Below are 52658 nucleotides of genomic sequence, written 5' to 3'. Positions count from 1 at the left end.
TTTTTTTTTTAATTTTTCCATCGAGACAACGATCTGCAGTGAGATCCGTTATAACGAGACATGATAAAGTGCACACGTACCGAGCGAAAATTCAAAGTCGATTTTCTCGAAAACAAAGCTTCAAACAAAAAATTTTTATTCTATATTTTCGACTTCTTTTTTCGCGTAGAATTACCCCCTTTCCGCTTGTACCACCAGTTACCAACCACCCTGTATATAAAGTTTCTAAGTGTGTTCAAATACTTTTGTGAGCCACTGTATGTATATATATGAACATAAATTATTATGGTTTAAAAATTCTGTATGTATAGCTGAGCCATACGATAATGTTTTGATCGTGAAAAAGCATCGTCGATCGTAAATATATTTTATCATTTCTCATTTAATAAAATCCTAAACGCATGTCGAATAAAGAAAGGAATGAAAGAATCAGTTAATTTTGTCATTGATCTAATAAATCAGCCTTTACATACGAATCGTAAAGATTGGATTTCAAGGGAGGAGCAGAGCCGGGCAGTCGTGAAAGAAAGGAGATAAGGTAGACAATCTCTCGCCTTTCGATTTTGTAGCTGTGGTATTTGTTTGGACGAGGAATACGGGGAATAAGGTGAAATAGAAGAAAGCCGTGTGGGTGGCAGATGTGCAGGCTTACCAGCAGATTTAAGAGGAACGCAAACCTAAACGCGCACGCGCATACATATACACACATTTTGATGTTCGGGGCTACGTGCGGAGCTTTTACAAATGGGAAGATAAATATTAAATGAAAGTTGTGCACGCTGCAGTTGTTCGAAGTGGCTGAATGTCCAATAATGAATCCATAATCTACTTTAATAATGAAACTTACGAATTAGCCGCGTACGTTCTCCCAGAGATTTAAGAATATGTTTAGGTCGATTGCAGCTTATTCAGTAGGTACCTATTGCATTATATAATTGCAATATTGCTGTAAATTAGATTGAAACTAATTAGATGGAAAACGTGATAGAATTTATCGAATGTGATTTTTAATTTAAAAAAATAAATAAATATATATATATATGTATATATAATAATATATATAATTTATGCTAACTTATTCTATGCGCATTCCTGAAATATACGTACAATGGTGGTTCTGGGATATCTACGTGCGACATAGGATGCTATTTTCTCTGCATCTGACTGTAAAATGTAAACACATATACAAAGCGAGTTGGAAAACTAATGAAACTTTCAAATTTTTTCGCAGAGAACGGCTGAGTTGCGAACCACGGTTCCTTTAAAAACGAAGCAGTAAAAAAAAATTTGACCTAGAATTTTAAGGTCAAGATCAATTTTGCGACTACTTTTTGTTTGCAAATATCTAACGATCCAGAGGTGTAGAAATTATTTCCACTGTACATATTGACCAGATTCAAATATTGTTGACACAAATCAACCAAAGACTAAACACTTACGGACGGTACTGTAAATGCTATAAGTTCCTTCTTTTCTAAACGTAACATAATAACGGAAATATAATGTTTATTTCAGTGACGACGCAGCTTTAAATGTCATCTAGAGCAATCAGTTCGACACTATTCTGATTTCGAGCCACTTATAACAGGTATTTAGATTGCGTGCCAGTAAAAGTATAAATGATATTGTACAGATACACAACGATACGAAATATGACGATCGAATAAGCCGGATTTGCAGCTTGAAATTCGAGACTTTGATAAAACGTTGCCACTTATAATATGAGAGATCAACATTTGCGCAATAATATTATACTTAAAGGAAACCGAAGTAAAAACTAAAATTAGCATCTATCCTATTTCGCTATGTATTGTAAGTTAAAACTACAGTTGACGGGGCGCTGTGACTAACGCAGTTAAGGTTTGAAAAGGGTGAAAGTTCGGAAAAATATTGGCGATCCAGAAAGGCTATCACGGTAGCTAGTGACCCGAAATCACGTAGCTATCGGATATCGAAGGTTTGATTGTTTAACGTGAGAGAGTTTGGGGATAGCAAGCGACCCGGCGCGACGCCACGTTGCTCTGTCTTATATTGTTTCTAGATGAACTAGCCTGGGGATGAGAAAAGCGAGGGCGACTTCTGTCAAAAGAAATGTGAGGAACAGCACAGCACTTACCCAGGAATTTCGGAAGGGAACGGTGGTGGTCGATTAATTCAGTCGCGCAATAACATGCATGTCCAATAAAAAATTCTTTTAGTGTCAAAAACTTGCACTTCAAAATAATACTCGAAACTCAAAATAAACTTAATAAACAAATGTAACACTTGAAAACAAGCAATTTACAGTAATTAATTATTGATTATTACTAGAAATGATTATGCCATTGTAGAAGTGTTGTTTTACGCTGTTTTTCATGATACCGTGCTTTGGTACGCTCCATTTTAAAAGAGTGTTTTGTATACTGTATTACGTATAATAGAATATTAATTTAATAATTGCTTTTTAGAAGTGTTTTAGAGATTAGTATCATGTCAATGTCATGTCTAATGAGAAATGTGTTCAATTCGTTTGAACTTGCTCTTTTAAAATTTAATTAATTAAGAAATAGAATTGAAATTCCACTATTTTTACTTTTACATTTTACATTTTACTCTTTTTTATTAAGAACAGGAGTTTCAAGAACACATCTAACGTTATATTTACTGCAACTGCAGGCTTAGTAAATTAATTTGTTCCTTGAATACAATTACAAAGGTCTGTATATTTTCGTTGATAGGAAGTACGTATAGTGATCGAATTGTATCTAGCTCCGGCTAATTGTGCAAATGCCATTGGATTCGTTCAATTGTCAAAGTGAATGATTGCTTTTATAATGCTATTAACTGGGAAACTCGATCGATTTTTTATAGTGATTTGTGCCTCGGTTTCGGAAATAAATTTTATTGGAATTGCTCCCTGATAATATATCTTCTCCAATCAACTGGGTAATTATTCAACATTTTCTCTACAGGTTTTTATTGAATCCTCCGAGGTAAAATGTTTTTTAACGCAGGCTGATGTTTTATTACAGAAATTTTCAGTACGAATAAATATCCCGAAACTAGTATATTGAAGAATATTGCTCATGCTTTGCGGTTGAAATGAAACTGGTATTTAAAAATCTGTCAATATTCTAGGTTGTTTTCTTATTTTCATTCCACCTGTATCCAAATCGTTAATTCAACATGGAAACGAAACTACGTATGTGTATGAGTAAACATTTACAAAACCAATGACTTACGCAGTTGATTACAAACGTACTGTGGAGATCTATCGTTCTATCTTTGTCATTTTGTATAAAGCCATTCTCGGCAACCGATGTGAATCTAAATCCTATAAAGTTCATTGCTCGTATCGTTGTTTGAGTCAATCCTGCATGACTAATTGCATGTGGAACCCAATGCTCGTTGATAAAGACAAAGTTGAGTCTATTCCTGAAACCCGTTGCTCCAGCTGATCTGTCTTAGCGATCGTGGGACTTTAAGTCCGTTTCTGAAGCCTCTTACTTCAGCTTAATCAGTGCTTTCGGTTAACTGTCTGTTCCTGAAGTTTGATGTTCCAAATGTTCGAACAGTTCTAACACTAGAATCCAATACTTCAACCAGAGACTTCCGAAGAAGTCTTTGATCGTAGTCAGTGATTGATATAATCACTTTCGTCCAATAAATTAATCACTCTACCTTTTAGTATCGTTTAGTCGTGTTCGTTGCATGTCTGCTAATTTTCACCTAAGAATATAAAAATTTAGCAATAACGGGAAATCCTCTGTACGTTTTGTTGGTTTCTATGGAGTCGTTAGAAATACATTGCCCCTTTGAAAACTCCAGATTTGCGACGTACTAAAATGTATAATGAGAAATAATGCAAAACCAACTGAAAGATAATTGCGAAGTTTTACGCATTTGTAGAAAATTTAAACGTGCAATGATACACACAATGCACATATTACATAAGAATATACGAAATATCTAAAGTAAAGTACCGATTATTATAGTAAGTGGGTAGAGAAAACCACTGCTTAGGACTCGTTTTTTTAATTGTATTCAATAAAATATAAACTTGAATAAATGTCAGCAGACTGACCGAATGACGGAATCTGCATCTTTATCCGCGTAAATATAAAATTTTCCAAATTTCACTTTTATTCGTCAATGTTTCTAATCATATGATAAACCATATTAAAAACGTGCTCCAACAATCTGAGTTAGATAAAACATTTAACTGTATCGATTATAAATCGTGTCTTAAAACTTTCTATATCATTTTTTCTAAGTAACATTTTATAGTATTACTTTTTGTATTTCTAAATTCACTCTACCCCTTTTTAAGTTTAATTATTTTCCGGCAATATTTTAATGTATCGATTTGGGGTTTGATCAGAATGTTATGTGTGTGATCGTTTATATGACTGTTTACTTATTGCAGGCAATTTTCCTTAAAAATTTCCGTGCGCATTTGATTATTGCCTGTGGTTCTATAGAAATCGCCAGCGATTTTAGTTCTGGAATTTGTGGAGTAGAGGTTATAAATATGGAGATTCCATTACGAAATACGAATTCCGCTACTTTTTTCTTCCTTCGGTTAGAATCTTGAACGTGTTCGGAGTTAGAACATGTTACTTTCTTCGCTATTCCTATTTCTACGGTCAAATTGTTGTTTTGAACTTATGATAGCTTCTCTAATTATTCCTTTCTTTCTATGTATATGATTAGTAACGAATTGATAATGTACAGTAAGGTTTTTATATTGGTATCTAAGGTCTTTCATGAATTTTAACGTATAGCAAACATGCAATATTTGAACTCGTGCTTATATCTGGAATGCAAATTTAAGTTGATAAATTGATACAAACACTCGATTAATACATAATATAATTATACCTCTTAGGCTCTTACCTACTTTGTTGAAGGAGTAGTTTTAGCAAAAACCATGTTTTTCTCCGAATTATATCTTTTCAATTAATCAACATGTTAACACGGAAATTGCTGGATGTATTAAGAAAGCATGAACTTGTTTCAAAAAGAAATTTAAGCACTACAAGGAAGAAGATAACTTTATCAAAAATGCAAAACGTGAATTTTGTCTCACATTCACATTCGATGCAAATTTTAATGTCAAATAGTGGTTGCCTTGAAAAGGCAATTATGAAAAGGTACATATATCAATGATTTTATATATTTGTTTTTGATAGACAAATGGAAAATTTGGATATAATTGTTGAGCATAGGCTCCCAAAGGATCTACCCATCATCCTCATCGGTGCATCTGTTGGTGGTAAATTAGCACAAAGAAACATAATTGGATACGCTATTGTCTACCTTCTATTTGGGAAAATGGAAAAATTGTCCTATCACAAGATTCTTAATCAATCCAGAAATATCGAGAATTGTATTCACAAAATTTGCCTGACTATGAAGGAAACCAAGTCGTAATTAGAATCATCCTCCCTGAAATAACAGTTTTTATCTAACATTTAAATATAGATATATTTTGTTAAACAATCTAAGTTTCTACTTGAACGTTTAGAGGATATAATTGGATCATACGACGATAATGCTGAAATCCGTCTAACCGATCGCAGTTTTACAGCAAAATTATTATCATTTGCTTCTAATCAACTTTCGTCTTCCGCATTCCAGCCGATGATTATTTAAGCATGGCAAACATCCGGGATTAATACACTCTCTAATATCGTAAGTTTTAAAAATGTTTTAAAAATGTGTAATAACTGTAGCTGTGACAAAGTTAATTGCAACGAGCTATCTGCGATTCCGTGTAGCTATGTCCAGTATGAAGAAAACCTGCTTTACATTTATCACATTTTTGATCCTTCATTATGCTTGCACTGGTCGTAATATATAATTACGGAATAAAATTTCATAATTATTATATAAATTAAAAAGTATTTGTGAATTAAAATTTGGAAAAGTAAAAAATACTATATTCCTTATAAGTTTTTGCTAAAAAAGAAAAAAAGTTAGAAATATATTGCACAGATACATAAAGTCACAAATAGTGTACATGCATACGTGTAAAATAAAAATGTACAATAAAGATATATTTTTACATACATACGTCTACGGTGTACCATACCTAGAAGTAACTCGAACTTCGCGTAGGATGGGCAAAAATATGAGGTAATCTTCGACTTAGGGGACGCAAAATTATTGACTTTGTTTCTAGTTTCTTACGTGATTCCAGCTGAAAAAGAAGTTTTTAGATGATGAGTTCGCTAGTTCGAAAGTTACACGTACATAAAATACAATATTTTAGCATATTTGACAGATTGCTTTGACACCATATTGGCTTCTACCCATCATCTGTTTAGTTCGCATAGATGAGTATTGAATCAAAGTTGGTCGAAAATTAGTTCTACCGGCGTAACCGGCCGCCGCGAGGTGGCTGAAGAGTAAAGAGACCCAAACCTAATCCAATTCAAAATCCCGCCGCAAAATGGCCGCCACCTACGTGCTAACTACTGTCTATAGCCAGTGACTTCATTCGAATCATAGCTCGAAGCTAATATAACCTGTCAAATACGCTAAATAATAATCAACATAACTTTTCGAATACGCTAAACCTGCTCGATTCTATTACGAATGCATATATATGCATACCGTTTACATTAATGGATTCAACACCTTAAAACTTGCATTTTCAAAGTTTACACATCGAAAATTACAAGATTACAAATACAGAAGTCAATAATTTTACGTCTCCAAAAAGATGCTCAGAATATTAGTCTAGAGAAAATCCACAAAGTAAAAAGAATGTTACGAAAAGATATCATTTATACTCCGTGACACACAAAATTTGGTGACTGGGTAAAGCATCAAAATCGGTCCCAATTCGGACATAAAAGACACTCGCGCGACGTCAAGTCGTTTATCGTTTTATTACGCACTAGACCCTCCTTTACGCCGAATGCGCCGGCCAGCCACGTGCGCGAGTCTCGAAGAGCACAACCGACAGAAATAATCTCTGTCAACTCCCACTGCACGGTATGCATCCGTGAAAATCGTCAAGATGCTATGTCATAATTTTCCGCTATATCGATTTTGATATGGACGGATGGCGGACGCAGGTAGGGACTCTGCAGCGCTTCACTTTCTCCTGACATATTCACATTTACCGAACTGCCCTGTTTCGATCGAGAGCTCTACTCGCATTCGCACTACCAACGCGAATGACCACATAGGCATCCACAATCGTGGTGCGGCGTGCTTGGTGATTTGCTTTCGCGGTAACTGCCAGCGTTTCAGTAACTGACCATGGGCCTACGACACGACGCAACGGCTTCTTACAGTTGCAAACGAGGTACAGAAATAAATGTGAAATTCAATGCTATAGAAATTTCAAAGATGTAAAATTTTTCGATTTCCACGTTTTGGGAGTTACCTGATACTCCATATCATTTTCATGTCGCGTGCGACGTTATCGATTCAGTATAGTACTGGTTTGAATGAAAATTAAAGTCTTGCATGAAATTATAGATAAAAATGTATATTAATAGTTAATTTTATATAAATTTAATAATACTGTATATTAATAGTTAAATGATTAGTTTAATTAGTTTTAAATAAAACCGTAACCTTTTAATCCTTTCTATTTCCATCTTTGTATCCTTAAATCAACTTTAATTATGTATTATCAAATATAGGTAGTCCGACTCACAACCAGAAACTTGTAACGCAATTTATCGATAACTGAGATAAACAAATTATGCCCAATAAAAAAAAGGAAAAGAGCAACGAAAGGAATAAAAAGAACAATGAAAGAAGCAAAAGATCACCAAAATCATACTTTTGTGAATAAATACGTACATCAATCAAGTACTCGATCTTTACCAACACACTAAAACTAACGCTTAAAATATATGACGGGATATAAAATTCAAAACTTGACAATAAAACTTGCACCTTTAGTGAAAAAGAGGCAGCTCAGGAAGAAGGCTCATTACAGGAACTATGTCCTATGCCTCGGGAAACGTGTTAAATATTACATAAAATAAAATAAATCAATAATTTAATTGTTATAGATTAATGGTATTGTTCTATATTAATAGTTGAATTCTTTTCAACTAACGACATCATTATTATGAATTAATAGTACAAATGTCATAAATTAATAATTGATATAAATTAATAACGCAATCAAATTAAATAATTTTCTAATTTTTAATTGTAAATCTACGACTTTGACAATTCATTACAATAATCATAATATTTCTTGCTCTCTGCAACTAAATTTCTTGTTCTCTTCTCTAAAACTAAATTTACATTTCACGTATCTGCTTCACATGAAATGTGAAGAAGAAATCGGCGAAAATTCGAAACGAAAACATCAAAAGTAAGTACAATTACACTCAACGCTTTGCCTAGTCTTGAGGTCTAAGGTCAATTCAAAATCATCTCATCACAGATCATTGAATTTTTCCTTATCAGCTCCAACGTGGAACTTAAAAGAAGTGCATTGAACTTGAAACAACTCAAGGTTACCTGGATAACTCAGAAAATATGATACATGAGAAAATCTAATTGCTACCAACCCATGAGTTCAAATGCAATACAATTCATACAAAATATTTTTTATTACAATCATTAGATAACGAGTTATTTTGGGTGATGTGTAGTTCTTATCGTTTCACTCTGTACATTTATGAATAATACTCACAGTTATTTTTAATTAGTGTAATGTTCTAGTTGTCTTGGCGCATTTTTGGCAACTAATTTTGACACGAAATATTTCCAATTGTAATTTTTGGACTCAGTATTTGTTCGGAATTTTAGAGGCCCCGGCGGCTTTAAAACCGATAGTAAACAACGGAAAAATGCCATAGCTGCGGAACCATACCGTCTTACTAGCATGCCGGGAAAGGAAATTTGCGTGACAAGGAAAAAAGAAAGGAGTCATCTTCGACGATAACTATCCGACGAGTGCAAATATTTCGTGCCCGATTCCAATATACGTCGCTTAAATATTTCTCTGCAAATCACATCAGTTATCGCATGTGAAAAGTTCATAGCGGATAAAAATAGCGATTTTCGAATGTTATTCCAACGGCAGACTTTATGTTTCAACAGCGTTTACCTTCTAAGAGAAGCATTTGAAAATGAGGAAAAGAAAAGATATATTTGCGTCATTTCACGTCGCTCGAATTCTGGAAAGATATAACTGCGGAAACTGCTGTAAAAATATTGAGGATGTTTACCAAAATCTACCAGCTCTTGCTGCAATAAAAAAATGGTTTGCGCAATTCAAACGTGCGCACTTCCAACTGGACGAACAGCTACGCTTGGTCAACCTTCTTTAATAGACGATGATATTGTGCTCAATTAATTGTAAAATAATCTCCGAATTTCAATTGAAGAAGAAGTAGAGAAAATTTTGTTTGTATGAAGAGCTGCTGCACGATCTAGATAAACATCGCGAATATTTTTTCCGGTAATTCGCAACGTTACAACTTTCCAGCAAGACGCAAATGAATATTTTCTTCGGTCATTATCTTCAAAATCCTTCTTATCTATATCAAATTCTTTTTTACAATGCATAAGTTGTCAAAACACAAAAGTTTTTAGTTGAAATAACAATTGAATATCGCTACTTTTATCCGCTATGCAGTCTGCGTATGCAATAACAGATACGACATGCAGAAAAATAATTTAGTGCATCAGTTAGAGTCGAGCACAAACTTTTGCAATAACCCAATATTTATCAAGCAATATTTAGATAAAGAACCAAACTCTTTTCGCAATTGTTGCAATCTGAAACACGTCAAAATATGTTGTCAGCATCTCTGTATATCTTAGATAAGACACATACCATGTCCTTATATTCATGAAATTTCCAATGATACACAATAGTTGCTCAGAATTCAGTATTTAAGCAATCGCCAGTACAAAAGCGCTCGTCGCCTTGATCTACATCGTATTGGGTCCACTCTTTTACGTTCGGTGTTGAATTCATGTATGTATATTCCAAGTTTCTGTATTTTCTCTAGTACTTGATTTTTTGGTTACTTATAATCTTCTGAATTCTGAGACATAATATCCACATGTCCATTGTAAGTTTTTGGTATCTTAAGATGCCATCAGCCATTTGCGTCTGTGTCACCACTATTTTACATAGCTTTTCATTTTTCTATCAATTGTATAAATAAAAATAATGCGGTTAGTCAGACAAGGGAACATCTTAACTATTTCACTGACACTGAGATATTTCATTAAAATCAACATTCTGAACGACTTTCTTTTCAACCCGCCGCTCGACTTTAGTTTCCGAGTTGTAGAATAATTTATGTTTACCACTAAATGTATTATTTAATAATGTATTTTACGGATTACAGTAAACAAATTTTCAGTAGCGGTAGATACATTGCTTATATTTTTGACCAATCGAAGACGAGAATATAGCACAACATTGCATATCTCAGTCAATTCATCGAATATTACTTCACGCTAGCGTGGCAACAGAATGCCTCAATATCATCAAAACTGGCGAGATTTTATGATAATAAAAAAATAATTACCAAACAAAAAATTCTCTCTACGACAACCCACTAGACCAAAGTAATTTAACGAGGTAAGAACCAAATCCCCTTAGCATCCAAAAGGACAAATGATGGTAATATGCATTCAGAAATAATTCTCTGCCACCTCGTGTTATGTTGCAAAAAGATGGTTCGTAAGATATGAAAACTTAATATTACAGATTGATAAAGGATTTCGGAGAAATACAACATGGATGTTGAACGGATTATTTTCGGAGGAGTAAGATCAGACCCGATCATATCGGTGCTTTCGATGCTCTTAAGTCTGTCGCTATATGTCATATATTCGAATGTTCCTTACTCTTCAACGAATGTTCCTTCCAAATTACTATTGCCATCTTATGATTTCATAGTCGTGGGCGGTGGTTCTGCAGGTATGTCTTTTCATATTGTCCACGTGAATTTCGGTCTTAAATGTGATAAAAATGTGATAAAGATAAACGTACTCGTTTATTTACGTATGAGAAAGAGCGTATTATTTCTTGTACAATCAACTGACACGAGAATTTAACAACTTACATATTTTGATATTTTACCAACGCAAATTTCATATAACGTATAGGATCATGTATATATAGTATATTAATGACGCTATGCATCGTTTGTATGTATTAACGATTAGATTTTAACATTTTGTTTTCTTCATATAAACGTATTTTAGATTTGTTTTGTAAACTATTTTGAATTTATCGCCAATTTCATTTCATAATTTGGACAAATTGTCTCTTTCTTGGTGTTTTCAAACGAAACTACATAGTTTTTTAATTTACAGATATTTGTAATCTTCAATTAGATTCAATTATTTTGAGTATGCTCAATTTATAATGCTCTGTCAATTTACACGATTACAGGAGCCGTTATAGCGAATCGCTTGTCCGAAATAGAAGATTGGGACATTCTCCTCCTGGAAGCAGGTGGCGACGGAAGTGCTATATATGATATTCCTTCTTTAGCCGACAGTGTGCAGCTCTCCGAAATCGATTGGAAATACACGGTGGAACCTAGTGAAAATTTCTGTCGAGGTAAATAATACCCAATAATACCTAACTATAATAATTATAAGTTAAATAATTACAAAATAATTAATTAATTAAATAATTGCAAAAGAAACACTGCAATCATCCTTTTAGCGTCCAGGTCAAACGTTTTATTTTTAACGATGTAGAAAGTAAATTAAAGAAAGGAAAGATAAAATCATGTCACGCTTGGAAGGAATTATAAAATGCAATCTATGGCAACGCGAATAAATAAGTAAAGCATTCCAGAACATTGGTACATCACCATCTTTCAATTCTAAAATTACCTAAAGATGACAAAATGATTAAGAGAATGAATAAGAGATTCTCCTTTTTACAGTTATTAGAAACATACAAATATTTTGGCCAAAATAACATAATTTCCATTTTGATGGAATATGATTGTGTAGATTTATTTATTTTAGTAATATCGCGTGGATTGCACTGTTTCATACATATAGAACATCTAGGAACATTTAGGCGGTTCCTTCTAAAGATAAATCGAAAAATGTATTGTCGAATCTAAACAGATATAAATGAGAATCAATAACCAACCTAGATCAATGTACCGCTACAAATTATTCGTAATGCGTTCGGTGTACTTTACGGTAAATTATACCCACAGCGATGGAAGACGGTCGTTGCCTTTGGCCACGTGGTAAAGTGCTCGGAGGCACCAGCATGGTAAACACTATGCTATACGTTCGTGGTGCCAAAAAAGACTACGACATCTGGGAACAACAAGGCAATCCAGGATGGTCTTACGAGGATGTCCTGCCTTATTTTCTAAAATCCGAAGACAATCGAAATCGCTTCCACACAAACACACAGTATCACTCGACCGGTGGCTACCTTACCGTCGAAGAACCTCCATTTCATACTCCCCTGGCCGCTGCGTTCATTCAAGCAGGCCAAGAAATGGGTTACGAAAATAGAGACATTAACGGAGAACGACACACTGGGTTCATGAACCCTCAGGCTACCGTCAGACATGGAAGCCGATGCTCCACGGCAAAGGCCTTCCTGCGGCCAGCCAGGTCACGCAAGAATTTACAAGTCACTATGAATGCGCATGTTACCAAAATTTTAATAGAACCGTCGTCGAAAAAGGCTCATGGCGTAGAATTCGTTAAAGACGGAGAGACATTACGCGTTCGTGCCAACAAGGAGGTGATCGTTTCCGGAGGAACTATCAATAGTCCCCAGTTGTTGATGTTGTCGGGAATAGGACCTAAAGAACACTTAACGGAACACAATATACCAGTGATTCAGGATTTAAGAGTGGGCCATAATCTTCAAGACCATATAAGTGCGGGGGGCCTTACGTTCTTGGTGAATGAAGAAATTGCACTCGTACAGAGTAGGTTGTATAATATTAGCAACGTACTAGAATACGTCATATTCGGAGAGGGTCCTTGGACCAACTTAGGAAATATCGAAGGAATAGCTTTTATCAATACCAAATATGCGAATGCCTCCGACGATTTCCCAGACATACAACTGCATTATTATTCATCGGGACAGAACAACGACATAATTAGAGAGATACGTGGATTGACCAGAGAATTCTACGGCGCCGTATATGGAGAGCTTCAGGATAAGGACGTGTGGAGCGCGTATCCTACGCTTTTAAGACCGAAAAGCAGAGGTGTTATCAAGCTTCGAAGCAACAATCCTTTCGATTATCCATTGATTTATCCGAATTATTTCAAGGAGCCAGAAGACATGGCTACATTGGTCGAAGGAGTTAAGTTTGTACTCGAGATGAGTAAAACTGCTTCTTTCAAACGTTACGGGAGCGAAATGAATCCGAAACCATTCCCAGGCTGCAAGCATGTTCCTATGTATAGCGATCCTTATTGGGAATGCATGATCAGATTTTATCCCGCGACTATATTTCATCCCGTGGGTACTTGCAAGATGGGGCCTAAGTCGGATCCAAAAGCCGTGGTAGATCCTTGGCTTCAAGTTTACGGAGTTACTGGACTTCGAGTCATAGATAGTTCGATTATGCCAAATTTAATCAGTGGCAATACCAATGCGCCGACTATTATGATCGCAGAGAAGGGTTCCGATATGGTAAAACAGAAGTGGTTGAAGGAACGGGATGTAGGTAAACAGTTGTAAATTCATTTAAGATAGATGATAGTTCTGTATTATTGTTACATAATAGAAAATTATTGTTTTTAACTGAAAAAGATTTTTATTATGCATGTCGTATGGCGAACCACAAGTTAGAATATGGTTATATTGTGTAACCTTGTGTTAAATGATGCTCGATTGTAATCATATGAAGAAGTCTCGTTGGAATAGATTATTAATGTAACTCGCTAAATATCGCCACGTTTACAATAAAAAACAAATAAAGCAGCCAATCGGTTAGTTCATTCATACTGCGTCGATTATTCTAATAATTTTTAGCTTGAGATTCTAATTTTTTGGAACAAGAAGAAATTAGTTGCTGCTTCATGCCAATTGCGATTGAACCTCACTTATGGTAGCTTCGTTTGGTCGTTCGATTATATTTCATCCGCTCCGCTCTTACCATAGTGGATGTTTAGAAATGTAGCAACTTTGAATGAATACCCTTCATTTAGCCGTGATGGTATTTTTGTCGAGAAGCAATCAACGACCACTTAGGTGACCAATCTGACAATTTGAGGCTAATCTTACTGGTAAGCGTTCTTTGGATCTTGCAACCCGGTCTAACTGGTGTATTTTCTTAATAAGCTCTCTTCCGAATAACATTCAAAACCAACCTTTACCTATTTTGTTTCGATACAGTTCTAACCTCTGAACGTCCATTCACATGTTAATTGTCGTCTTTTATATCTGTAGATGTCCTCTGCTTTTGAATCCACGGGTAACATTAAGAGATTGCAGAATTCAACATTGGGCCCCTGTCTTACGTACAACATCCTTTACTATAACCAGGAAAAAAATTTGCTATCCAGGCACTAGGTGCCCTGAGTGTCTACATGATCATAGAAAGAAAACTCTGTCTTCGTAGTGTACAGACGCTCTGGGAGCGTTCGTGTATTCCCTTCTCTTAGAGGGACAGAAAAAGAAATATAAACTACTTATTCTGTAAAATCTAGCAAAGGACTGTGAATTTTGTGCTCATTCTGCAGTTTCTATAATTGTACATGAAACAACTTTCCTTCCTAATGAAGCTAATGTAATCGCCTGTTTTAATGAATAAGCACACGATTATACGGATAATGAACATATAAGTAATTGACTAACCTTGCTTTACTTACTAACTGTGCTTCCGTAGGAGCGTACGCGATAGTATTGCTTACCGTATCCCTGGCAGCGGACGGGTATAGTGAGTCACCGAAACCAAGCTCTCATCTCTTGTTTATAACAGATTCCAATGTAAACCCCTGCTATTTTATAAGCTATCCTGAACTTAATTACTCCGATTTATTATTATTTATAGTATATGCGAAATATACTTTTGTGTTCAACTTAAAAACAGATTCATTGAAAATTATTTCAGGTGGTTAATACCGGTCTCATATTACGTTAGCTCAGTCCTTATCTAATTCATATTCATTTTTATCTTTGCGTTATCAAAATTCGCTATCTCTCTCGTCAATGGTTTACTAATTGATTTAAGTTGAATTACGTCGAAACTCCATATTGAGGTGAAATAATAAAATAATTTGATCACTAATCGAATTCCCACGTTTACTATTTTTATTCCTGTATTCATGCATGACTAAAAGTGTTTTTGCTAAGTGAACTACTGAAAATTGTACTGCTGATACAATGAAATAATCCTATGTCCAAAAAGATATTTTTGCAAAATTATGTTAAGTTGTTCAAACCTGGGGAAAAATTTCTGATATGTTGATTACGTAATCATGTCATTTTTCATGTGTCAATAATTGCTAAGAGTTCACTACATAAGCGATCGCTAACCAGAAGAATTCGTCGTTTTGAATTACAGATCACCGGATCACTTTCTTACGCTTGGTGTTTCATCCACGTATGTATTGCATAAATTTCTGTATATTTGCTAATATTTTACCATTTCATTACCTCTGATCTGTCTTTTAAGAAATAGTATCTACATCTGTACTGTAAATTTATTGCCGTCTTATTCTTTTCTCAGCCATGCATGCCAGTTTCACCATAATTTCAATTAGCTTCTTATTCTCTTATCATCTGCATGCACTAAAAAGATGTGATTATTCAGAGAGAGGTAAACTCCGAAGAAATCGATGACATCGAAATACTTCGTCAAACTCACCATTTTGAACAACTTTCTCCCATATTTATAACCACCGCTCAACCTTGGCTTGCAAGGAACAAAGCAATTTATGTTTAATACCATATGTGCTGTTTAACAATTTTGTAATTTTTTGGTTAGAAAACGATTTTCTTGTGACGAGAACTATATTTATAACATTTTTACGCATTGAAAATCAAATAAAGTGCAACAGTCGATATAGCGATCTACTCATCAAAGATTATCTTATGATACCTTTTATTAGTCTAGCACAATCTACAAACCGCCGCTTTTTCTATTTTACTTGCACGACATCGAATATAGTTGCCTTTCACATCAGCGAGTTAAGTATAAGTTGCTACATTTAAGCCTACTTCAAGATGATGAGGTATCATCACATATAGATTTAAATGAAGTATTTTGCGAACATAGTGAAATAAAAGGCTGTGCAGCATCGCAGCGGTTGCAGGTATATGAAAAAGGTTCTTCAGAATGTTAACCTCATCAACACGTTTCACTGGCAATTAAAATCGTTGCGATACACTCATTAAAAAAATAAATATTAGTTTCGCTAGATCCTATTCGAGAAAAGTAACTTTAAGAATGAAAGAACCAAAGCCCCTTAAGGCCCGAAAGAAAAGATGATAGCAATATATATTTAGTAATAATTCTCTTCTACTTATATCGCTAATAAGATGTGTGTTAAGGTATCGAACATTAATGTTACAGATTGATAAATGAATTCGGAGGAATGTAAAATGGATGTCAATCGCATCATTCTCGAAGGGATGAAAACGCATTCGGTGCTATCGATACTCTTAGGCATGTCGCTGTATGCCGTCTATTCGATTGTTCCATACTCCTCATACAATATTTCTACCAAATCATTACTGCCGACTTACGATTTCATAATCGTAGGCGGTGGTTCGGCAGGTACGTCTTATCACGATGCCGATACAAAGTTCCGTTAAAAATCTGCTAAAAGTGTAACTAAAACAGCGGCAGCTGCGTATGTGCGCGCAAGGAAGAAAGCATTGTTACTTGTATGATAGCGTAACACCAAAAATGTTACGTACTTCCCATATATCGATTTTTTCCAAATTTCATTTTCCGACTCTATCTATTTATCGTAGGTATTAGTGATCATATACGCTATTTATATACATTAATGAAGAAATTTTAATATCTTATTCCATTCATATAAGTATGCTGTGAGATCATTATGCAAACATATTGTGAATTTACCGCGAAGTATTATTTCTAATTTCGACAATTTTACTCCCAATCTCGATGTGTTGATGTAAAACTACAAATTCCTGATTTGAAAATATTTGTAACGTTTAAGAAAAAATTTTCTTAGGCTTGTTTTATTAAAATACTCTGTGAATTTACACCATTACAGGAACCGTTATGGCGAATCGTTTGTCCGAGGTAGAAGATTGGGACGTACTCCTGCTGGAAGCAGGTGCCGATGGAAGTGCTACGTATGATGTTCCTACTCTTGCCGCCAATTTGCAACGATCTAAAATCGATTGGAATTACACGACGGAACCGAATGAAAATTACTGTCTCGGTAAATAATATTGAATAATACCTAACTATAATAATGATAGGTACATAATTACAATAATAATACCAGACACTCTAATCATTCAAGACCAACGCACTATTTTTTCCATTGAAAAAAAAGGAATTTGAGAAAAGACAGATAAAATATTATCATGCTTAGAAGAGAATGTAAAGTACTACCTATGGCAATGAGAATAAATGAAGCGAGTAAATATTAAGTAAAGCATTCTAAAATCTGTGCGCATCATAATCTTGCAATTAGCACTAAAAAGACGTGAAAATATCGGACTAAAATTATGTTTCTAATGCAATAAACAGATATTTCAGGCGCAATTAATACTGAACAAAGTTTACATTAATATATAATTATATAGATCTATTTATTTTAAGTAATGACACTTGATTTGTATATAGAACTTTATACTTTATTTATATATACCGATTTATACATAGAACAGTCAGATATATTTGCACAGTTCTAGTGTTAACATAAATCGAAAAATGAATCTATCGTCCATTCCAAAGAGAAGTTAATGTGAATCAGTGACCTTCTAAAATCAATATTTCATTACGAATTACTCGCGATGCTTTCAAAGTTCTTTACTGTAAATTATGTCAACAGCGATGGAAGGCGGTCAGTGCCGCTGGCCACGTGGCAAAGTACTCGGGGGCAGCAGTGGCATAAATTACATGCTTTACGTCCGTGGTGCCAAAAAGGACTACGACATCTGGGAACAGCAAGGCAATCCAGGATGGTCGTATCAGGATGTGCTGCCTTATTTCCTAAAATCTGAAGACAATCGAAATCACAGCTACGCCAAAACACCGTATCATTCAACCGGCGGGTACTTAACCGTCGAAGAACCACAATGGCACACTCCTCTGGCCGCTGCGTTCATTCAAGCCGGCAAAGAAATGGGTTACGAGAATCGAGATATTAACGGAGAACGGCATACTGGCTTTATGATTCCTCAAGGCACCATCAAAGATGGTAGCCGCTGCTCCACGGCGAAAGCCTTCTTGCGGCCAGCCAGGATACGCAAAAATTTACACGTCGCTATGAAAGCACATGTTACCAAAATTTTAATAGATCCGTCAACGAAAAGAGCTTACGGCGTAGAGTTCGTTAGAGACGGGGAAACGTTGCGCGTACATGCCAACAAAGAAGTGATCGTTTCCGGAGGAGCTGTCAATAGCCCCCAGCTGTTGATGTTGTCAGGAATAGGACCTAAAGAACACTTATCGGAACACGGTATACCAGTGATTCAGGACTTAGAAGTGGGCCACAATCTTCAAGACCATATAAGTGCGGGGGGCATTATATTCTTAGTGAATGAAGAAGTTTCAATCGTACAGAACAGACTGATTAATATTAGCTATGCCCTAGAGTACGCTATATCCGGAGACGGTCCTTTGACAACCTTAGGATTTAATGAAGTACTAGGTTTTATTAATACTAAATATGCGAATACCTCCGACGATTTTCCAGACATACAAATGCATATTTGGTCAACGGGGGACTATTCCGAGAGCACTAGAAAGATTTTTGGATTGACGAGAGAATTCTATGATGTCGTATATAGAGATGTTCACAATAAGGACGGGTGGAGTGTGTATCCTACCCTTTTAAGACCTAAAAGTAGAGGAATTATCAAGCTTCGGAGCAACAATCCTTTCGATCACCCATTGATTTATCCAAATTATTTCAAGGAGCCAGAAGACATGGCCACATTGATCGAAGGAGTTAAATTTGTACTCGAGATGAGTAAAACTGCTTCGCTTAGACGTTACGGGAGCAAACTGAATCCGAATCCATTTCCTGACTGCAAGCATATCCCATTGTATAGCGACCCGTACTGGGAGTGCATGATCAGATCTTTCCCCTTAACTATATCACACCCCGTGGGTACTTGTAAGATGGGGCCAAATTCGGACCCAAAAGCGGTGGTTGATCCTTGGCTTCGAGTTTATGGAATTACTGGACTTCGAGTCATAGACAGTTCGATTATGCCAAATTTGATCAGTGGCAATACCAATGCGCCGACTATCATGATTGCAGAGAAGGGTTCCGATATGGTCAAAGAGAAATGGTTGATGGAATTAGACGTATATCAATAGCTGCTTTTGTAAATTAATTTTATGCACCTACTTGTACTATTACGTGCACTTATTGTTGAAGTGGTTACCACTTCTAAGAAAACTCTATATCTGGTCTTTTTAATTTGTTCAAGCACTGAAGCCATTGACAGCGCGTAGACAAAAGAATGCGACGAAGTCAAGCCATAAACAGTAGACAGGCGACTTTGGCTTCGGGGTTTTTCAGTTATTGGGTAACACAGCTAGCGTGCGGATCCGGACCAGCTCAAATTGTATTCTTACTTATTACACTTCTATTTAAATATATTTTCTGCCTTACAATTTATTCACGTGTTTTCTCTGTTTACACATCGAATAACCTCAACACTTATTACATAAGCGAAATTATTTTAAGTAAAATTTGGTGGGAATGATACTTCGATATTTTAAAATGATTCCAGAGAAAATGTGACTTAGTAGATTGTTAAATTAGTTCTCACTTACCGATACGAGTTGTTCTAATCCCAATCGACGCATCGTAAACCGATCCGAGTCCTCGGGAAGTCGATGAGGATCTGGGCTGCGTCCCCTTGCTGCCGCTTCAAGGTTATCCATCTCCTCCCAGAGCATCTATTAGGAAGGCGTTGGTTTTGGAGAAACGTCATCCGATTTGAGCGAAGAAAGTAACGCCTACATTTGCGCCAACATACAAAAATGAGTGTGATGAGTCTTATGTGGGATTTTACTGCGAACTATTATCTTGCGATGTATTGTCTCGCAGAGTATTGTCTTGAGAAATATTGCATTGACAAGTATCGGTGGTGAAACTGTAGAACCATTGCGTTCACACGGATTTCGATGATTTTTTAATATCTTGTTATTTTATGATCCTGAACAACTTTAACAAAAATCTACAGACACCACTACATTGAGTTCTGCCTATAATTATACGCCCGTAAAATCATACGCGTTAGTATTTGTTGTTGACAGCTGGACAGAATTACCTGACCTGGAAACTTAACACTTATCTTCTGTTTATTTATACAATCGAGGGTTGGACGAACTTGGATAAAGATCCATTCAGAATGAGACAAGTCTGCTATAATTGAATTGAAAGTCAATAACATCAAAGAGCTGGGTTTGAGTTTGGGGTAGGCTTTACAATCTGGTCGTCGTGAAGCTGGCTGGCAGTATTTCGATGGAGCAATAAGAATTTTCCCATTTTTTTAAATAATATCAATTATTCATGCCCCTATTAATTTGATAATTAATTTGTACTTACCTGCACAAGCATTGCTTTTTTAGAAGCGTCCTGCAGTCGAAATTCGGAGATTATATTGCAATAAATTGAGCACAATGTCATCGTCTACCAGAAAAAGTCGGCCAGAGTGTGACTGGTCATGCAGTTTAAAATCACTACGTCTGAATTTTGCAAACTATTTTTTTATGGTGCGGAAAACTGCCGTACAGTCGTGGTAAACATCGTGAATATTTTTGCAACATTTTGCACCGTTACATCTTCCCAGAATTCCAGCAACATGAAATAACGCGCAGATAAACCTGTTGCTCGCTTATTATCAAAATCTTTTATTGCGTTGTAAAAGCTGGCAAAACAAGAATGTATCAAAACACAAATTTCCATTATTGAAATAACAATTGAATATCACCATCTTTATCTCAACGATATATGACACTTGTAAAAAAAATATTTATCTTTTAGAATCAGGCACGACTTTTTTGCTGATCCAATATCCACAATTTGGACAAACCCTCTAAATCTTCCCGCAACAGTCGAGATCTGAAATGTATCCATGATCTACATAAATTAATCGCATCTTTGTTTACCTTAGATAAGAGACGCACATATGTATGTAATTCTGACCTGATACAATAGTGACACAGAATATAGTATTTAAGCACCCACCAAGAAGCGTTCGTCACCACTGTTCACGTCGCATCGAAGCACGCTCTTAGGTATGGTAAACATAATCACCCATATATGAAATCGTTCTTTAAATTCAGTATTTTCGCTAATACTTGGCTGCTACATTATTTCTAATCTTTTATATTTTACCACATAATATCCACATCTATGCTATAAGTTTACTGATACCACATAGATTTCTCTTCTGTATTTGTAAAGTGTTAAAAATAGTTAGCTTCCTCATCAGTGAGCTAAGTTTAGGTTGAGCTGTATAAAAATGAGATTGTGTATAGCAAGATGAAGAGTAATCATAGCGTGAATTTCATTGAATTATTTTACGAATATCTACTTGGAAACAAAAGTCGAGTATCACCGGGCCGGTATATGAAAAAATTGTCCAAAACGTTAACTTCGGCAATATGTATTAAGGTCATCGAAATTAATGAGCTGTACTGTTCTTAGAATAAATAGCAAACAAGATATTTGTTTCTACAAACTCTGCTACAAACCATTGGAGTATAGTAGATTGAAGTATGTAAGAAGCAAATACCGATCGTGTCTGAAGAGATAAATAAGGATAATACGTGTTTATTAATAATTCTCTGTAACTTAATATCATAGATTGACAGCGGAAATATAAGTACAAAATGGATGTCAAACGCATCATTTTCGGAGGGATGAAGTCACAACCGATCACATCGATCATTTCGATGCTCGTAAGCATGTCGCTATACGTCATCTATTCGATTGTTCCTTACTCTTCGACGAATCTTCCTTCCAAATCGCTATTGCCAGCTTACGATTTCATAGTCGTGGGCGGTGGTTCTGCAGGTATGGTTTTTCATATTATCCACGTGAAGTTCCGTCCTAAACTGATAAAAATTTGTCAAAGATAACTGCATCTGTGTGTTTGCGTGCGGAGAAGGTCGCGTTATTGCTCCTAATATGATGGATAGATGCAAAAAATTTAACAATTCACATATCCCGATTTTTTGCCAAATTTCTTTTGACGACTTTGACAATCCACTGGATATATTAGCACTATTGTACGTTACTTTAACATCTAATTTCCTTCGTCTAAATATATTTTCCGCTTACTTTGTAAACGTACTTTTGCATTATCGCGAATTTCGATTCGTAATTTCGACAAATTATCTCCTTTACATGATGTTTTGAAATTAGGCTACGGACATTCGATTCAAAGATATCTGGGACGTTAAACTGGATTTAGATTTTATAGATATGTTTTCTTCAAAATGCTCTGTAACTTTACACGATGACAGGAGCCGTGGTGGCAAGTCGCTTGTCCGAAATGGAAGAATGGAACGTACTCCTGTTGGAAGCAGGTGGAGATGGAAGTGCTGTCTATGATATTCCTTCTCTTGCCGACAATCTGCAGCTCACCAAAATCGATTGGGAATACACGACGGAATCCAATGAAAATTACTGTCGAGGTAAAAAGTGTCGAATTATTCTGACTTATAAATAAAAACAGTAAATAGTTGATTACAGAAACAATACTGCATCCCCTAATCATCCACATCTAACGCTCTATTTTTTACGTTGAAAAGAATGGGAAGTAGATAAAATTATATAACGCTTGGAAAGGATTATAAAATGCAATCTATAGCAATGAGAATAAACGAAGCATGTAAATAGGTAAATCTTTCTATAACATTGGCAAATCATCACAATTCATTTCTAACGTAAACTGTCACTAAGCATACCAGAGAAGTTAAAATAACAGATTTGAAATTTTGTATTCTACAATTACAAAAAACATACAGGTATTACTGCTATTAATGTTTTATCTCGTAATATATATATAGAGAGAGAGAGAGAAAGAGAAAGAGAGAGAGAGAAAAAGAAAGAGAGAGAGAGAGAGAGAGAGGAAATGGGTGGATAAATGGATAATAGAATATTTATATAAACAAGATTAAGTGTAAGTACAATGTGTATGCTAATCCAGATACACACGCTAGTAGCGTTACTTTATGAAAGAGCTTCGAAGCCATGGGACTATGGGTATTTATACAATTACGAAAAACTGGCTTGTCTGTACCCCGCCGCACGCATCAAAAGCATGATCCTAGTAAGGCTATGAGGCTGAGAGGCCCGTCAAATTGATTAAGTGTTAAACAATACTCAATGGCTTTGAAGACTAAGAAAGCTAAACACTAGAGATGATGTGCAGTTTTCCTTGAAGTGGAAACCACTTCAACAATTGCCAAAATTAATATTGCTTTTTATTAATTTATAAATATGCAGGCTTATTAATTTCAAGAAACACCACTTGAATTATATTGATTTGTATTTAGAACCAATAGATAGATTTAGGCATACTTAATGTCAAATCTAAATTGAAGAATGAATCTATCGCCGAACCCAAAGATATATAAACATGAATTAATAACCAAACAACAACAATATTCGTTCATGGATTATTTGCAACACTTTTGATATACTTTAACGTAAATTATACCCACAGCGATGGAGAATGGTCGTTGCCGCTGGCCACGTGGCAAATTACTTGGAGGTAGCAGCGGAATAAACTCCATGCTTTACGTCCGTGGTGCCAAAAAAGACTACGACATCTGGGAACAACAAGGCAATCCAGGATGGTCTTATCAGGATGTGCTGCCTTACTTTCTCAAATCCGAAGACAATCGAAATCACAGCTACGCCAAAACACCGTATCATTCGACCGGCGGGTACTTAACCGTTGAAGAACCACAATGGCACACTCCCCTGGCCGCTGCGTTCATTCAAGCCGGCCAAGAAATGGGTTACGAGATTCGAGATATTAATGGCGAACGGCAAACTGGCTTTATGATTCCTCAAGGCACCATCAGAGATGGTAGCCGCTGCTCCACAGCGAAAGCCTTCTTGCGGCCAGCCAGGACGCGTAAGAATTTCCACGTCGCTATGGAAGCGTATGTTACCAAAATTTTAATAGATTCGTCGTCGAAAAAGGCTTACGGCGTAGAGTTCGTTAGAAACGGGGAGACGTTGAGCGTACGTGCCAACAAGGAGGTGATCGTTTCCGGAGGAACTATCAATAGCCCCCAGTTATTGATGCTGTCGGGAATAGGACCTAAAGAACACTTATCGGAACACCGTATAACAGTGATTCAGGATTTAAAAGTGGGCCATAATCTTCAAGATCATGTAGGAGTGGGAGGCCTTATGTTTTTAGTGAATGAGGAAATTTCATCCATACTGAGCAAGATGACTAATATTAGCTATATTCTAGAATACGCCATGTCCGGTGATAGTCCTTTGTCTACCTTAGCAACAGTGGAGGGAACATGTTTTATCAATACCAAATACGCGAATGCCTCCGATGACTTCCCAGACATACAACTGCATTTTATGTCATCGGGACCAAATACCGAAATTTTTAGGGAGGATCGTGGACTGACCAGAGAATTCTACGACGCCGTATATGGAAAGCTTGGCGGTAGGGGCTCGTGGAGCGCGTTTCCCGCGCTTTTAAGACCAAAAAGCAGAGGTGTTATCAAGCTTCGAAGCAACAATCCGTTCGATCATCCATTGATTTATCCGAATTATTTCAAGGAGCCAGAAGACATGGCGACATTGGTCGAAGGAGCTAAGTTTGTGTTTGAATTGAGTAAAACTGCTTCGTTTAAACGTTACGGGAGCGAAATGAATCCGACACCATTTCCTGGCTGCAAGCATATTCCCATGTATAGCGATCTTTTCTGGGAGTGTATGGCCAGATTTGTTCCCGTGACTATATATCACCCCGTGGGTACTTGCAAAATGGGGCCTAAGTCGGACGCGAAAGCCGTGGTAGATTCTCGGCTTCGAGTTTATGGAGTTGCTGGACTTCGAGTCATAGACGCTTCGATTATGCCAAACCAAGTGAGTGGTAATACCAATGCGCCGACTATTATGATTGGCGAGAAGGGTGCCGACATGGTAAAAGAGGATTGGTTGAAGAAATAGGGTTCGGATTGATTGCTACTATTGTAAATTCATTTTAAGCGACTGCTAGTAGTATACCATTACGTAATTAAAACATACGGTTGTGAATTGAAAACAAATTTTCATTATGTATCGCGTATGGCGGAGCACGGTTTAAAATATGGCCTTGTATTATAAAATTAGACGATCAACGTCAAATTAACGTAAGTGAAGTTAGATTATAATTAAATGAAGAAACATTCTTTCGAATATATATCGTAATACTGCATCCGTCCTCTAGATATCATAATGTTTAAAGTAATATGATCGCACGTACTTTGTTAGGATAAGAAGAATGTTTCGTACATGTATAATAGTATAAACTATGTGTTATGCAATAAAATAGTTATTACAATAATTTGTCTTTGATTTCGTCATGTATCGTGCGAACGTTGACTTTGATATAATTGCTCCTTCAAGAGGAAATGTAGTACAATAAAATACTATAATATGTTCAACGCGTCGAGGCGATAAACGTAAGCAAAACGAGAGTGATACAGATGCAACTGTTGGCTGCCGACTAGTGACATTCGAGAAATTAACATTTTAAGTAACTTTTCTTATACATGTATCTGTTGGTCGGAAACTATAGTTCCTAAGGGAAAAAACTATAGTTGCGAATATAGATTTCGAAATATTTGCAAAAACCATTGATAATCAGCAGTGGTTTTTGCGCATGAAATAATTTATCGGATAATAGAAGTAGTTCGGTATCTCATGAACAATACCTGGACAAATAGAGAGAGTAAGACGGACAATGCTAAAGCCATTTTTGTATTCAAATGCAAGGAGGCCATTATGAACACTTCTTAAGAAGCTATACAGAGAGAGTTAATGTACAAATTCACTGTAACTCGAAAGCGAGGAAAAATAGGATACGTGTTTGCAAGAACGTCCTTTCTTGTACAGAATCTACAGCCGCACCGGTTTCTGGATGCTACGAGAAATTCTGCATAATTAAGGAATACAATTGTATAATCATTATAGAGATTGGATATATAGTATAGTGAAGTACAGTTTGAAAAAGTGAAAAATACTATACTTACTGTAAGCATTTCTAGTTTAACTAGAAAGAATAGAAATATGTGTTAGAGGTACATAACACCATTTATCTCGTGCACATACACATGTAAAATAAAAATGTACACTAAACAATAAAAGATATATTTGCGTGTATATACATTGGCAGTGTACCATATCTAAACGCAATTCGAACTTCAGGTGAGATAAATAAAAGAAATTCACAGTCACTATCGGAATCGAAAACCAATGTTCCTCTGACTTCTACTTATTTTATTTACATCTGTTTAGCAAAAATCCAAAAAGTAAATAAAATGACGAAACGATGTTATTTATACACCTTGTTAGAGAGGTAGTCGTTGGACTTTCACACCATTTTTCTAGCTGTTATCAAATTTTCATTTCAGTTATTAGGAGGTGGGGAACTATGAATTTCCAACTGTTATTTTTTCAAGACTAATTTTATTCTAATTTCTCAAAAGATATGAAGTCCTTTCACGAAATTTAAGAAAAACTATTATCACCTTTTAAAGGATGTACGAATGCTTTTTCACACTGAATATACGTAATTTACGATGTTGCAAAACAATTTCTCAAAATACCTCGTTTACGTGATTATCAACAAAATAGCACTCGTCGGTTTGCGTTCCACTATGTCGTTCCATTATATCGTTGCATAATCTTACGTTTAACGTTTTGTAGATATTACAAGACATATATATTTTTATTTTTGAAATAAATTTTCTTGTAGTTACAACCTTTTATCAAGGACAAATTTAAGGTAGAAATAATTTCGAAAAAATAATAAACTGAATAAAACCGTGACGCTTATGTGTAATGAATCGTCAAAAGCGACCAAGAGACCTCAAAATATTTTTCGTAAATATGCACATTAATTTAATGACATGTCAGCATCACCCAAATGTGTTCATTAATAATTCTCTATTACTTCGTCTTATCTTGCGAATAAGATTATTGTGAATGTATCATAACATAATATTACACACTGACAAAGGAAATAGGAGAAGTACAAAGTGGATATCGGAGCATTTCGGAGGGATGAAAACAGCACCAACTGTACCGGTGCTTTTGATGTTTTTATGCGTATCGTTTTCTATCATCATCATCATGTATGTATCACGTATTCTATTGTGTCCTACTCTTCGACGAGTGTTCCTTCCAAATTACTGTCACCAGTTTACAACCTATTAGTCGTGGTGGGTTGTTCTTTTTTCATTACGTCGTTAGAAAATTCCATTTTTTGATCAATTGATACGAGAATTTATCAACTTATCAATTTATCAATTTATCCATTTATCAATTCATCAATTCATCATTTCATCAATTCATCAATTCTTCGATTCCTCGATTCATCGATTCATCGATTCATCAACTCATCCATTCATACATTCATCAATTCATCAATTCATCAGTTCATCAGTTCATCAATTCATCAGTTCATCAATTCATCAATTCATCAATTCATCAATTCATCAATTCATCAATTCATCAATTCATCAATTCATCAATTCATCAATTCATCAATTCATCAATTCATCAATTCATCAATTCATCGATTCATCGATTCAGCAATTCATCAATTCATTTTAATTTCATATAACGGCTCCATCTTATGTATAGCATATTAATGACATTGTGCGTCGTTTCTATATGTTAACGACTATATTATAACATCTTGTTTTCTTCATATTTTTATTTCTTTGTTTTCTTCAATATGTATTTTAGGTTTGTTTTGTAACCATATTTAGAATTCATCGAGAATTTCATTTCGTAATCTCGACTAAATGTCTCCCTTTCTCGATATTTCGAAACAAAACTACATACTCCTGCCTTAAAAATACTTATAGCTTTTAATTATTTTCAGTCGTCTCAACTACGTTCTATTTAAAATGTATCGTCAATTTGCACGATTACAGGAGCCCTTATGGCGAATTGCTTGTTCAAAATAGAAGATTGGGACGTACTCCTCCTGGAAGCAGGTGGCGATGGAAATGCTATATATGATATTTCTTTACCGGACAGTGTGCAGTCTGAAATCGATTGGAAATACAGGATGGAATCTAATGAACTGCAATTCCTTAGAGACGGAAATACATAGAGAATACAACATTGAGCCCCTGTCTTACATACAACATCCTTTACTATTACCAAGAAAAAAATTCCCACCCAGGCATTAGGCGCCTTGAGCATCTACATGCACATAAGAAGAAAATCTTGTCTTCGTGGTGTACAGACACTGTTGTAGCGCCCGTGTATTCCCTTGTCTTAGATGGACAGAGAAGGAAATATAAACTACTTATTCTATAAAATCTGGCAAAGGACTGTGAATTTTCTGCTCATTCTGCAGTTTCTATAGTTATATATAATACGACTTTTCTTTCTAATGCAGCTGGTGTAGTCATCTGTTTTACGGAATGAGCTCACGAGTATACGAATAATGAATATATAAGTAATTGGCTAACCTTGCTTCTTACAATTTATTTTAGGACCACGAAATAAATAGTTGATTATTACAGTAGACAAACACTATTTGCGCCTCGAAATACTCGATAAGTCTTTGATAAGATTAACAAAAGTTAGAAATGGTCAGAGCCTGAAAAGTTGGCCATATCTGAGCTCTTTATTTCCAAACATCTATGTGTAACACGAGCGTTATTAATTTATATTCGTTATGATATTGTTTGATGCCGAAAGATTCCCTACTACCTACTACTAAGGAGAGGAAATGAATAAAATTTTATATTTGCCCACTTCAAACTAAACACATCGGTTTGTAAAGCTTCAGAATTAGATTTCCAGTGATAAGCAATATTAGTATTTACGTCGGTTGTCGTCCACTGTATGCGCACAAGGGTCTAGCTGATGGATTAGGGTTATGATGCTAACGAAACCTCGGAATACGAAAACGATTCGATGGAGATTGTTCACAAGGTACCGGATATTTAAATCGTCTAACTGCTGATGTGAGTTATATTTATTAACCTTATTTGTAACATTCTGCCAGCTTATCTACTCAATCGTCAAAATAGGTGTTGGTTTTCGAAAAAGAATATTTTGATCGAGTACTGAGCTGGAAACTGGAGCTAGAAGAGTGACGGCCATATTACCGTCAAAATACAGAAAGGAATGTGATGAGTCTTGCCAGAAATTGTCTTGCGATATATTGTCTCGTAGAGTATTGTCTTGTGACGAGCATTGATGGGGAAGCTGGAGAAACGTTACGTCCTCTTGGATATCAATGACTATTGAATTTGTTGCTGGGAGCATGATCCTGAACAACTTTTTTCTGTACATGTAAGCTTTAGTCGATCATAGTTTCTGAATTATTTTCTAAAAGCTATCAATACCACTGCAGTAAACTTTGTCTACAATTATGCCTCCGTATCAGCGTATGCGATAGCATTCGTTACCGTATCCCTGGTAGCGGACGGGTATGGTGAGTCACCGAAACCAAGCTCTTATCTTCTGTTTATAGCACATTCCAATGTGAACCAGATTTGGGTAACCTATAGTAAAATCTGCACACAACTACATGTGCGACACTGTTACAAATGTCTGTTATAATTCAATTTATGTAAGGAAGGACACACATCACCAATTTCGACGATCCTGAAATGTGTTATTATATTATACAAACAATATCAATTACATTAGGTTTTCATTACCTCTCAATTGAACATGCAAACGGCTACATTTTTGTATGGACCAACCTAACTTTGACTCAATGAAATTATTCATTCTTTTTTCGCATAATTACATTAATGATGAATAGTATCATTCATCAAGACAAATCCATGGGTTACTGGTTGGGTTATATTCATATCTTGTCTTTGTGAGATGGCCGGTAACACTAGAGTAGCAATTATAAATTCCTATTTCATGCGATTTTATCAGTATATTCTCAATTCAATTACTACGATTTATTATTATTCACATTTACGAAACATACTTCGATATTCAACTTAAAAACACACCATGTATATTTGTCATTAGGATACGTGTGCAAATAGAAAGATAAGATATAGTGCAATGTTTCGTATATCAAAAGGTTCATTGAAACTTATTTCAGGTTGTCCATGCCGGCCACATACTACGCTAGACCATTCCACACCTAATTCACATTCATTTTTATCTTTGTGTTATCCAAAATCGCTATCTCTCTCCTGAATGTCATATGCAGAATGACTTATGCTGAACTATGTCCAAACACAGTCATCTATTCCATATTCAGATGCAACGGTAAAATAGATTGGTCACAAATCGAACTCGCACGTTTATTACTTTTATTCCCATCTGCACTGTTAAAAGTATATTATAGTCATTGATATTGCTTCAAATAGGGTGCGCTCTTCCCACCAACCCATAAGTCTACTTCAGTTTCAATAATGTGAACGATTAGTCGCAGTTTGCTAAATGATCTTTTGAAAAGTGGTCTGTCGCTACAACGAAATAATCGTATGTCTAAAGATATATGTTTACAAAGTTGTTTTAAGTATTCAAACCTTGGAAAAGTTTCTCGTGCTTCTACTACATAATTATGCTGTTTTTCATGTCGCGCAATAATTGCTCAGAATTCAGTACATAAGCGATCGCTCGCCAGAAGCATTCGTCGTCTTGGGTCACGTCCCATCGGAAGTTTCTTTTAGATTTCGTGTTTAATTTACGTATGTATTGCACAAATTTCTGTATTTTCGCTAATATTTCGCCATCTCATTACCTCTGATCTACTTTTTAAGAAATAATATCTACATCTATGCTGTAAGTTTATTGTCGTCTTATTCATTTATCGACCACGTATGTCAGTGACACCGCAATTTCAAATAACTTCTGATTCTCTTACCATCTGTACACATAAAAAAATCTGATTATTTAGAGATGGGTAAATCTCAAAAAATTTCTCTCATAATTATAACCACCGCATTGAAAATCAAGTAAAGTGCAAAAGTCGATGTAGCGATCTATCCATCAAAGATTATTTCATGATACCTTCTTTAGTCTAGCACAATATACAAACCGCCGCTTTTTCTATTTTACGTGCACGACATCGAAAATAGTTGCCTTTCTCATCAGCGAGTTAAGTATAACTTGCTACATTTAAGCCTACTTCAATGATCAGGTATCATCACATATAGATTTAAATGAAGTATTTTGCGAATATAGTGAAATAAAAGGCTGTGCAGCATCGCAGCGGTTGCAGGTATATGAAAAAGGTTCTTCAGAATGTTAACCTCATCAACACGTTTCACTAGCAATTAAAATCGTTGCGATACACTCATTAAAAAAATAAATATTAGTTTCGCTAGATCCCATTCGAGAAAAGTAGGTTTAAGAATGAAAGGACCAAGCCCTTAGGGCCCGACAAAACAAATGATGGTAATATGCATTCAGTAATAATTCTGTGCCACTTCGTCTTATATCGCGAATAAGATGTGTGTTAAGGTATCGAACATTGATGTTACAGATTGATAAAGGAATTCGGGGGAGTGTAAAATGGATGTCAATCGCATCATTTTCGGGGGGATGAGATCACAACCGATCACATCGACGATATCGATGCTCATAAGCGTGTTGCTATACGTCATATATTCGAATGTTCCTTACTCTTCGACGAATGTTCCTTCCAAATCGCTATTGCCATCTTATGATTTCATAGTCGTGGGCGGTGGTTCTGCAGGTATGGTTTTTCATATTATCCACGCGAAGTTCCTAAATTTGATAAAAGTGTGTCAAAGATAAGTGCATCGGTGTGTTTGCGTTCGAAGATGTTCGCGTTACTGCTCCTAACACGAGGAATTGACGCAAAAATTTAACAATTCAGAAATCGCAATTTTTTTGTCAAATTTCCCTTCGCAACTCTGTCAATCCACTAGATGTATTAGCAATGTTGTACGTTATTTCCTCATACTAACACCGAAATTTTAAGTTCTAATTTCCTTCATCTAAATATATTTTCCATTTACTTCGTAAACGTATCTTTGCGTTATCGCGAATTTTGTTTCTTAATTTCAACAAATTATCTCTCTCGATGTTTTGAAATTAGACTACGGACTTTCGAGTCAAAGATAGTTGTGACGTTAAATTGAATTAAAATTTCTTAGATATATTTTATTTAAAATGCAGTGTAACTTTGCACGATGACAGGAGCCGTGGTGTCAAGTCGCTTGTCCGAAATAGAAGATTGGAACGTACTCCTCCTCGAAGCAGGTGGCGATGGAAGTGCTATCTATGATATTCCTTCTCTTGCCAACAATCTGCAATTCACCAAAATCGATTGGGGATACACGACGGAACCCAACAAAAATTACTGTCGAGGTAAAAAGTATGGAATTATATCGACTTATAAATAATAACAGTAAATAGATAATTACAAAAGCAAAACTGCATCCGCTAATCATCCATGTCTAACGCTCTACTTTTTACGGTGGAAAGAAGGGGAAGTAGATAAAATTATATCACGCTTGAAAAGGATTATAAAATACAATTTATGGCAGTAAGAACAAACGAAGCGTGTAAATAAGCGAATCTTTCTAAAACATTCGCAAATAATCACAATACAGTTCTAACGTATGTTGTCGCTGAACTTTCCAAATGCGATGAAATGACAGATCTAAAATTTTTTATTTTGTAATTACTAAAAAGATACAGGTATTATAACCATAATTAATATTGCTTTGTATTAAAATATATAAATGTGTTTGTATACAAATACAAAACATATAAATGTGCGGACGTATTAATTTCAAGTAATACCACTTGAATTTTATTGATTTGTATATAGTACCAATAGGTAGATTTAGGCATACCTAATTCAAATCTAAATCGAAGAATGAATCTATCGCCGAACCAAAAGATATATAATCGTGAATTAATAACCAAACGACAGCAATATTCGTTAATGAATTATTCGCAACGCTTACAACGTACTTTAACATAAATTATACCCACAGCGATGGAGAATGGTCGTTGCCGCTGGCCACGTGGCAAATTACTTGGAGGTAGCAGCGGAATAAACTCCATGCTTTACGTCCGTGGTGCCAAAAAAGACTACGACATCTGGGAACAGCAAGGCAATCCAGGATGGTCGTATCAGGATGTGCTGCCTTATTTCCTAAAATCTGAAGACAATCGAAATCATAGCTACGCCAAAACACCGTATCATTCAACCGGCGGGTACTTAACCGTAGAAGAACCACGATGGCACACTCCTCTGGCCGCTGCGTTCATTCAAGCCGGCAAAGAAATGGGTTACGAGAATCGAGATATTAACGGAGAACGGCATACTGGCTTTATGATTCCTCAAGGCACCATCAGAGATGGTAGCCGCTGTTCCACGGCGAAAGCCTTCTTGCGGCCAGCCAGGATGCGGAAAAATTTACACGTCGCCATGGAAGCGTATGTTACCAAAATTTTAATAGATCCGTCAACGAAAAGGGCTTACGGCGTAGAGTTCGTTAGAGACGGGGAAACGTTGCGCGTACATGCCAACAAAGAAGTGATCGTTTCCGGTGGAGCTATTAATAGCCCCCAGTTGTTGATGCTGTCAGGAATAGGACCTAGAGAACACTTATCAGATCACGGTATAGCAGTGATTCAAGACTTAAGAGTAGGCCATAATCTTCAAGATCATATAAGCGTGGGAGGCCTTATGTTCTTGGTGAATGAAGAAATTTCAGCCATAGAGACCAAGATAACTAATATCAGCTATATCCTAGAATACGCCATATACGGAGACGGTCCTTTGACTACCTTAGCAACAGTGGAGGGAACATGTTTTATCAATACCAAATACGCGAATGCCTCCGATGACTTCCCAGATATACAACTGCATTTTGTACCATCGGGACAAAATAGCGAAAGTTTTATGGAATATCGTGGACTGACCAGAGAATTCTACGACGCCGTATATGGAAAGTTTGGCGGTAGGGGCTCGTGGAGCGCGTTTCCCGCGCTTTTAAGACCAAAAAGCAGAGGTGTTATCAAGCTTCGCAGCAACAATCCGTTCGATCATCCATTGATTTATCCGAATTATTTCAAGGAGCCAGAAGACATGGCGACATTGGTCGAAGGAGCTAAGTTTGTGTTTGAATTGAGTAAAACTGCTTCGTTTAAACGTTACGGGAGCGAAATGAATCCGACACCATTTCCTGGCTGCAAGCATATTCCCATGTATAGCGATCTTTTCTGGGAGTGCATGGCCAGATTTGTTCCCGTGACTATATATCACCCCGTGGGTACTTGCAAAATGGGGCCTAAGTCGGACGCGAAAGCCGTGGTAGATTCTCGGCTTCGAGTTTATGGAGTTGCTGGACTTCGAGTCATAGACGCTTCGATTATGCCAAACCAAGTGAGTGGTAATACCAATGCGCCGACTATTATGATTGGCGAGAAGGGTGCCGACATGGTAAAAGAGGATTGGTTGAAGAAATAGGGTTCGGATTGATTGCTACTATTGTAAATTCATTTTAAGCGACTGCTAGTAGTATACGTAATTAAAACATACGGTTGTGAATTGAAAACAAATTTTCATTATGTATCGCGTATGGCGGAGCACGGTTTAAAATATGGCCTTGTATTATAAAATTAGACGATCAACGTCAAATTAACGTAAGTGAAGTTAGATTATAATTAAATGAAGAAACATTCTTTCGAATATATATCGTAATACTGCATCCGTCCTCTAGATATCATAATGTTTAAAGTAATATGATCGCACGTACTTTGTTAGGATAAGAAGAATGTTTCGTACATGTATAATAGTATAAACTATGTGTTATGCAATAAAATAGTTATTACAATAATTTGTCTTTGATTTCGTCATGTATCGTGCGAACGTTGACTTTGATATAATTGCTCCTTCAAGAGGAAATGTAGTACAATAAAATACTATAATATGTTCAACGCGTCGAGGCGATAAACGTAAGCAAAACGAGAGTGATACAGATGCAACTGTTGGCTGCCGACTAGTGACATTCGAGAAATTAACATTTTAAGTAACTTTTCTTATACATGTATCTGTTGGTCGGAAACTATAGTTCCTAAGGGAAAAAACTATAGTTGCGAATATAGATTTCGAAATATTTGCAAAAACCATTGATAATCAGCAGTGGTTTTTGCGCATGAAATAATTTATCGGATAATAGAAGTAGTTCGGTATCTCATGAACAATACCTGGACAAATAGAGAGAGTAAGACGGACAATGCTAAAGCCATTTTTGTATTCAAATGCAAGGAGGCCATTATGAACACTTCTTAAGAAGCTATACAGAGAGAGTTTGTTAATGTACAAATTCACTGTAACTCGAAAGCGAGGAAAAATAGGATACGTGTTTGCAAGAACGTCCTTTCTTGTACAGAATCTACAGCCGCACCGGTTTCTGGATGCTACGAGAAATTCTGCATAATCAAGGAATACAATTGTGTAGTATCGGGGAAAAGGGCCTAAGAAACATCGAGTTAACCATGGACCCACCGCGTGAGAAGAAACACCCAACAGTTCTCACAAAGGACATGACCTAACAAACAAACACTCACCACACTAAAGAAATAAATCAATCAAATTCGAAGATGGTATCCCACTGGGGGTATCCATCCACATGTTATATTATTATACCACTAAGCTATAATACTTTATCAAATGTCCTACTGGACAAATTGTGAAATGTAAATAAATAAAAAAAAAGAAAAGAAATGTCGCGAGAGCCAAGGCGCTGTCGGGTCTATCAATGTGTCCTGGGTCTTTTCAAGTTCATAGTTTCGTAGAAAAGACCTACGTGACCCTGGCCACGAGCGTCTGCGGAACACGTGTGCGGTGAGCCTAGCAAAAGACAAAAGAGATGCTACATCGGCCAGAATGCGAGTTGAGAAGCGCAGTGTGAGTTGAGAGGTCACAGAGTGTGAATCGAGAAGTCAGAAAGTGCGAGTGGAGAAGCGGGATAGTATGATAATAAGACGTACGACGATATTGTAATCGGTCCTTTTGTTATTGAGTATCGCTTATTAAACTACACTAAACTCTAAATAAAACATCATTACTTGTCCTTACTCTAAGATCCATACGTTACTACAATTGTATAATCATTATAGAGATTGGATATACAGTATAGTGAAGTACAGTTTGAAAAAGTGAAAAATACTATATTTACTATAAGCATTTCTAGTTTAACTAGAAAGAATAGAAATATGTGTTAGACGTACATAACACCATATATCTCGTGCACATATACGTGTAAAATAAAAATGTACACTAAACAATAAAGGATATATTTCCGCGTACATACATTTACAGTATACCATATCCAAACGCAATTCGAACTTCAGGTGAGATAAATAAAAGAAATTCACAGTCACTATCGGAGCCGAAAGCCAAGGTTCCTCTGTATTCTACTTATTTTATTTACATTTATTTAGCAAAAATCAGAAAAGTAAATAAAATCACGGAGCCGTTGTCGTTGTACTTTCACTCCATTTTTCTAGCTGTTATCAAATTTTCATTTCAGTTATTAGGAGGTAGAGAACTACGAATTTCCAACTGTCATTTTTTCAACACTAATTTTATTCCAATTTCTCAAAAGATATGAGGTTCTTTCATGAAATTTCAGGAAAACTATTATCACCTTTTAAGGGATGTAGGAATGCTTTTTTACACTGAATATGCGTAATTTACGATGTTGCAAAGTAATTTCTCAAAATACCTCGTTCACGTGATTATCAGCAAAATAGCACTCGTCGCTTTGTGTTCCACTATATCGTTGCACAATCTTACGTTTAACGTTTTGTAGATATTACAAGATATATATATTTTTATTTTTGAAATAAATTTTCTTGTAGTTACAACCTTTTATCAAGGACAAATTTAAGGTAGAAATAATTTCGAAAAAATAATAAACTGAATAAAACCGTGACGCTTATGTGTAATGAATCGTCAAAAGCGACCAAGAGATTTCAAAATATTTTTCGTAAATATGCACATTAATTTAATGACATGTCAGCATCACCCAAATGTGTTCATTAATAATTCTCTATTACTTCGTCTTATCTTGCGAATAAGATTATTGTGAATGTATCATAACATAATATTACACACTGACAAAGGAAATAGGAGAAGTACAAAGTGGATATCGGAGCATTTCGGAGGGATGAAAACAGCACCAACTGTACCGGTGCTTTTGATGTTTTTATGCGTATCGTTTTCTATCATCATCATCATGTATGTATCACGTATTCTATTGTGTCCTACTCTTCGACGAGTGTTCCTTCCAAATTACTGTCACCAGTTTACAACCTATTAGTCGTGGTGGGTTGTTCTTTTTTCATTACGTCGTTAGAAAATTCCATTTTTTGATCAATTGATACGAGAATTTTTCAACTTACACGTCTCAATATTTTACCAATGCAAATTTCATATAACGGCTCTATCTTATGTATAGCATATTAATGACGTTGTGCGTCGTTTCTATATGTTAACGACTATATTTTAACATCTTGTTTTCTTCATATTTTTATTTCTTTGTTTTCTTCAATATGTATTTTAGGTTTGTTTTGTAATCATATTTAGAATTCATCGAGAATTTCATTTCGTAATCTCGACTAACTGTCTCCCTTTCTCGATATTTCGAAACAAAACTACATACTCCTGCCTTAAAAATACTTATAACTTTTAATTATTTTCAGTCGTCTCAACTACATTCTATTTAAAATGTATCGTCAATTTGCACGATTACAGGAGCCCTTATGGCGAATTGCTTGTTCAAAATAGAAGATTGGGACGTACTCCTCCTGGAAGCAGATGGCGATGGAAGTGCTACATATGACATTTTTTTACCGGACAGTGTGTAGTCTGAAATCGATTGGAAATACAGGGTGGAATCTAATGAACTGCAATTCGTTAGAGACAGAGATACATAGCGCGTTCGTGCCAACAAAGAGATCGTTTCCGCGGGACTTATCGGTAGTTCACAGTTGCGGATGATATTGGGAATAGGACCTAGAGAACACTTCTCCGAACACTGTATACCAGTGATTCAGGATTTAAGAGTGGGCCATAATCGTCAGGACCATATAAGTGCGGAGAAGAGGTTACGTTCTTGCTGCATGAAGAAATTGCACTCGTAAAGAGTAGGTTGTATAATATTAGCATCGTAATAGAATACGTCATACTCGGAGAGGGTCCTTGGACCAACGTAGGAAATATCTAAGGAATAGCTTTTATCAATAAAAAATACGCGAATGCCTTCGACGATTTCCCAGACATACAACTGTACTATTATTCATCGAAGCAGATCTTGGACAACATTAGAGAGATTCGTGGATTGACCAGAGAATTCTACGACGCCGTATATGGAGAGCTACACGACAAAGTCCTGTGGAACGCGAATCATACGCTTGTAAGACTGAAAAGCAGAAATGTTATCAAGTTTTGAAGTAAAAATCCTTTCGATTATCTATTGATTTATCCGAATGGTTTCAAGGAGCCAGAAGATATGGCGACATTGATCGAAGGAGTTAAGTTTGTGCTCGAGATGAGTAAAACTGCTTCATGCAAACGTTACGGGAGCAAAATGAATCCGAAACCATTTTCTTGCTCCAAGCACATTCTGATGTATACCGATCCATACTGGAGGGACATGATCAAACTTTATCTCTCGACTATATTTCAGTCCGTGTAAACTAGCAACATGGGGCCTAAGTGGGACTCAGAAGCCGTGGTAGGTCCTTGGCTTCGAGTTTGCGGAATTACTTGATTTCGAGTTCTGGGCTGTTCGATTATGCCCTACATAGTCAATGCCAATGCCAATGCGCCGACTCACATAGCCGCTAAGAGTGGATCGGATGTGATAAAAGAAGTATAGTTGTAGGAACGGGACTCAAATCAATAGCTGTCTTTGTAAATTAATTTTATGGGATTGTTACTTTTGAATGTAAAATAAATTTTCATGGCGTATTACGAATAGCAGAGCCGCTGTCACAACATTTTCATGTTTGATAAAATTAGACGATCAAACAAAGTTAACATAAGTGAAGTTTGGTTGTAATTATACAAATTTGCCTTTTTACATTAGTAATGTTATACTCTTTCCGTTCGCTTGTTTAGAGTAAACAAAACGAAGTGCTCTATCGCATACCCGGCCTCGCTTCAACGTCTCCTCATGTTGCAGAAAGTTTTTAAGATATTTTCTCCAGGACAATCGCTCAAAAAGGTATAGCGTGCGCAGGCGTAAGAGGGCACATGTCAGCATATGTGAGAGAGAAAGAAACTGTTTGAAAAAACTGAACGCGCCAGCCCTACCCTTTTTGTAGACACCTATCGCAGTGCTATGACAGTGCAAACTCATGCTTGACATTCATTCTGAATTTAACCTAATTAGATAGTTTATATTTCTTTATCAGAAATATAGTAGCACGATGCCTTGCCGCGTTTTGATGTCAAATTCCTAACACAGTTTTACATCAGATATTAGCATTTTGAATAAGACCTAGACGAATTTTAGCTATAACAAATGAACAGGTCGTCTTGGCAACGCATTAACACGACGCCAAAATTTGACGAGATTCCTGAGAAATTCATATTCTCAGAGAAATCCGTTAAAATAGTTAGAAGAATATGAGAGGTAGGGGAATTTGAGGTATCACATTTATATTCCTGCATTTTTTCCAGTCTTTGTCTCAACTCTTCGAACGAGACATCCTCATATAATGGCGATTGAACTTCACTTATGGTAGCTTCGTTTGATCCTATAATTATATTTCTTCCGCCTCCTTCTCGGCGTTATGAATGTGATTGATGGATGAATTTAGTGATGGAGCAATTCTAAATGAGTACCTTCATTTAGCTATGTTGGTATTTCTCCCGAGAAGCAATCAACTTCGGTGACGAATCCGACAATCTGAGGCTAATTTTACTGCTAAGCGTTCTTTGGAGCTTGCAACCCAGTCTGACTGGAGTATTTTCTTAATAATTTCTCTCTTTCTCCCTTTCGAATAACATTCAAAACCAATATTTACCTATTTTGTTTCCATACAGTTCTAACCTCCGGACGTCCAGTCACATGTTAATTGTCATCTTTTATGTCTGTAGATGCCCTCTGCTTCTGAATCCTTGGGTAACATTAGGAGATTTCAGGATTCAACATTGAGCCCCTGTCTAACATACAACATCCTTTACTATAATCAGGAAAAAAATTCCTACCCAGGCATTAGGCGCCTTGAGCGTCTACATGAACATAAGAAGAAAATCTTGTCTTCATGGTGTACAGACGCTGTGATAGCGTCCGTGTATTCCCTTGTCTTAGATGGACACAGAAAGAAATATAAACTACTTATTCTACAAAATCTGGCAAAGGACTGTGAATTTTCTGCTCATTCTACAGTTTCTATAGTTATACATAATACGACTTTCCTTACTAATGCAGCTGGTGTAGTCATCTGTTTTACGGAATGAGCTCACGAGTATACGAATAATGAATATATAAGTAATTGGCTAACCTTGCTTCTTACAATTTATTTTAGGACCACGAAATAAATAGTTGATTATTACAGTAGACAAACACGAATTATTGTTCTTAAATTACGGGTTCAGTTATACGTGCATTTGATATATGGTACTATTGTGACATCCCGAAATACTCGATAAGCCTAGATAAGATTAACAATAGTTCGAAATGATTAGACCCTGAAAAGTTAGCAATATCTGAGCTATGTATTTCTAAACTTCTATGAGTAACACAAATATTATTAATCTGCATTCGTTACAAAATTGCTTTAACTTTACCTTATTAACCGAATTACCTTATTTACCTTATAAACCTTATTAGCGAGGTTCCACGCTTCGTAGAATTTATATTCAATTGGTGAAGGTACGAGGTGCGTACAAAAAGGTTTCCACCTTGTCTCACTCGGTCGACTAAGAAGATGTTGGTTTTCGAAATAGGATATTTTGATCGAGAACTAATCTGGAGACTGGGGCGAGCAGCGTGACTCCTACATTTCCGCCAACATACAGAACGGAATGTGGTTAGTTTTGCCAGGAATTGTCTTGCAATATATTGTCTCGTGGAGTATTGTCTTGCGATAGCGAATCTGGAGATCTGTTAAACTGAAAAAACCCGCGGATATCGATGACTTTCGAATTTGTTGTCGAGAGCATAATTCTGAACAACTTTCTTCTGTACATATAAGTTTCAGTCGGTCATAGTTTCCGAAATTTGCTAAAAACTATCAATACCGCCACAGTGAACTTTGTCCATAATTGTGCTTCCGTAACAGCCTACGCAATAGTATCGGTTACCGTATCCCTGGTAGCAGGCGAATATAGTGAGTCATCGAAACCAAGCTCTTGTCTCTTGATTATGGCACATTCCAATGTAAACGAGATTTGGGCAACCTATAGTAAAATCTGTACACAACTACATATGCGATACTGTTACAAATGTCTGTTATGTAAATTTATGTATTATAAACATTCATGTAAAGAAGGACACACGTAACCATTTTCGAAGATTCCGAAATGTGTTTTTGTGTTGTTATGTTGGAGATATTCACAAAAAATGTTCAATTACATTAGGATTCCATTACCTCTCATTCTAGCACGCAGATGGCCAAATTTTTGTATAGACCACCCAAACTGAAATCAATGATACTATTCATGTTTAATGTAATTATGCGAAAAAGACACATTCATGGGTCTCAATTCAATTGAACTTCAACTTAAAAACACACCATGAATGTTTTTCATTAGGTCACATGTGCAAACAGGCAAATAAAATGTAGTGCAACTTCGCACATATTTATAGATTTACTGAAAATTGATTTAGGTGATCAGTACCGGTCTCACACTACGTTAGCCCAGTCCTTACATAATTCACATTCACTTTTATCTCTGCGTAGTCAAAAATGACTATCTCCCTCCTCAATGTCATATGCAAAATAACATATGCAAGGTGCAATACTAAAGTAGTTTGATCACTATTCGAACTCGCACGTTGATTATTTTTATTCCTATCTGCATTGTTAAAAGTATATTTTAGTCATTGATATTCCTTCAAATAGGGTGCGCTCTTTTCCACCACCCTATAAGTCTATTTGAGTGTTAATAGTGCAAATGATTTGTCGTAGTTTGCTAAGTAATTTTTTTGAAAATTGGTCTGTAGATACAACGAAATAATTGTAATTCCATAGATACATGTTTACAAAGATGCCATAAGTATTCAAACCTTGAGAAAAATTTCTCATACCTCGATTATATAATTATGTCGTTTTTCCTATCGGCCAATAATTGCTCAGCATCCAATACATAAGCGATCGCCAACCAGAAGCATTCGTCGCCCTGCATTGCGTAGTATCGGAACTCTATCCTACGTTTGGTGTTTAATTTACGTATGTATTGCACAAAGTTCTGTATTTTCGCTAATATTTCGCCATCTCATTACCTCTGATCTACTTTTTAAGAAATAATATCTACATCTATGCTGTAAGTTTATTGTCGTCTTATTCATTTATCGACCATGTATGTCAGTGACACCGCAATTTCAAATAACTTTTAATTCTCTTATCATCTGCACACACAAAAAATGTGATTATTCAGAGATGGGTAAACCTCAAAAAATTTCTCTCATAATTATAACCACCGCATTAAAAATCAAGTAAAGTGCAACAGTCGATGTAGCGATCTATCCATCAAAGATTATTTCATGATACCTTCTTTAGTCTAGCACAATATACAAACCGCCGCTTTTTCTATTTTACGTGCACGACATCGAAAATAGTTGCCTTTCTCATCAGCGAGTTAAGTATAACTTGCTACATTTAAGCCTACTTCAATGATCAGGTATCATCACATATAGATTTAAATGAAGTATTTTGCGAATATAGTGAAATAAAAGGCTGTGCAGCATCGCAGCGGTTGCAGGTATATGAAAAAGGTTCTTCAGAATGTTAACCTCATCAACACGTTTCACTGGCAATTAAAATCGTTGCGATACACTCATTAAAAAAATAAATATTAGTTTCGCTAGATCCTATTCGAGAAAAGTAACTTTAAGAATGAAAGAACCAAAGCCCCTTAAGGCCCGAAAGAAAAGATGATAGCAATATATATTTAGTAATAATTCTCTTCTACTTATATCGCTAATAAGATGTGTGTTAAGGTATCGAACATTAATGTTACAGATTGATAAATGAATTCGGAGGAATGTAAAATGGATGTCAATCGCATCATTCTCGAAGGGATGAAAACGCATTCGGTGCTATCGATACTCTTAGGCATGTCGCTGTATGCCGTCTATTCGATTGTTCCATACTCCTCATACAATATTTCTACCAAATCATTACTGCCGACTTACGATTTCATAATCGTAGGCGGTGGTTCGGCAGGTACGTCTTATCACGATGCCGATACAAAGTTCCGTTAAAAATCTGCTAAAAGTGTAACTAAAACAGCGGCAGCTGCGTATGTGCGCGCAAGGAAGAAAGCATTGTTACTTGTATGATAGCGTAACACCAAAAATGTTACGTACTTCCCATATATCGATTTTTTCCAAATTTCATTTTCCGACTCTATCTATTTATCGTAGGTATTAGTGATCATATACGCTATTTATATACATTAATGAAGAAATTTTAATATCTTATTCCATTCATATAAGTATGCTGTGAGATCATTATGCAAACATATTGTGAATTTACCGCGAAGTATTATTTCTAATTTCGACAATTTTACTCCCAATCTCGATGTGTTGATGTAAAACTACAAATTCCTGATTTGAAAATATTTGTAACGTTTAAGAAAAAATTTTCTTAGGCTTGTTTTATTAAAATACTCTGTGAATTTACACCATTACAGGAACCGTTATGGCGAATCGTTTGTCCGAGGTAGAAGATTGGGACGTACTCCTGCTGGAAGCAGGTGCCGATGGAAGTGCTACGTATGATGTTCCTACTCTTGCCGCCAATTTGCAACGATCTAAAATCGATTGGAATTACACGACGGAACCGAATGAAAATTACTGTCTCGGTAAATAATATTGAATAATACCTAACTATAATAATGATAGGTACATAATTACAATAATAATACCAGACACTCTAATCATTCAAGACCAACGCACTATTTTTTCCATTGAAAAAAAAGGAATTTGAGAAAAGACAGATAAAATATTATCATGCTTAGAAGAGAATGTAAAGTACTACCTATGGCAATGAGAATAAATGAAGCGAGTAAATATTAAGTAAAGCATTCTAAAATCTGTGCGCATCATAATCTTGCAATTAGCACTAAAAAGACGTGAAAATATCGGACTAAAATTATGTTTCTAATGCAATAAACAGATATTTCAGGCGCAATTAATACTGAACAAAGTTTACATTAATATATAATTATATAGATCTATTTATTTTAAGTAATGACACTTGATTTGTATATAGAACTTTATACTTTATTTATATATACCGATTTATACATAGAACAGTCAGATATATTTGCACAGTTCTAGTGTTAACATAAATCGAAAAATGAATCTATCGTCCATTCCAAAGAGAAGTTAATGTGAATCAGTGACCTTCTAAAATCAATATTTCATTACGAATTACTCGCGATGCTTTCAAAGTTCTTTACTGTAAATTATGTCAACAGCGATGGAAGGCGGTCAGTGCCGCTGGCCACGTGGCAAAGTACTCGGGGGCAGCAGTGGCATAAATTACATGCTTTACGTCCGTGGTGCCAAAAAGGACTACGACATCTGGGAACAGCAAGGCAATCCAGGATGGTCGTATCAGGATGTGCTGCCTTATTTCCTAAAATCTGAAGACAATCGAAATCACAGCTACGCCAAAACACCGTATCATTCAACCGGCGGGTACTTAACCGTCGAAGAACCACAATGGCACACTCCTCTGGCCGCTGCGTTCATTCAAGCCGGCAAAGAAATGGGTTACGAGAATCGAGATATTAACGGAGAACGGCATACTGGCTTTATGATTCCTCAAGGCACCATCAAAGATGGTAGCCGCTGCTCCACGGCGAAAGCCTTCTTGCGGCCAGCCAGGATACGCAAAAATTTACACGTCGCTATGAAAGCACATGTTACCAAAATTTTAATAGATCCGTCAACGAAAAGAGCTTACGGCGTAGAGTTCGTTAGAGACGGGGAAACGTTGCGCGTACATGCCAACAAAGAAGTGATCGTTTCCGGAGGAGCTGTCAATAGCCCCCAGCTGTTGATGTTGTCAGGAATAGGACCTAAAGAACACTTATCGGAACACGGTATACCAGTGATTCAGGACTTAGAAGTGGGCCACAATCTTCAAGACCATATAAGTGCGGGGGGCATTATATTCTTAGTGAATGAAGAAGTTTCAATCGTACAGAACAGACTGATTAATATTAGCTATGCCCTAGAGTACGCTATATCCGGAGACGGTCCTTTGACAACCTTAGGATTTAATGAAGTACTAGGTTTTATTAATACTAAATATGCGAATACCTCCGACGATTTTCCAGACATACAAATGCATATTTGGTCAACGGGGGACTATTCCGAGAGCACTAGAAAGATTTTTGGATTGACGAGAGAATTCTATGATGTCGTATATAGAGATGTTCACAATAAGGACGGGTGGAGTGTGTATCCTACCCTTTTAAGACCTAAAAGTAGAGGAATTATCAAGCTTCGGAGCAACAATCCTTTCGATCACCCATTGATTTATCCAAATTATTTCAAGGAGCCAGAAGACATGGCCACATTGATCGAAGGAGTTAAATTTGTACTCGAGATGAGTAAAACTGCTTCGCTTAGACGTTACGGGAGCAAACTGAATCCGAATCCATTTCCTGACTGCAAGCATATCCCATTGTATAGCGACCCGTACTGGGAGTGCATGATCAGATCTTTCCCCTTAACTATATCACACCCCGTGGGTACTTGTAAGATGGGGCCAAATTCGGACCCAAAAGCGGTGGTTGATCCTTGGCTTCGAGTTTATGGAATTACTGGACTTCGAGTCATAGACAGTTCGATTATGCCAAATTTGATCAGTGGCAATACCAATGCGCCGACTATCATGATTGCAGAGAAGGGTTCCGATATGGTCAAAGAGGATTGGTTGAAGAAACAGGGTTTGGATTGATTGTTACTTTTGTAAATTTATTTTAAGCGACTGCTAGTAGTATATCATTACGTAATAAAGACGTGCGGTTTTGAACTGAAAATAAATTTTCATTATTTGTCACGTATGGAGGAGCGCGATTCAAGATACAGTCTTGTTGTATAAAATTGGAGGATCAAACGAAGTTAACATTAGTGAAGTTCGATTGTAATTATATGAAGAAACCTCCTTCGAATATATAACCTAATACTCCATCTGTCCTCTAGATATCATGAAGTTTAAAGTAATACGATCTTGTGTACTTTGTTATGATAACAAAATAGTTTCGTACATGTATAATTTGCCTTTATATCGTAATGTATCATGCGAACGTAAGTTAACTTTGATATAGTCGCACCTCCCAACGAGACGAGGCAGTAAACGTGAGCAAAATGTGATTGATACAGTTGCAACTATTGGCTGCCGATTAGTGACACTCGAGAAATTAACATTTTGAATAATTTTGTTATACATGTAATTGTTGGCCTGAAACTATTGTTCCTAATGAAAGAAGCTATTGATACCACTACAGTAAATTTTGCCTATTATCGGCAAACTTACAATAAATTATACTTTTTTCAACATTTTTTATGTAGAAAGTCAAAAGGAACGTAGACTTCAACATCTTTGTTACTTTTGCAAATACAAACAAATATATGAGGAAAAGTTTCTAAAAAATACTTAAAAATGGCATACTTTCATCGTCGCATCATTGTGGCTAGTAGAAAATGGATTTCAAACACATAGATTGACGTTTATCTTGAAATGAGCTTGAGGAGAAAAATTAGTAATTTGTAGCGAAGTAAGAAGTTGAACGTCTTCATATTTCTGCCCCAAATTTGTATTATTTTGCAAGAAATGTTCTATACGATCTATCATTACTTTGAAACATTCCAAATGTTCCGAATAAGTATCACGAACTACGTAAGTTTTACAGAACCCATAAAAATAAGGAATTCCACTGTACTTACGTATTGTCGAACAGAATCGTACCGTGAATTGTAAGTAAAACACACGTTGCTATGTCTTGTTCACATTGTTCCCATGTGATGTTATTGTTATTGCTACTGCAACGAAGTAGCTGTGATTCGGTGTAGCTACATACGGTGTAGCCAATGTGAAAAAAGCCTGCTCTGAACTTATCACATTTTTGATTCTTCATTACACATGGCACTGATTATAATATACAGGGCGTCCCGCAGCATCGGAAAATGGTTTCAGCGGTGAATTTTGCGCATGAAAACAATAAACAGTGCTCATATGAACACCCTATTTGACCTGATTTTCGAGTTTTAGCGAGTTCTATGTTGAAGTAACTTTATCGCAAGATGGAAGTAGTTGAACTAATTTCACCTACCTATTTGCGAATAGAATTCGGTATTCTCATAAACAATATCTGGACAAAGAGAGGGCAAGAAGAACAACAATAAAACGTCTGTAATCTCGTGTTCAAATGCAAAGAGTTTATTATGAACACTTCTTAAGAAGGCATGTAGATAGAATTTGTTAACTTATTGTAAATTTTTATTTAAAAATTTAATTTACTGTAACTCGAGAACGAAGAAAAATAGGGCACGTGTTTGCAAGAAAGTTTTTTATCGTTTTCATGTGCAGAATCCACAGCTGCACCGGTTCCCTGATGCTACGTGATACTCTGTACAAATAAGGAATACAATTGTATAATCATTATACAGATTGATTATACAGTATAATGAACATCTTGAAAATGTGGAATATATAACATTCATTATAAGCTTTCCTAGTTTAAGTAGAAAGATTAGAAATATATTGTAGAGATACATAAAACCATATTTGGTTAATAAAGGATATATTCTCATGTACAAACATTTACAGTATACCATACCCAAACGTAGTTCGAACTTCGGCTGACATAGATAAAAATAATTCACACTCAGTATCGGATCCAAGTGCCCAGTTTGCTCTGTATTCTATTCTTATTTTAATTGTCCTTCGATCAGTGTCGCCATATCTTCCGGTTCATCGAAATGGTTTGGATAAATCAATGGATAATCGAAAGAATTGTTGTTCCGAAGCTTAATAACACCTCTGCTCTTAGGTCTTAAAAGGATAGGGAATACGGTCTACACCTCCTTATCCTGAAGTTCTGCATATACATACGGGATCATAGAATTCTCTGGTCAACGCAAAAATCTTTCTACTGGCGTCGAAGATGACATCCGATGAGGTAAAATGTAGTTGTATGTCTGGGCAGTCGTCGAAGGCATTCGCATATTTGGTATCGATAAAAGCTACTCCTGCAATAAAGGTGGTCAAAGGACCGTATCCAGATGGCGTATTCTAATGTTATGCAGCCTGTTCTGTACGATTGCAACTTCTTCATTGACCAATAACGTAAGGCTCCCCGCACTTGTAGGTTCTTCAAGATTATGGCCTACTCTTAAATCCTGAATTGTTGGTTGCTAAAAAATGGATTCGGATTCATTTTGCTGAATCTTGTTGCTAAATACTAAAAATGAAACAGTTTTATTCATCTCGAATACAAACATTTTACCATTATTAACAAAAAATATTATAATAGAAAATTTCACGGTATCCACCTACTTTATAATTTATAGTTTACCTTATAATTGAGCTAAACGAAATTAGACGTAAGTAGCATTATATTTTGTGCGAGAAATTAACAGAAAAATATCAATTTCTATTATAATTTTTGAATAGATAGACATTTTGAAATACAGTTTATGTAGTTTAATTTACCACCAAAAAAACAAGCAATTTTTTGCATACAACGTTTTCTTCTGCTACACAGAGTTATATTGAGAAAAAAATTGAGAAAAATGCATTTTTCACCTCCAACTTCAGGGGCAGTTTCATCCTCTAAACGTAGATGATCGCCGATAATAAAAATACAGGTCAGATATTTTTTCGAGAACTATATTCCGTATAAATTTCATCAAAATCGTTTTGGAAATCTCCTTTGCTAGTGTTATTTATGCAAAAAGGCCCGTTAGGTCAGATCAAATTCATCCCTATAGCTCTATTGAGTAAACTAATATGATGTTCTATAAAATTACACTTAAAGTACCTGTTAAAGGCTAAGGCTAAGGAAAGATACGATTGATGCAATAAATAATGCATATTTTCATATTAAAAAAAAATGGTGCCATTCATTTCTTTTCCGTAACATTTTTTTCTAATATTAGCCAAGAAGAAGATATGGCTTGCTACAATTACGTGAATTACCCTATGTACCAAGATAATACGATACTGGATAACGAAGAAAAAAGAATTATAAGATATACCAAAAGGAATCCTCTTTATCTTACTCAAATACATCGACCTACTTATTTCGATCGTTTGAAAGATTAGATAAATCAAAGATAAATTTGTAACATTTCTATAAAACAAAGCATCAGAGTATCTTTATTTTATTTATTTTCTTCTGTTATTTTTAAAATTAATCTTAAATTATCTATTTGTTTTAGCATTAGTTTCCTTATTTTCAAAGAATCGACGAAGTTATTGACGAATGAAAACAAGTATTAAGCTCCTATCATCCAGCTCGATTCATCAACTTGAAGACTGTGAGAAAAAGACTAAGCTTCGTCATCTTCAGTTGTCTCAGTGTACCACCGATCTAGCAACCTTTAACTTTTATCACTGGTATAAAGCCTTTCCTTCCTGTTCGTGGTTTCCTTTCTTTCTTGTTTCTGTATTTCTCTAGATCTCCGTTCTCGTTTTACTTTTATTTTATCTTTAAACGTCACCATTAATACTACGGCCTTATCTCGTTCTTTCCCATTGTTTTTCCTCTTATCCCAATACTGTCATTCGGATATTTTTGTTTCATTCCATTTCATTTTCCTGCTACTTAATTTTCCTTTTATTTATTTTTTTTATGTTTCCCTTATTTATTTTTTTTTTTATAATTCCCTTATCTCAATTTTGTTCTAACACGTTTTCGAAAGTCGTTCTCCGCTTATTATTTCAACATATTCGTTGAAATTCATCTCAAGTGATTCCAGAAGGGAATCTCGTAATAAATCACTACGCATTTTGTTTCCCTTGTCTTGATTAGTTTCATTGTAATTTAAGAAGAAAACGAGATCTTCGAGCCACATAATATACAGAAACGTAACAAGTTCCGTCGCGATTAGAAGCTTCGTGGTTGATCCAACGTTGTTAACGCGATCTGCGTTATCTTGTTTCTATCAATTACTCCTCCTGCAATTAGTCACGTCGTCTTCAAAGAGTCAAATATTTTTGCTGCGTGTTTTAAGAAAATGTTACAAAATGACAAATTATAGGAAATATTCTTAACACATTCGCAGCCGGCAACTTGGTTCTACGTCATGTCAAAACCTGCGGCTAGTTGCTGTTAACACGGTTCTACCATATCTTGTTTCATATTCACAATGAGTTACGCGCACCTTGCAATGACTAGTACTTTACTATTTGTTGTTACATGCTTCTCTAAATTATTAATGCTATAATATCGCAGTCATAAGCCGCATAAGGTGCATTACATAGCAGTTTGGAAACTGTTGGATGGCCTGGCAAACAGATCTCTACAAAGTTATTTTATATCACACCATGATATGACACAGCAAAATTTTGCATATTCGCTGGCAATCTAACAGCGAAATTCTGCGACGCTTCAGTTATGGACTCTTGGAAATTGTAAACGACGAACAACTAAGACTCCCGTGTCAGACTCATCGGCTGCGAATGTGTTAAAATGTCCCTTTTTCTTTTTTACAACTAAAAGAATTATGTTTGAAATAGATAAAGAGAACTACGGAAATATATAAAACTATTATAAATATTTCTTTCTAGCTCTTTTATTTCAAATATTTATTCAATAATAATATCGTTACCTTGATGGAGTCTGGTAGATTTTTTCTGTATTTTAAGCTTTCAGTTTACATTTACATTCCCGTTCGCCATTTTATTTTTCCTTGCATCAACGTAAATTCATGTCTGCATGTAGCAGTTTCGACATAAATCGATGCCGGCGGATTTTCTGATGGCGTCATTCTCTGATCGCATCGTAAGTGGAATTTATTACACTAGTTGTAAGATATATAAATACCTATCCATCTTGATGAATTAATGGATCCTTTATCATTAGTCCGAAGAAACGTTTAAAACAATATCCAGCGTGTTACGTTAAATTGTAATTCTTAGAACGATATATTACATCATATACATATACACATATACATACATATGCATATATACATTTCATTTTATAAGGAAATAATACAAGCACAATGTTTTTTGTTTTATGTTGGAAACGTTGAAACGTTTTATCGATCCTAAAAATTAAAGAGGGCTATGTAAATTTTTATATAACGTATATATGTATACCTGTGCGAAGTATATAAACAGAAAACTACTATGATTACCGTTTCAAGAATCTTGGGGTTACGATAAATCTATATGAAAATTCTCAAGCGCATATTTCTTTTAAGCTCAAAGTCACCTGCTCTTATATGTATAACCTGTATTCTTGCTTTCCATATTTTCCACGCCGCAAAAGCTGCTTGTTTCTTCTCTGATCATATCAACGCTTGTTTGCATAAAGCAACGTTGTTTACTGTTTTTATTTAAACACCCGAGATTCAGCATGTTTTCGACAGAAGTCCATAATGTTTGTTTCAGCTTTCAGAATACATAAATTTCAGTATGCGTATAATCCAACTGATTAAACATGCACACGAATTTCATATTTCTCCCACGTTACTCAATTTTTGATGTCCATTACGCCACACCATCTATCATTACACACTCTCTAATGCCTGATTCTGGTCTTCAGTTTCAGCGAAACAGATAACTATTAGCAGTGTTTTTCAACAGCTAACTATTAATTCGTTATTTCAGGCTTAAAAAAGTCTATATTCTATAGTAGCTGTTCTAAAATTTCGTCGTTTCAGTTCTAGAATATATGAATTTTTTGAATCCAATTACCAGAATCGTTCGGTTTGAAACATTATCTTTTCTGTATATTTTCTCATAAGATGTTTATCTTATTGTTAATAGCTTATTCTATAACAAAAAATCACTAGCTTTGTTGAATTTCACCAATGCATTGAATCGTTTTAACGTTTACAAGATCGTTTCTAAATTCTAGATTTATAGTTCTTTCAATTTCTGTGGTA

At 35.7% G+C, this 52658-nt stretch overlaps 6 protein-coding genes and 1 pseudogene across 7 annotated transcripts; all 7 read left to right on the top strand.

Moving 5' to 3' along the window:
* Positions 1-10696: 10696 nt before the first annotated feature.
* On the top strand, positions 10697-13838 carry LOC117243592 (glucose dehydrogenase [FAD, quinone]-like). Its single transcript, XM_033511236.1, has 3 exons — positions 10697-10903; positions 11381-11551; positions 12171-13838. Exons 1-3 carry the CDS (start codon positions 10720-10722, stop codon positions 13670-13672), a joined length of 1857 nt encoding a protein of 618 aa, XP_033367127.1. The 5' UTR covers positions 10697-10719; the 3' UTR covers positions 13673-13838.
* Positions 13839-16540: 2702 nt separating this feature from the next.
* Positions 16541-17363, top strand: LOC117243599 (glucose dehydrogenase [FAD, quinone]-like). The gene is made up of 2 exons (XM_033511242.1): positions 16541-16715; positions 17185-17363. Exons 1-2 carry the CDS (start codon positions 16541-16543, stop codon positions 17361-17363), a joined length of 354 nt encoding a protein of 117 aa, XP_033367133.1.
* Positions 17364-17975: 612 nt separating this feature from the next.
* Positions 17976-19506, top strand: LOC117243571 (glucose dehydrogenase [FAD, quinone]-like). Its single transcript, XM_033511175.1, has one exon. It carries the CDS (start codon positions 17976-17978, stop codon positions 19467-19469), a length of 1494 nt encoding a protein of 497 aa, XP_033367066.1. The 3' UTR covers positions 19470-19506.
* Positions 19507-21998: 2492 nt separating this feature from the next.
* On the top strand, positions 21999-25492 carry LOC117230134 (glucose dehydrogenase [FAD, quinone]-like). The gene is made up of 3 exons (XM_033487256.1): positions 21999-22182; positions 22635-22805; positions 23840-25492. The coding sequence occupies exons 1-3, from the start codon at positions 21999-22001 to the stop codon at positions 25318-25320; spliced, it is 1836 nt and encodes a 611-aa protein (XP_033343147.1). The 3' UTR covers positions 25321-25492.
* LOC117230135 (glucose dehydrogenase [FAD, quinone]-like) lies at positions 22086-34871 on the top strand. 2 transcript variants are annotated; one of them, XM_033487258.1, is made up of 4 exons: positions 30985-31043; positions 31841-32053; positions 32521-32691; positions 33327-34870. In XM_033487258.1, the coding sequence occupies exons 2-4, from the start codon at positions 31870-31872 to the stop codon at positions 34805-34807; spliced, it is 1836 nt and encodes a 611-aa protein (XP_033343149.1). In that variant the 5' UTR covers positions 30985-31043; positions 31841-31869; the 3' UTR covers positions 34808-34870. The 2 variants fall into 2 exon arrangements, with proteins under 2 accessions (XP_033343148.1, XP_033343149.1); XM_033487257.1 differs by lacking the exons at positions 30985-31043; positions 31841-32053 and adding an exon at positions 22086-22182 and having other exon boundaries at positions 33327-34871.
* Positions 34872-37899: 3028 nt separating this feature from the next.
* Positions 37900-39227, top strand: LOC117243598 (annotated as a pseudogene).
* A 4991-nt stretch (positions 39228-44218) lies between these two features.
* Positions 44219-46564, top strand: LOC117243570 (glucose dehydrogenase [FAD, quinone]-like). The gene is made up of 2 exons (XM_033511174.1): positions 44219-44386; positions 45005-46564. Exons 1-2 carry the CDS (start codon positions 44224-44226, stop codon positions 46495-46497), a joined length of 1656 nt encoding a protein of 551 aa, XP_033367065.1. The 5' UTR covers positions 44219-44223; the 3' UTR covers positions 46498-46564.
* The last annotated feature ends 6094 nt before the right edge of the window (positions 46565-52658 follow it).

This window comes from Bombus vosnesenskii, unplaced genomic scaffold, assembly GCF_011952255.1.
Source record: "Bombus vosnesenskii isolate JDL3184/JDL3185 unplaced genomic scaffold, Bvos_JDL3184-5_v1.1 scf7180000013266, whole genome shotgun sequence".
Classification (NCBI taxonomy): Eukaryota; Metazoa; Arthropoda; class Insecta; order Hymenoptera; family Apidae; genus Bombus; species Bombus vosnesenskii.
This window is presented reverse-complemented; position numbering and strand designations above follow the sequence as displayed.

Coding starts and splice junctions, on each gene's coding strand:
- LOC117230135 (XM_033487258.1), top strand. CDS start 31,870: ATGGATGTCAATCGCATCATTTTCGGGGGGATGAGATCACAACCGATC. Junction 32,054..32,520: donor CGTGGGCGGTGGTTCTGCAG/GTATGGTTTTTC, acceptor GCACGATGACAG/GAGCCGTGGTGTCAAGTCGC. Junction 32,692..33,326: donor CAACAAAAATTACTGTCGAG/GTAAAAAGTATG, acceptor TTATACCCACAG/CGATGGAGAATGGTCGTTGC.
- LOC117243570 (XM_033511174.1), top strand. CDS start 44,224: ATGGCGAATCGTTTGTCCGAGGTAGAAGATTGGGACGTACTCCTGCTG. Junction 44,387..45,004: donor GAATGAAAATTACTGTCTCG/GTAAATAATATT, acceptor TTATGTCAACAG/CGATGGAAGGCGGTCAGTGC.
- LOC117243599 (XM_033511242.1), top strand. CDS start 16,541: ATGGATGTCAATCGCATCATTCTCGAAGGGATGAAAACGCATTCGGTG. Junction 16,716..17,184: donor CGTAGGCGGTGGTTCGGCAG/GTACGTCTTATC, acceptor ACACCATTACAG/GAACCGTTATGGCGAATCGT.
- LOC117243592 (XM_033511236.1), top strand. CDS start 10,720: ATGGATGTTGAACGGATTATTTTCGGAGGAGTAAGATCAGACCCGATC. Junction 10,904..11,380: donor CGTGGGCGGTGGTTCTGCAG/GTATGTCTTTTC, acceptor ACACGATTACAG/GAGCCGTTATAGCGAATCGC. Junction 11,552..12,170: donor TAGTGAAAATTTCTGTCGAG/GTAAATAATACC, acceptor TTATACCCACAG/CGATGGAAGACGGTCGTTGC.
- LOC117243571 (XM_033511175.1), top strand. CDS start 17,976: ATGGAAGGCGGTCAGTGCCGCTGGCCACGTGGCAAAGTACTCGGGGGC.
- LOC117230134 (XM_033487256.1), top strand. CDS start 21,999: ATGGATGTCAAACGCATCATTTTCGGAGGGATGAAGTCACAACCGATC. Junction 22,183..22,634: donor CGTGGGCGGTGGTTCTGCAG/GTATGGTTTTTC, acceptor ACACGATGACAG/GAGCCGTGGTGGCAAGTCGC. Junction 22,806..23,839: donor CAATGAAAATTACTGTCGAG/GTAAAAAGTGTC, acceptor TTATACCCACAG/CGATGGAGAATGGTCGTTGC.